The 72,089-nt window shown below is 37.9% G+C and overlaps 1 protein-coding gene and 1 long non-coding RNA gene across 6 annotated transcripts; one reads left to right on the top strand and one right to left on the bottom strand.

Moving 5' to 3' along the window:
* Positions 1-43,338: 43,338 nt before the first annotated feature.
* Positions 43,339-58,601, bottom strand: LOC139360964 (RNA-binding motif protein, Y chromosome, family 1 member F/J-like). Of its 5 annotated transcripts, none has more exons than XM_071089476.1 (15): positions 58,462-58,601; positions 56,508-56,620; positions 55,958-56,061; positions 52,784-53,006; positions 50,450-50,602; positions 48,348-48,462; positions 47,306-47,416; positions 46,830-46,940; positions 46,354-46,464; positions 45,878-45,988; positions 45,415-45,525; positions 44,952-45,062; positions 44,489-44,599; positions 44,288-44,397; positions 43,339-43,904 (listed from the first exon to the last, which is right to left on the bottom strand). In XM_071089476.1, the coding sequence occupies exons 2-15, from the start codon at positions 56,614-56,616 to the stop codon at positions 43,606-43,608; spliced, it is 1,890 nt and encodes a 629-aa protein (XP_070945577.1). In that variant the 5' UTR covers positions 56,617-56,620; positions 58,462-58,601; the 3' UTR covers positions 43,339-43,605. The 5 variants fall into 5 exon arrangements, with proteins under 5 accessions (XP_070945577.1, XP_070945579.1, XP_070945578.1 ...); XM_071089478.1 differs by having other exon boundaries at positions 52,829-53,006; XM_071089477.1 differs by having other exon boundaries at positions 58,431-58,584.
* Positions 58,602-58,709: 108 nt separating this feature from the next.
* Positions 58,710-64,849, top strand: LOC139360981 (uncharacterized). Its single transcript, XR_011618549.1, has 3 exons — positions 58,710-58,927; positions 61,149-61,263; positions 64,807-64,849. It is a non-coding gene; the product is annotated as an uncharacterized lncRNA (long non-coding RNA).
* The last annotated feature ends 7,240 nt before the right edge of the window (positions 64,850-72,089 follow it).

Below are 72,089 nucleotides of genomic sequence, written 5' to 3'. Positions count from 1 at the left end.
CACCATGTAAACTATTGTATTAGTTTTGTGGGAGGAAAAAATAAATAAATTAGATAAAAACCCCTCCGACGAATGTTTGTAAAGTTGATTATGCTAGAAAATAGAGAGTGAATGGTGCTATGAGAGAGATACAGAGGTATAATAGTATTATGACATTTCTGGCTAGAAAAAATATCAGCACCCAGAGATCGGTAACAATAGAAGAGTTTACAAAAATAAAAATTAATAGTGGCATACATTGTCGATGAAATTGTAGGTACTAGAAGAAATGTGATTAGTACCAGATTTTCAGAAAGTAATTTGGTATTTAAATAGTTACAATTTCATTTAACATTATATAAATTATTTAAATAATTTCAATACATGGTACTTACAGCACTTGGGCCAGTTTTCACATTTTGTATCACTTATTAAATACAAATAACATTACTAGGATTAAAAGATGAAATATACCATCATGTTTTGTATTATTGTTATTAATACTAAAGATTTGGAATTATAGAATTTTTCTCAAAATTAGAAAGATTAAATGGTACATCCATGGAAACCTTGGTATAAATATAATATTGTTTATTATGTAACTATTAATGCAAATAAGATTGACATATGTGTTGCTTTGGAAGAAAATCTACAATATGTATTTTAGCAAAAACAATGTGCATGTATTGTGTGTGTACATGGATGTGTGTATAGAAGTTTCACTTTCATAAATGTGAATGTAATCTTTGCAAATGTTTTATATGCAAAATTAACTTCATGAAAATTATTGCCAAACTGCTATTAGTGTTTATATTTGAAATTAGAATAAGAAAAGAAAATTATTAATTTATTTTCCACACATCTACTTACTTATTTTCAAATGTTACAATGATTAATTTTTTGTAAGAGCACTGAAAAACAAACAAGCACTTCTAGTTTTTAATTTTACAGTAAAATATAATTTGGCTAGTGTGCTTATTACAACAATATTGTGAGTATTAATATATGCATTTACTTATTAAAAATAGTTTCATAAATGCTAAATGACATATATAATGACACATATCAGAAAGTGCTAGTGCCAAGACTCAAAAACAATTCTATTTGTGGTTCCAATTAATGTACTTTCCAATTTATACATTACTTTCCAATTTATCTCATTATTTCTTGGCTGTGTGTATGTAAATGTGTGTGTGAATGTTGAATTTTTCAGATGAACACATTTGTGTAACAAATTGGCTATACATTAATTCAGTTTATGTTTTTTGATGTGCAGACCAAGGAATTGAGTAGAAGTCTTATGTAGCTCAGCAAATCACAAAGGTGAGAGAAATCATACTGGTTTCACAACTTTTTTTTTTTTTTTGTAAAGGAGGGCATTTGTAAGCCTGCCCTGCAATCAGCCATGGGACTTCAGTCTAAGATGTTTTAATTGCCCAACTGGAGGCTATGAGCTTGTTTCCCATGACAGAATTCCCAGCTAAAGTGAAATCCATTACTTTCTTGGTTCTGTTGTTTAGCACAGGAAGGACTGTTTGGGAAAGCAGCATGGATTACATTGCCTGGTTTGAAGCTACCTGCAGCTAAAAATGTTAAGGCATTTTCTTTGCCATGATGTAGCCACACTTGCCTTTGGCCAGGTACACAGTGAGGATTAGCACCTTTATTACTTACACGCAGTGGGAGGATGGTGGAGTGATATGTAATGTTATCTGGCATCTTAGTCCAATGTATGCCATTACTGAGGGACCCTGCTAGGGGTAATTCTATTCCTCCTTGCCAAGCAGTCATGTTATTGTAGACTGGGAAGGGAGTGTCTGCCCAGGTGACAGGGTGAAAGAAAAGTGGGCCTAAGATATGAGCCCAATAGAGTGTAGCAGGTACCAGTTGCAGACAAAGTGAGAGTGGATATAGCCTATCCAGTAAAGTAATTAATGTGCTCCCTGGGGTAACTGATAGTGATTACCAAGATGAGATATTGGTTTTAATGGAATGTAAAGGTCTGCATATTCTTCCCCTTAGATCAAAGATAGCTTAGTTAAAGATTATACCATACTGGGTACCTAATGCCCATGGGAAGGGAAAGAGAAAGGAAAGTTTTAGAAGCACAGGAGTTACAGGAGTATATTAGAATCAATTACTCACTGATCAGAGACCCATGATTACCTTAAAAATTGGTAATAAGAATTTTACTGGCTTATTGGACACAGCGGTGGACATTTCAATCATTAATGATCAGAGCTGGCCGGAAACTTGGCCTTTGGTCAGTCAGAAACAGAAAATTTTCATCATTGGTGAAGCACACACAGCCAAACAGAGCACACACCCAAAACATGCTGCGATTAACTAATTTTTGATCCCCAGGCCTATGCTCAAGTGTCTTTGTGTGCTCCCAGAGCTTGGGACTGAAGAGGGAGAAGACCCTAAAAGGGTTTCTACTTAATTCAGTTGTTTATCTTTCCCAGCAAACACTCCCCTACAGGGTTCCTAGGACAAATGACAAAATTGTTGAAATTGTGAACTGGTATAAGCTGGATCATTATCAGTGTTAATTTTTGTGGGTCATCCCATAAAGAGAAAAGTTAAAAGAAGATGTTTAATGACATATTGAGTAGGCTGTCCAGACAAAGCATGTGCACTAATTAAATGAGTGTTGCTATCAATGGATATATGCACATATATTAGTTTCCCAAATTCAGGGATGTCTGTAATGTCTGTTTGCCACAACTGATTAGGTTCTAATCCTCTAGGGTTCACACCTGTAGCAGTAGGGGCCTCTGCCTTCCAGAGGAGACATGGGCCAGGCTGCAGAGTTGCTCTAGCCAGCCTGACCAGTCCCATTGGGCCATACACTAGTGTTCTGCTAAGGCCTCAATCATTCCTTTTGTAAATGGTCTAGCGGCTCCATTTCCTTTAATACTTTTTCTTACTTCTTTGTAAGTGTGAAAGGAAACGGGTTCATGTGCTTAATTACTATGTCGATCTTGCATTACTGGACACACTAAGAGCTCTTCTTCTAATGGAGCATCTCTCAAGATCTGGTCTGGGTAGAACAGTGGCCTCTGAAGAGAGAGAAACTACAGAGGATTCATGAGTTAGTTGAGGAGCAGTTAAAGGCTGGACATCTTGAACATTTTTCCACCAAAATTGGAGAAATTTATCTAAACAATTTCAACTTACCCAGAGGCTAGCTAAACAAATCATTCTACAGTGCCCAGATTTGCAGCTCACAGGCATGCTCCCTCCTAATGCTGCTGAAGGTCCCATAGCTGAAATATGTTTCTTGTCTTTTTTTCTGCTTGTAGTAAGAGGGAGCTCAGGCAAACTGTCCCTTTCCTCTTTGTTGTTTTGGCCCAGTGATAGTGGGACTGAGGGAAAATGAGGTGACAAGGCAGGTGATGTTTCTCCCTCCTTCTCCTTTTTAGGCTCTTCTGTGTATAATGGGACCAAAGCCATCTTAAGTAAAGCCCATCGTGTTAAAGCTGATGCTGGGACCTGATGTCCCTGTGCATAATATTGTTTAAGATTTCTCCCTACTTGATCCCAGAGTTCTACATCTAACCTTCTTTCTTCTGGGAGCCAGGGGTTATATGAGACCACAGTTTATAATTTCCTTCATTGAACCTGCAAAACTGAAGCTCTGCTAGACTTAAACAACTGCTTCAATACTTTTATATATTGTTTCTGCTGTGCTGATAACTGTTGTCCCGTAATGAAAACTCAGCTTGAACGAACTTCCCCCAGAACTTGGTGACCTTGAGGGTAGACCAATGACTTACTGATTACTCACTAACTTGACCATGTTGTTCCTTTCTTCACCTTCTTTTACGGGGGTCCAAGTGTTTGCTATTGTGAATAGTGCTACAATAAACATACATGTGCATGTGTCTTTATCATAGAATGATTTATAATCCTTTGGTGTATGCCTAGTAATGGGGTTGCTGGGTCAAATGGTATTTCCAGTTCTAGGTCTTTGAGGAATTACCACATGGTCTTCCACAATGGTTGAACTAATTTACACTCCTACTGACAGCATAAAAGTATTCTGATTTTTCCACAAGTTCTCCTGCACCTGTTGTTTCCTGACTTTTTAATGATTGCCATGCTAACCAGAGTGAGATGGTATCTCATTGCGATTTTGATTTGCATTTGTCTAACGACCAGTGATGATGAGCATTTTTTCGTATGTCTGTTGGCTGCATAAATGTCTTCTTTTGAGTAGTGTCAGTTCATATCGTTTGCCCTTTTTTGATGGGGTTGCTTGTTTTATTCTTGTAAGTTGGTTTAGGTTATTTGTGGATTCTGTATATTAGCCCTTTGTCAGATGGATAGATTGCAAAAATTTTCTCCCATTCTGTAGGCTGACTATTCATTCTGATGATAGTTTCTTTTGCTCTTTAGTTTAATGAGATCCCATTTGTCAATTTTGTCTTTTGTTGCCATTGTTTTCGGTGTTTTGGACATTAAGTCTTTGCCCATGCCTGTATCCTGAATGGTATTGCCCAGGTTTTCTTCTAGGATTTTAATGGTCCTAGGTCTTACATTTAAGTGTTGATCCATCTTAAACTGGTTTTTGTAAACGGTGTAAGAAAGCAGTCCAGTTTCAGTTTTCTGCATATGGCTAGCCAGTTTTCCCAACACCATTTTTGTACTTCTTAAGAGTACATTTAAAAATTTTTTCTCATGATTAAAATTTATTTATTTTAGAAGGAGAAGCAAGCTAGTAGCATTTTAGGTATAAGAAACAATTAGCTGTTTTCTTTTTTTACAGGAATTGACTTTATTCAAAATTTCCACTAGTTTTAATATTGATCAAAGTAAACAAATTATAATTTTAAAATTTTCCTACAATTACAAAGTGGTATTTGCTAAATAAATTATCCATTAAAATGATTTGCATCAGCTAAAATTAATTTTGTCTAAACTAAAGTCTATGAAAACCTTAGAAGAAAATATTTAGCACCCTGTAATTAAGGGAATTAATATCACATTTTCAGGTACCCAACAATTATTACATTTTTACAAACATGAAAGAAAAAGAAAACAACTATGACTCTTATTATATCACTACAGTATGTGATTTTGCTTCCCTTTTTTCATTTATTTATATTCATCATGGGTCTCTGCATTTCTCTGTATAACTTTGAAAGATTAATGTATGGTTCTATAATTATACATTCATTTTACCTTTGAAAATGTGAGCAGCATATCATGATACATTTTCTATTAGTGTACCTATCTCAGAATACACATAACTTTTGAACCTATAAAACTTGAACTTGTTTTCCATCCTGGGGTGATGGGAGACGGTGACAGATCATCAGGCATTAGATAATCATAAGGAGTGCACAACCTAGATCCCTCACATAGGCAGTTCACCATGGGGTATGAGAATCTAATGCTATTTCTGGTCTGACAAGAGGTGGAGCTAAGGTGGTAATGCAAGCAATGAGGAGTGGCTGTAAATACAGATGAAGCCTTGCTGGCCTGCTGGCCACTCACCTCTTACTGTGCAGCCAGTTCCTAACAGGCCATGCACTGGTACCCTGGTCTGGCGTACCTGAATGAATATTTAGAACCATCAAAGTCTTTGAAGTGGTTAGCATATCTAGAACAAACAGTGTGTCCAGGTAAGAAGGGGCTACCTATGGGAACCGATCAGTCATTGCTGTAGAGTCCGTCTATTAAGGCTGATTGGTGTATCTTACAGTTTTTATCAAGACAGTGCTTGGTGAATAAATATGCAATAAATGGTAACCACATATTCAAAATTAGTGTTTCCCCAGTGTTTCAGCTGGGTTTGTTTTCATGTAATCATATCATTTCTTCTTGGAGTAGTCATAAGAATACTCAGTTCAATGCTCAGTTAAACCTTGGAGAAAACATGCACCACAGTTTATACAGCTGAAGTAAATTGTTTAGTGTCTCCTGGCTCTGCTAAAATAATTGCAGCTTAAAAGTTAATCATAGAGAGTATCATAGAGTATCATAGAGAGTATATATTTGAATCTATGCATATTTATGAACTATGAAACTGCCATATTAATAACAACAGTAATAGAAAACAGTTTATGGGCACTCACTGGAAATCATATGTCAAAGGTAGACTCAGAGACATTTAGAAAGGAAAATACATTCACTTGCAGAAAATTATTAATTGGAATACAGTTTTTAACAGAACTTGCTCCAAAATTAAAAAGAAAATCAAAATAGACTAGATATTTAATTTATCAAAGTTGTAATGTTCATGATGGACAAGTAATAACTTCTTTGAATTATTATCAAATTAGATGATATTCTCCTATTTCTATATTTCTATATTCAACATTTCCAAGATCAGATAAAGATATTTTTGTTAGGGAGTCAGTAACTTACAGAAAAGCTCAAGGTTTGATTTAATTTTTACACTAGAACTAGACAGAATGAGTCTGTTTTTGTTGTTGTTGTTGTTTACCTTAGGGAAAATGAAGCATTTAAATTTTTTTCCTTCTGTAGAATATGATGTAAACCCTCATTCCTTTAATGGAGCAGGATAAGGTGATACAGTATTTCCTTATGGACATTGCATTAGGCACTTTATTCACTTATCTCTAATAACAAGCCCATGATGATCACAGGGCACTATTTACTCACTGAATTTTACAATTACACTAGAAGTAGAATTCATTTGCATTAGGAATACATTAGGCTTAGTAAATAATTTAATGAACCCCTTGAGAATGATCTAACATATGAGCACCTAATTGTACCAAATATATGGTCAATATTATTTCCTGTTAGAGACTCATGATGAGATTACAGATAAATTAGAAACTAAACATATAGAACCACTATGCCCTGCTAATGTTTGTATTTGTAGTAGAGTTGGGGTTTCACCATGTTGCCCAGGCTGGTCTTGAACTCCTGACCTCAAGTGATCCATCCAACTCAGCCTCACAAAGTGCTGGGATTACAGACGTGAGTCATTGCACCTGGCACTTTGCTAATTTTGTTTATATTTTATGCATAGTTGCTTGTAGTGAAAGAGTCAGGAATTAAGCAACACATCATAGATAAACACAACTAAATTCCTGAAAGGAATATATTTCCCAGATCAAGTAAGTTGCCATGGAAAATTATTAACAAAGGCCTCATTCAAGAGAATTGCAGAAAGGGAACTATGCTCAGTGGGATTAGTATTATAATGTGGTACAAAGACACTAAGATTATGTGATTAATGTTTTGCTGCAGTTGCATGTAGGCTTTCATTGCTTATAGTACATACAGCAACCCACTCAAACTTGAATGCCAGTGTGGCAGTCAGGATTTGGAGGAAGGCCCAGCAAGAACAATCAGTGCACAAGGACAGAATCCTACATTTGCCTTTGATGCTTAATGATCTTTCACAAGGTAACTGTGAAATGATCACCTTTGACAGCATATCTTCTGTCATAAATTAGATCTTTCAACCAAAATTATTACCTTAAATATATCTGTTCTTACTCTAAGTAGTTAAATCCACTGTATTCAAGATTTAAAGTTGAATGCAAGACTCTTTCAAGTTACAAAGAAATGTGAAGTTCCCTTAAGTTAAAATTGTTTAGTAGATACTGAAATAACTATGGTCTTGCACAATGGCTCACACCTGTAATCCCAGCACTTTGGGAGGGCGAAGTGGGTGGATCATGAGGTCAGGAGATCGAGACCATCCTCGCTATGGTGAAACCCCATATCTACTAAAAATACAAAAAAAAAAATTAGTTGGGCATGGTGGTGGGCGCTATAGTCCCAGCTACTTGGGAGGCTGAGTCACTGAATGGTGTGAACCTGGGAGGCAGAGCTTGCAGTGAGCTGAGACTGTGCCAATGCACTCCAGCCTGGATGACAGAGTGTAAGACTCCATCTAAAAAAAAAGAAAAGAAAAGAAAAGAAAAGAAATAACTGCAAACATCTCCCAAAATTCTTCTTAATGTTGACATAGATAATTTTATATCAGGAGTATATTTTAATATGTGCTTCAATAATGATCTCTCCATTAGAAGCCTCTAGGAGACAATGAATCACTGAGTTTCAATCACACAAATATTACCAGAGACAGACTTACATTTGCTTTGAAAAGCATGCTCTTTTATAGTTTTCATTGGAGGTCATGAATATCTGACAGTAGAGAACAAATTTTGTAATTCCTCAATACCTGACTAGTAGTATCATTTACATATATATATAAAATATACATTATATATAAAATATATATAATAATATATATAATATATATTTTCATTCATCAGTAATTACCTTATGAATAATTACCTTATGAATTACCTTATGAATAATTCATAAGACCTACCTTAATTATAATTACCAATCCAGCAAAGTTAAAATCACACTGCACCTAAAAATACAAACACTATCCTACTGAAGTTGAACATGCTATCATGCTGAGGTTGGGTTGCTATCTTTTCCTCTGAAACCACAAAGATGTTCTGCATGGTATTGCTTTCAACATATGCACTTGTTAGTTTCTGTTACCATGTTAAAAATAGACTCATTTGACAATCTTTTTTTTTTAAATCTTTCCACACAAGAAAGCTTATTAGTTTTACTTTACACAACAATTCAGCAGTTATTGCTATTAAATGGATGATTTGTCACCAAATAATGGAATCTGTAATTTGTAGGAAGAACAGAAACCTAGGCTCCAGGAATCTCAAAGTAGAAAGCTTCCTAGGAGTTATAGTAATTTGGAGTTCTGCCATAGTTTATTAGTGATGACAAGTTCCATAAAACTTTGTGGGAGGCATTGCATCTGTGATACTATGTCTAGCAAGAATAAGGGATACTCGAGATACATACTAGTTTCACTTATTTCACGTTTATACTCATAAGTCAGTGACACAACTCATCAAAATGTGTGGATCAGCTACACACAAGACAGGAAGAAAAAGATATGACTGTGTACGATGTTCCAGACACTATGGATTTAGTCCTCAAATGCCTCCAAATGAATACAGTTGGAATAATGGCTACCCACTCCTGGGTAAAATAAAATGCATTGTAAACCTTAGCTTTTTAGTTAAAATGTAATTATAGTATTAACCATTATTGTTCATGCTATCTTTTCACCTAATTGCAATGAAGCGAATAGTGGATGACCTGCCTTTTGAGTAAAATTATAAAGGATAATTTATTACACATTGTTGGAGTAGCAAATTAATTTTCACAACTTTTCTATATTTCTCATTGCCAACTGTTCACTTCTTATCAAGAAATAGAAGACAGTTCAGCTGAATTAAAAAATGATGTATCAATTCTTCTCAATTTTTGTCTTCTGTTTTAACTTCTGTTTTGCCTTATTCAAGGATATTCAAGATATGCATTGTCTGTTTTTGTTTTGTTTTGTGTTAAGTAGGCAGTCTGGAGACATAAAAAGGTGCCTTGCTGCCCAACTAAAGTGAATAGAGGTCATGCTGGTCTGACAGAAGATCTAGGGGGCAGATTTGCCAGAAAAGCAGGGTCATGGTCATGAGCCATTAAAGTATTCCCCTCAGAGAGCCTTCATAACAGCTGAGGCATTAGAGGGATTCCATCTAGAGTCATCACCTTTTGATTTTTTAAGATTTTTTTTCCCGGTTGACCTACAGAGAGACACAAAGCTAGGGAAGCAGTAATTCTACTCTAGTTACTGTAGGTACTGTTATAAAATCACCAGTCTCGAAAGCCATTTGTAAATACAGGACCCATCTGACTAAGGAGGGTTCCTCTTGAGATATATGCCGTATTATCAAAAGGAGGAATTGTGTGAACTGATGCTAAGATACTACAGTTTAAACTCAGTGTACCAGTTCTTCCAAAGTTCAATTATAGATTGAAGTGTTGATGGTTTGTTTTATTCCAACTCATTGAAGGTTCCATTATTCCCTTCTACCTCCCCCAAAAATGTATTCTAAAAGCTGAAACAAAGTGATAGTACCGTTTTGGAAAAGCCCATCCTCACATCTCTGTCCATTCCACGCCAAGATTTATTTTGACAAAAATAGTTTTATTGGTACCTCACTGATGGTAATCAATGTATTGAGTTGTAATTTTGTAAAGATTTATGAAGTTCCAATTAGATCCGTCACTGCAGTTGGAAAAGCAGTCTCATCTACGTTGTTGATAAAGAAAGTTCTTCCTAGAAAGGGGAGGTGGGTGGCTAGGTCCAGTTGGAAAAGCATTCAGAAGACAAGAAAGTGAATTAGCGAATGGGGAAAAAGATGTTGAATGAAAATGTATGCAATTTTTTTTATGACAAACTGGGTGTAAATCATAGGTTATGTGGAATTCTAAAGACAGAGGATTGATGGCCCTACATCAACCTTAGTGCCACAGTGAAAGAAGAGGAGACAAGCACCACTAGCGTCTTTCCTAAAATACAAAGTTCCAAAAAAAAAATAGACATAATATACTGAGAGTCTGAGAATGAATAAGGGACTGACAATCAATAAGACTATCTGGAAGTCACTGAAGAAATAAAGCCGTAAACGGAAATAAAATGAACCATGTTTTCTAAGAATGAAGGTTTCCAGCTGCCTCCATGTCCCTACAAAGGACACAAACTCATCCTTTTTTATGGCTGCATAGTATTCCATGGTGAATATGTGCCACATTTTCTTAATCCAGTCTGTCGCTGATGGACATTTGGGTTGATTCCAAGTCTTTGCTATTGTGAATAGTGCCGCAATAAACATACGTCTGCATGTGTCTTTATAGCAGCATGATTTATAATCCTTTGGGTATATCCCCAGTAATGGGATGGCTGGGTCATATGGTACATCTAGTTCTAGATCCTTGAGGAATCGCCATACTGTTTTCCACAATGGTTGAACTAGTTTACAATCCCACCAACAGTGTAAAAGTGTTCCTATTTCTCCACATCCTCTCCAGCTCCTGTTGTTTCCTGACTTTTTCAAGAACAGAAAACCAAACACCACATGTTCTCACTTATAGGTGGGAACTGAACAATGAGATCACTTGGACTCAGGAAGGGGAACATCACACACCGGGGCCTATCATGGGGAGGGGGGAGGGGGGAGGGGGGAGGGATTGCATTGGGAGTTATACCTGATGTAAATGACGAATTGATGGGTGCAGCACACCAACATGGCACAAGTATACATATGTAACAAACCTGCACGTTATGCACATATACCCTAGAACTTAAAGTATAATAATAATAATTATATATATATATATAAAAAAAAATAAACTATGTTTGAAAAGCTGCAGGCACATGATCATGTCATGCCATACAGTGCAAGTTGGGTTTGACTGGTTGACTTGAAGCCAGACTTACAAATAATATATGGATAACAGACATCCACTTCCATTTACACTTCCTGCACAGCACAAATGTTGACTTTCTTATTTAATGAAATAATGTAGTAACAGAGTGAATGCTGATGACAACCTTTATCTTTAGCTTTTTGTGGCCCCTTCCTTCCTTCCTTCCTTCTTTCCTTCCTTTCCCCTTCCTCTTTCCCTCCTTCCTTCCTTCCTTCTTTCCTTCTTTCCTTCCTTTCCCCTTCCTCCTTCCCTCCTTTTTTATTCATTTTAACTTTGAAGTCCAGTTGAACCATGACTTCTGCTTTTGTTGACCTAACGTACCAGCTTTAAAATGTTGCTGCTTGGACCATAATGTCAGGTGGCCAAGGAAAAGCAGTGAATAATTCAGTCTGATTTACTTTGTCTTTGATTTGAAACTTAAGACCATGAAATGGTATCATCTCCAGCACCCTGAGTAGGAGTGGTTCCACCACAGCAATAGATAATAATTAATTTATCCATTCAGTTCTGAAATCTTCAAGAACTTAGTTGAAATAAAGATGGTGAAGTATATCAATAAAATAACCTAAGACTTTAAGATCAAGCAGAGATAAGACACTGAAAATTTTGTATTGATAAACCTGATGTTGTGTTACTAATTTTTTTCTGAGAAAATGATATGGAACAAGATTTGAGACCATCAAAGAAAGAAACAAAAAATGTACTTAATTGAATTTAAAAGAAGTTAGATGACTATAAATTGATTTAAAGATATTTTAAAATCTATGTCTGATTTCACAAAATTAAATTAAATGATTTACAATAAAATAAACTTGTTTTGAGTTTTAAAGTCACATAACCATACCCACACATTATTTTTGTTAATCAAAGGAAAAGAACACAAGTTCTACCTGTTGACATAGTGGCAAAATAATAAAAAGGAACACACAACTCAAATATTTCTACACACACACACATGCATTCTAAGGTACATAAAGGGTTACTTCTATGTAGATTGCACAAAAATATTTCAATATTGTGTCTTGTTCTTCTCTTTAAAAATAAAGAAAAAACAGGGGGAATACAAACTAACCAAAATGAAATAAACATTTTTTGTAACAGAAGTGGAGAATAAGTCTGGATGATGTCATTGGGAAATCCATGAGGGCTAAACTTAAATGAATATACATAAGATGCTAAGAGATATGTCTTCAAACAGTATTTGCAAAGTAAGCACACTGTTTTCACTTACTTTACATGTGATACATTGGGCCGGGAGTGCGAGGAGAGCCACTGCTTATCCCTGCACTGATCCTCAGTCACAGGCTATGACAGTGGTAGTGAAAATTAGATAATAGATCTGATATAGAACATTCAGATTGAGTGCAAGATAATACACATTTGCAGACATCAGGCAGAGTGCAAAGGTTCCACATTTGCAGCAACTATTGTTTTTTTGAAAAAAAAAAAAGTTTATAAATGCTGGGAGCAGTAACCTGTACCATTAGACATCTGAGCCATTTGGAGAGGGAAACTCATTATATGCCGTAAGTCTTGACAGCTGGAACCTCACCGAGAGCTCATACAAATATTCCCCTAGGGTGTCTACGGTTACCAATACTACACTGTATACTTAAAAAACTTGCTCAGAGAGTAGATCTTTATTGTTCTCCCACAAAACAAACAAACAACTCTCTAAACAGATATCAAACACAATGAAATTATCTTAAAGGGTACTATAATGACAAATTTCCTATACATGAATGACATTTACACTAGCAAGAAGTTTCTAAAAAGCAACAATTAAAAATAAAGAAGCAGGGTTTTTTCAAGCCATGATCTAAAACAATATATAAAGTTTTAAAAAACTATTGTTAAAATGTGAGTGTGAAATAAAGATAGATTATGATACACAAAACTTGAAACGATGTTGTACAAACAGTTTGTTTGCTGAAATAATTTCTTAAGGTTAAGTTTCAGGAAAAAAGATATTTCACACAAAAGGGAAAAGTCAAGGTGAGTAAATAAATTAATAAAGAAGAATATATCCCTAAGCTAGCAAGAACAATGTAACCAATAACACTAACAATGAGTAATTAAGCAGGTAGGTAAGGTGCACCTAAAATTCTAAACAATATGATTAGAATTTCATTACAATTGATAAGAGTTTATGAGAACAAACAAAATTATAAGTCATATAAAAATAAACATTAAAAAACAAGAATTTTCAAGGAAAAGTACTAAATTTTATTGAAGGGCATAATAAATGAAAGCCAAAATATACATAAAAAGGTGTGCCAGGCAATTGTTTAAAAATCTTCACATAAGATGTGTCTTTCTATATCAGTATATAAATTCAGGCAATAATAATAAAAATTACATCAAGATGCTTCATGTACATTGACAAGCTGATTCTTAACATGGAATCGAAAAGGGATAGGACTCATCTAGGCAAATTTGTAGTAAGTGTAGGAGAAGAATGGTATCGAAGAGGAAGATGGAAAAGAAGACTTTTGTGTGTTTGTTTATGTATGTATGTATGTATGTATGTATGTATGTATGTATGTATGTATGTATTTATTTTATTTTTGAGAAGGAATTTTGCTCTTGTTGCCCAGGCTGGAGTGTTGTGATGCAATCTTGGCTCACTACAACCTCTGCCTTCCAGTTTCAAGTGACTATCCTGCCTCAGTCTCCCAAGTAGCTAGGTGATGCCTGCCACCGCGCCGGCTAGTTTTTGTAATTTTAGTAAAGATGTGATTTCACCACGTTGGCCAGGTTTTTCTCGAACTCCTGACCTTATGATCCATCCCCCTTGTCCTCCCAAAGTGTTGGGTTTACAGGCATGAGCTACCGCGTCCAGCTGAGGACTCTGTTTAATAGTGAACACTTTCATACAGCTATTTCTAAATATTATAGTATGGAAAAATCTACTGCAAACAGAAGTGACCCAGAAGTAAATACACTATTATGACAGAAGTTGCAGTCTAAGCAATGCTGAAGTAACACACTATTTAATAATATCCTAAGAAAAAAATTGAAGGCAAATGGAGTAAACACATTTGTTAAAGTCATATAAAAATACGTATTTACGTCACAGTATACACAAGAGTAGATGGACGATGACTGTAAAAATACATGTAAAAACCAAACCTGCCAAATTGCTAGAAGAAAATGTTAGAGAATAATTGATAATATCAGAAAAATACTGTTAATAATGTTTAAAAGGCTTTAATAAAAAATAAAAATTTTAGCCACGTGTGGAGGCTCATGCCTGTGATCCCGGGACTTTGGGAAGCCGAGGTTGGTGGATCACAAAGTCAAGAGATCGAGATCATCCTGGCCAACATGGTGAAACCTGTCAATACTGGTTAGTAGAGATTATTTTAATTATATTATATTTCATCCTCCCAACATGTTTCCTCTACAGTATTCCACCATTTCAGAAATTCACAGCACCATATACCTTGTATTTCAAGCTAGAAATGTAGAGGGTGGATCCTTGAAGCAGCCTCTTCTCAATGAATCTTCATCCTTCACATCCAATACTTCACAGGTTGTGTGTCTCCTCCGAAAATTATATAGTCTTAGTAAATATAGACTGGCACCTAAACAACTTCAATCATTCACTTTTTTTTTTTTTTAATTCACATCAGTTTCTTTACAGAATAGCTGGAGCTCAGCAAAGTCAATGTTGGAGTAAGTACCATTCTCGGCTAGTATTACTATTTTCTTTATCACAATATAAATGTTACTTAAAAATGCCCACATGAAACTATACTAAGTAGCAAAGTTAAATGATGTTTTTGTTTTACAGAAAAGTACAAGGCAAACAGCATCAATTGTTATGATACGATCTTTATAACTACACACACAGGTACTAGATTTTTTAGACCCCACTTCATACATCTGAAATTTGGGTCTCAAATAGTTAACATATCTTAAAGTCTAATGTCAGATTACAGAACTGCCTCTTTCCACAGTATTGTGCTATCTCCCTTTAAGAACCAGCTGGAGAATCATTAAGATATAAAATGTCCTTTTCTTGAACATCTCCCAGGTGAGCCAAAAATCTAAATTTTCTGTGGAGATGTGGTCATGTGCAATTTCGCTAAAACTTTTACAACTTTAGCCACAGCTATACTTCAGTGGCCTACCTGTTCATCCAATACCTGCACACTTGCTTTAACACAGAAAAACTTGGAAGTTGATACATGTATTACTCTTAACATTACAGACGCTGACATCTGAAGACACTTTCCAATCTCCCATGAATATGTGAAATTCAAAATGTCAGTACAGTCTCCAAAATGTCAGTGTAATCTTAGTAGCAGTGGATCATTTACAGAAGGTAATTTTGTCACAGTGGTCAAACATTTTTGTTAAATACTGCTATTTTATAGATATACATAGCATTAACTGACACACAATGTATAGCTAGAACCATGTTCCTAAAGAAAATGTTCAGAAATAGCTTTCTTACTTTTTGCTAAATTGCAAACTAACAGGTTAATTGCTCCTGTGAAGTGCTAGATAGATGGAGTAGCATTTGCCAAGAATGAGAAAGAGAATAGGGGCATATGACTTGAGAAGGCAGGAGTGAGGAAAAGGTAAGGTATTAATTCCTGACTCCTGACTTGATGTTCTTTGTTGATTGTTTTCTTTCCGTTGCTGTTGTTCTTTCCCTTGATCTTATGGGTCAGACCAGAGTTTCACAAATATCCCCAAATAATTAGGTGGATCATAAAATATATATCCAGATATTTCTCATTATTTTTCTTTAAAATTCTGGTTAGATAATTTGAGATGAGACCTGGAGAACCAGCAATTCTAACAAGTATGCTAACTGATTACCAAAATGACAATTGTGAAATATTTTAGTAAACCATCCAGGAGCTAGGTCAACATTTAATAATTGGTTCTCACTATAACGGTAAATGATTTTGTTGAAATGACTATTTAAATGCAAATTTTATTAAAAAGATATAATTGAGCACTTCAGTGCTTTCTAATTAGTATCTTTAAAGTATGTTTTGCTAAAGTGGAAAAATTATTTTTTTCATTAGATGTTAGCATTATGGCCACAAATGATTTCTGAGTTAGCTTTTAGAAAATCTTAGATTGTTAATTCTAAAATTTATCTTGGGGGTTTATAAAACTCCAGAAAATTACTAAGAAAAAATACATTAAATTACCAGTGTCAAAAAAATCAAAATAACTAGACAGAAAATATGTAGACAATCTAACCCAGTAGAAGAAAGCAGGACAGGTAAATAGAACCATTTTAGAAAAGAAGAAAGTCAATCAACCAATGAAAAATGGCTATATGCTTGAGATCATTAGTAATCCAGGGATCTAAATCAAAACCACATTAGGTTCCAACTTTTGTTCTTTTACTTGGCAACTATTAAAATAATAATACTAAGTGTAGTCAAGGATGCAAGGAATGGTAATTTGGTTCCATCAATCACAGGACTATCTAATGATATTTAGTAAAATAAAGGTGACTAAAACATTTATTATTCCAATGGAAATATTTTATATAACAAAAGACTAACTTATATGAAATTATGTAGTATTTGTTATGCTATTTCCTTACAGGAAATTTTTTTTTTTTACTGTATCATGGATCTATGAAATAGTTACTTTCCAATTACTTTTGAAAATGAATCCCCTCAAAAATGTAAATCCACAATTACATAAATTGAGGCAAAATGGAAAGATAACTTCTTTATATTTATTGTTGAAATATGAAAAATAGGCAGAATAATTATTCTAGAACATATTTGTATGAATCTGTTTCTTTACAATAGTGATCTGCAGTTCTTTTCTGGAAAATGCATTTGTTTTAATATTATATTGATTTTTAAATAAAGTTATTTGCAAGCTTTTCCAAAGTGGCTTCTTGTCACCAATAAAAGTTGTCAATAGGCCGGGCGCGGTGGCTCAAGCCTGTAATCCCAGCACTTTGGGAGGCCGAGATGGGCGGATCACGAGGTCAGGAGATCCAGACCATCCTGGCTAACACGGTGAAACCCCATCTCTACTAAAAAATACAAAAACCTAGCCAGGCGAGGTGGCGGCGCCTGTAGTCCCAGCTACTCGGGAGGCTGAGGCAGGAGAATGGCGGGAACCCGGGAGGCGGAGCTTGCAGTGAGCTGAGATCCGGCCACTGCACTCCAGCCTGGGTGACAGAGCGAGACTCCGTCTCAAAAAAAAGAATTTAAAAAAAGAAAAAAAAAAGAAAAAAAAAAAAGTTGTCAACAATGTTTAGCTTTTCAAGTGAACTTTAAAAAAATTATCATACTGTTCTTTTTTTTTTACTGAAACAAGAATATTTCAACAGCTTTATTTTGGTTGCAATGACTGATTAAAAATTCAAATAATATTTTTTTATATATGTAATTATACTTTAATTCCTACGGTACATGTGCACAATGTGCAGGTTTGTTACATATGTATACATGTGCCATGTTGGTGTGCTGCACCCATTAACCCGTCATTTACATTAGGGATATCTCCTAATGCTATCCCTCCTCCCTACCCCGTCCCCACAATAGGACCCAGTGTGTGATGCTCCCTTTCCTGTGTCCAAGTGATCTCATTGTTCAGTTCCCACCTATGAGTGAGAACATGCGGTGTTTGGTTTTCTGTTTGTGTGGTAGTTTGCTGAGAATGATGGTTTCCAGCTGCATCCATGTCCCTACAAAGGACACAAACTCATCCTTTTTCATGGCTGCATAGTATTCCATGGTGTATATGTGCCACATTTTCCTAATCCAGTCTGTCACTGATGGTCATTTGGGTTGATTCTAAGTCTTTGCTATTGTGAATAGTGCCGCAATAAACATACACCTGCATGTGTCTTTATAGCAGCATGACTTATAATCCCTAGGGTATATCCCCAGTAATGGGGTGGCTAGGTCAAATAATATTTCTAGTTCTAGATCCTTGAGGAATAGCCACATTGTTGAATCGCCACAGTGGTTGGAATCGCCACAATGGTTGAACTAGTTTACAGTCCCACCAACAGTGGAAAAGTGTTCCTATTTCTCCACATCATCTCCAGCACCTGTTGTTTCCCGACTTTTTAATGATTGCCATTCTAACTGGTGTGAGATGGTATCTCATTGTGGTTTTGATTTGCATTTCTCTGATGGCCAGTGATGGAGCATTTTTTCATGTGTCTGTTGGCTGTATGAATGTGCTCTTTTGAGAAGCGTCTGTTCTTATCCTTTGCCCACTTTTTGATGGGGTTGTTTGTTTTTTTCTTGTAAATTTGTTTGAGTTCTTTGTAGGTTCTGGATATTAGCCCTTTGTCAGATGAGTAGATTGCAAAAATGTTCTCCCATTCTGTAGGTTGCCTGTTCACTCTGATGGTAGTTTCTTTTGCTGTGCAGAAGCTCTTTAGTTTAATTAGATCCCATTTGTCAATTTTGGCTTTTGTTGCCATTGCTTTTGATGTTTTAGACATGAAGTCCTTGCCCATGCCTATGTCCTAAATGGTATTCCTTAGGTTTTCTTCTAGGATTTTTATGGTTTTAGGTCTAACATTTAAGTTTCTAATCCATCTTGAATTAATTTTCGTATAAGGAGTAAGGAAAGGATCCAGTTTCAGCTTTCTACTTATGGCTAGCCAATTTTCCCAGCACCATTTATTAAATAGGGAATCATTTCCCCATTTCTTGTTTTTGTCAGGTTTGTCAAAGATCAAATGGCTGTAGATGTGTGGTCTTATTTCTGAGGACTATGTTCTGTTCCATTGGTCTATATCGCTGTTCTGGTTACTGTAGCCTTGTAGTATAGTTTGAAGTCAGGTAGTGTGATGCCTCCAGCTTTGTTCTTCTGGCTTAGGATTGTCTTGGCAATGCGGGGTCTTTTTTTGTTCCATATGAACTTTAAAGCAGTTTTTTCCAATTATGTGAAGAAAGTCATTGGTAGCTTAATGGGGATGGCAGTGAATCTATAAATAACCTTGGGCAGTATGGCCATTTTCACGGTATTGATTCTTCCTATCCATGAGCATGGTATGTTCTTCCATTTGTGTGTCCTCTTTTATTTCACTGAGCAATGGTTTGTAGTTCTCCTTGAAGAGGTCCTTTACATCCCTTGTAAGTTGGATTTCTAGGTATTTTATTCTCTTTGAAGCAATTGTGAATGGAAGTTCATTCATGGTTTGGCTCTCCATTTGTCTGTTATTGGTATATAAGAATGTTTGTGATTTTTGCACATTGATTTTGTATCCCGAGGCTTTGCTGAAGTTGCTTATCAGCTTAAGGAGATTTTAGGCTGAGATGATGGGATTTTCTAAATATACAATCGTGTCATCTTCAAACGGGGACAATTTGACTTTTTCTTTTCCTAACTGAATACCCTTTATTTCTTTCTCTTGCCTGATTCGATTCCCCTAGCCAGAACTTCCAACACTATGTTGAATAGAAGTGGTGAGAGAGGGCATCCCTGTCTTGTGCCAGTTTTCAAAGGGAATTTTTCCAGTTTTTGCCCATTCAGTATGATATTGGCTGTGGGTTTGTCATAAATAGCTCTTACTATTTTGAGGTACGTTCCATCAATACCGAATTTATTGAGCATTTTTAGCATGAAGAGATGTTGAATTTTGTCCAAGGCCTTTTCTGCATCTATTGAGATAATCATGTGGTTCTTGTCTTTGGTTCTGTTTATATGCTGGATTATGTTTATTGATTTGCGAATGTTGAACCAGCCTTGCATCCCAGGGATGAAGCCCACTTGATCATGGTGGATAAGCTTTTGATGTGCTGCTGAATCCGGTTTGCCAGTATTTTATTGAGGAGTTTTGCATTGATGTTCATCAGGGATATTGGTCTAAAATTCTCTTTTTTGTTGTATCTCTGTCAGTCTTTAGCATCAGGATGATGTTGGCCTCATAAAATGAGTTAGGGAGGATTCCCTCTTTTTCTATTGATTGGAGTAGTTTCAGAAGGAACGGTACCAACAGCTCCAGTCTCCAGCTCGCAGCATGAGTGACACAGAAGATGGGTGATGTCTGCATTTTCAACTGAGGTACCAGGTTCATCTCACTGGGGAGTGCCAGATAATTGGTGCTGGTCAGCTGGTGCAGCCCAGTCAGCAAGATCTGAAGCAGGGCAAGGCATCTCCTCACCTGGGAAGCACAAAGGGGAAGGGAATCCATTTTCCTAACCAGGGAAAACTGAGACAGACAACACCTGGAAAATCGGGTCACTCCCACCCTAATACTGTGCTTTACCAAGGGTCTTAGCAAAGGGCACACCAGGAGATTATATCCCACACCTGGCCTGGAGGGTCCCACACCCACTGAGGCTCCCTCATTGCTAGCACAGCAGTCTGAGATCTAACTGCAAGGTGGCAGCGAAGCTGGGGGAGGGTCACCTGCCATTGCTGAGGCTTAAGTGGGTAAACAAAGCCACCAGAAAGCTCAAATTGAGTGGAGCCCCCTGCAGCTCATAGAGGCCAGCCTGCCTCTGTAGATGCCTCCTCTGGGGACAGGGCATAGCTAAACAAAAAGCAGCAGAAACCTTGGCAGAGGTAAATGCTGCTGTCTGATAGCTTTGAAGAGAGCACAGGATCTCCCAGCACAGGGGTTGAGATCTGAGAACATACCCACTGGCTACTCAAGTGGGTCCCTGACCCCTAAGTAGCCTAACTAGGAAACATCCCCCACTAGGTGCAGACTGATGTCTCACACCTCACACGGTGGGGTACACCCCTGAGACGAAGCTTCCACAGCAAGAATCAGACAGCAGCACTTACTGTTCAGCAGTATTCTATCTTCTGCAGCCTCCACTGCTGATATCCAGGGAAACACAATCTGGAGTGGACCTCAAGTAAACTCCAACAGACTTACAGCTGAGGGTCCTGATTGTTAGAAGGAAAACTAACAAACAGAAAAGACACCCACACCAAAACCCCATCAGTACATCACCGTCATCAAAGACCCAAGGCAGATAAAACCACAAACATGTGGAAAAAGCAGTGCAGAAAAGATGGAAATTCAAAAAATCACAGTGCATCTCCCCCTCCAAAGGAATGCAGCTCATCACCAGCAACAGAACAATGCTGGACAGAGAATGACTTTGACGAGTTGAGAGAAGAATGCTTCAGTCAATCAAACTTCTCAGAGCTAAAGGAGGAACTACGAAACCAGTGCAAAGAAACTAAAAACCTTGAAAAAAGAATGGATGAATGGATAACTAGAATAATCAATGCAGAGACGACCTTAAAAGAACTGATAAAGATGAAAACCATAACAAAAGAAATATGTGATAAATGCACAAGCTTTAGAAACTGACTTGATCAACTGAAAGAAAGAGTAACAGCGATTCAAGATCAAATGAATGAAATGAAGTGAGAAGAGAAGTGTAGAGAAAACAGAGTAAAAAGAAATGAGCAAAGCCTCCAAGAAATATGGGATTATGTGAAAAGACCAAATCTACATCTGACTGGTGTGTCTGAAAGTGATGGGGAAAATGGAACCAAGTAGCAAAACACTCTTCAGGATATCATCCAGGAGAACTTCCCCAACCTAGTAAGGCAGGCGAACATTCAAATTCAGGAAATACAGAGAACACCACAAAGATACTCCTCGAGAAGAGCAACTCCAAGACACATAATTGTCAGATTCACCAAAATTGAAATGAAGGAAAAAATGTTAACAGCAGCCAGAAAGAAAGGTTGGGTTACACACAGAGGGAAGGCCATCAGAGGAACAGCAGATCTCTCAGCAGAAACTCTGCAAGCCAGAAGACAGTGGGGGCCAATATTCAACATTCTTAAAGAAAAGAATTTTCAACCCAGAATTTCATATCCAGCCAAACTAAGTTTCTTAAGTGAAGGAGAAATAAAATCCTTTATAGACAGCAAATGCTTAGAGATTTTGTCACCACCAGGCCTTCCCTACAAGAGATCCTGAAGGAAGCACTAAACATGGAAAGGAACAACAGATACCAGCCATTGCAAATACATGTCAAAATGTAAAGTCCATCGATGCTAGGAAGAAATTGCATCAACTAGCAAGCAAAATAACAAGCTAATATCATAATGACAGGATCAAGTTCACACATAACAATATTAACCTTAAATGTAAATGGACTAAGTGGTCCAATTAAAAGACACAGAATGGCAAATTGCATAAAGAATCAAGACCCATCAGTTTGCTGTATTCAGGAGCCCCATTTCACATGCAGAGACACACAAAGGCTCAAAATAAAGGGATGGAGGAAGATCTACCAAGCAAATGGAGAACAACAACAACAAAAAAGCAGGGGTTGCAATCCTAGTCTCTGATAAAACAGACTTTAAACCATAAAAGGTCAAAAGACACAAGGCCATTACATAATTGTAAAGGGATCAATTCATTAGGAAGAGCTAACTATCCTAAATATATATGCACCCAATACAGGAGCACCCAGATTCATAAAGCAAGTCCTTAGAGACTTACAAAGAGAGTTAGACTCCCATACAATAATAAAGGGAATCTTTAACACCCCACTGTCAACATTAGACAGATCAACGAGACAGAAAGTTAACAAGGAAATATCCAGGAATTAAACTCAACTCTGCACCAAGCAGACCTAATAGACATCTACAGAACTCTTCACCCCAAATCAACAGAATATACATTCTACTCAGCACCACATCGCAATTTTTCCAAAATGACCACATAGTTGAAGTAAAGCACTCTTCAGCAAATGTAAAAGAACAGAAATTATAACAAACTGTCTCTCAGACCACAGTGCAATCAAACTAGAACTCAGGACTAAGAAACTCACTCAAAACCACTCAACTACATGGAAACTGAACAACCTGCTCCTAAATAACTACTGAGTACATAACAAAATGAAGGCAGAAATAAAGATGTTCTTTGAAACCAATGAGAACAGAGATACAACATACCAGAATCTCTGGGACACATTTAAAGCAGTGTGTAGAGGGAAATTTATAGCACTAAATGCCCACAAGAGAAACCAGGAAAGATCTAAAATTGACACTCTAACATCACAATTAAAAGAACTAGAGAAGCAAGAGCAAACACATTCAAAAGCTTGCAGAAGGCAAGAAATCACTAAGATCACAGCAGAACTGAAGGAGATAGAGACAAAAAAACCTCCAAAAACTCAATGAATCCAGGAGCTGGTTTTTTGAAAAGATCAACAAAATTGATAGATCGCTAACAAAGAAGAAAAGGGAGAATAATCAAATAGATGCAATAAAAAATGATAAAGGGGATATCACCACCAACCCCACAGAAATACAAACTACCATCAGAGAATACTATAAACACCTCTATGCAAATAAACTAGAAAATCGAGAAGAAATGGATAATTTCCTGGACACTTACACTCTCCCAAGACTAAACCAGGAAGAAGTTGAATCCCTGAATAGACCAATAGCAGGATATGAAATTGAGGCAATAATTAATAGCCTACCAACCAAAAAAAGTCCAGGACCAGATGGATTCACAGCCAAATTCTACCAGAGGTTCAAAGAATTTTTTAATCCAATTTTCTGTTTGAAACATCTAAATGGCATTATTCAACTCTTTTGGAATTTCTTCTGTAGCTAATGGAGCTAATATACGAACAATTACTGATGCATATTTCTTAAGTGAAATAAAATTAGAATTAAAAATATATACAATTGTTTTTTAAAAAATAGTAATTCGATGTAAATAAAAAGCCAACTATCTCAGAATTATATGTTTAATTTTTCCAAATTCACATATTAAATCTGTGAAAATGTCATTTTCAGGCATAGTTTTCTTTTTTTTTTTAATCAGATGTGATGTTTATTATACATACAAAGTGTTGATAGCATATATTTTTGCAGAACTATTTCTTTTTTATTATTATTATTTTATTATTATTAGACTTTAAGTTCTAGGGTACATGTGCATAACGTGCAGGTTTGTTACATATGTATACTTGTGCCATGTCAGTGTGTGCTCCACCCATCAACTCATCAGCACCCAACAACTCGTCGTTTACATCAGGTATAACTCCCAATGCAATCCTTCCCCCCTCCCCCCTCCCCGTGATAGGCCCTGGTGTGTGATGTCCCCTTCCCGAGTCCAAGTGATCTCATTGTTCAGTTCCCACCTATGAGTGAGAACATGCGGTGTTTGGTTTTCTGTTCGTCTGGTAGTTTGCTGAGAATGATGGTTTCCAGCTGCATCCATGTCCCTACAAAGATAACCAGAATAATCAATGCAGAGAAGGCATAGTTTTCTTAATGTACCTAAGTATTACCTTTTGAAGTAGCAGCTGGTTTTTCCCCTCAGCCTTCTGTACTCTGGATTTCCAGATACCACCTTTAGCCTGTGGTCCCAATCACAGAATACAAGACTTTATGATTATACTATGTGTTTATAGGCTCTTTCAACTTATAATTTGATTGAAAGGGAAATCTAGTAGTTTTAAATTAAATACCTACTTGCATTTTTTAGGTCATTACTATGGAAACAGATTTTTAAAAATAGTCATTAACAAATAGCCCATAAATAAATGGTTGTAAGTATAGGAGAGATGACAAAATCACCGTGGCCAGACCAATTAACTATGCTCTGTGTGCTAAGCTTCTATTTCTAGCACATAATTTACATATATGTAGCCTATTATTTCCTTCATTTTCCCCAAACCCACCATATGATGATTTGGCAGTGTCAGGTAAGTGAACGATATAGAAAAACAAACAAAGAAACAAAAAAACTATGTCAAATACTTCTTCCATTACCAGCCAAGATTGGAAGAAGCCAGGCATTCCTAGCCAATACTGACTCAGTGCATATTGATTTATTATCAAGTATTTTGCTGCATGCTGTCCTTGAAAAGGAAGCATTATCTATGTTTTCTATAAACTCTGTTAGGAAAATAAAGTTGAATTTCAGACTTATCCCCCTACTCAAGTCATCATTCTCTTAATATTTTATTTTCCTCACATAGTGATAGAGCCCTGACAATAGCTATAATTATTAAACAAAATGAACACTTAACAAACACATGCTGGTTCCAGTCAATGTAACTTATAATAGCACTTCATTTAAAATGAAAAATCTAAGACATATGCTAAGCCAATTAGCATGGATGAACAATAGTAATAAAATGATAGCCCTGGGAACTAATGAGAATAGTTCATCCCCTCAAAGTTAAAACTGTATGCACACTGCAGTCCAGCCATTTTTCTAGTATACTCATAAGAAACTCTCACACGTGTGTACCCAGAGGCATAGCGAAGGTTTTTCATTGTAGCATTTCAATAAATACATCATGGAACTTGATTAAATTCAGCAGACTGAGAACTATGCCATCAATAATGGCAGCTCTCAATAGGAATGTTAACAAAAAAAATGTGAAATAATACACGCTTTATATATTCACATAAACATTAAAAACAAAACACCAGTATTGTTTAGAAACAAATATTTTAATAAATTTATTAAAATATGAAGGTAACACAAGGTTCATGATAATGGCACCTCTGGAACCTGTTGGGGTGTATTCCAACTACAACCAGAGGTAATGTAAATAGATCAAGGAATGTATTAATAGCAGTTATTTTTAAGTGGTTAAATTAGCATTTATTATATTATTTTGTATTTGTATATATATTTTAATTTTACTCAAAAACAAAATAATTTTATAATGAACAATATTCTGTATAAATTGGAATCACCTTGTGAAGTAATTGCTTTAAAGTTTCCCTGTCCCCATTGCCACTTTCAAGGAATTAAAAAATAAAAATAAAAATTGGAGAATGTTGTATCTTTCAAAGAAAAACATTTTACATTTATAAGTATGAAATAAAATGTATTACCAGCACATCACATTTTTTGACTAATTATCCATGTAAAATCATGTAGTAGAATAAGAGAGAAGGACATAGGCACAATTTGACCTATGAATAGAGGAAATAATTGTACATTTATTTAAAATATTTTCTTAAGATATACAAGTGGCCAAGAAACATAAGAAAAGTGCTCAACATCACTGATCATCAGAGAAATGCAGATCAAAACCACAAGATACCATTTCATACCAGTCAGAATGAGTATTATTTTTAAAAAGTCAAAATAAAAAAATAACATATGTGGGCAAGGACACAGAGGAAAAGGAATACTTATACGCTGGTGGAGAGAATGTTCAGCCACTGTGGAAACCAGTTTGTGGATTTCTAAAAGAACTAACAATAGAGCTACCATTTCACCCAGTGATCCTATTACTCAGTATATGCTCAAATGAAAATAAATTATTAAAGCTACCAAAAAGACATAAGAATTCTCATATTCATCACCATAGCGAAGACATAGAATAAACCTAAGAACACATCCATGGATAATGGGATAAAAAAAATGTGGTACATATGAACCCTGGAATAGTACACAGTCATAAAAAGAACAAAATCATATCCTTTGCAACAAGGTGGATGCAGCTGGAGGTCATTAACCTAAGTCAATTAATGGAGAAACAGGAAATCAAATATTGAATATTCTCATAAATAGGAGCTAGAACTTGGGTGCACACAGAAATAAAGATGAGAACAATAAACACTGGAGACTACAAAGGAGGGACAGAGGGAGAGGGGCAGGGGCTGAAAACCTTCCTATTGAGTACTAGGTTCACTATCTGGGTGATGGAATCAATAGAAGACTAAACGTCAGCACCATGCAAGATACCTTTGTAATAAGCCTGCACTTTTACTCTCTGAATCTATAATAAAAATGAAAATAAAAAATAAAATAAAAATATTATTAAAGGAAATAATAAATTACATTTTAGAATTGACATTATTGCAGTCATGCATGATTGAAACATGCTGGTAGAATCTATATAAGCTTTATGGAAAGAGTGAATAGTCACCTGATTGTCTTTATAAGTATAATAAAAGATGGGCTAGCTACCTTTACGCAGATTAACTAGACTTCAGTTACACTAATTAAGAGAGCAACAGTTGAGTCAATCAAATCATAATAGACAAGTTATAATTGATGTCAAAATTCTACCTTATTACATATTACCATTGAAATCATATCCCAAGTGTTCCTCTATTTTGAGAAACATCACTCTACTAATATATAGAACAAAGATTGATTTTGCAGATTTGCCTGATTTCAATAGAGCACATTTCATCTTCAAATTTGATAAGCACTTTCCAATCCATAAAACACTGTTGAGAAAACTGTCTATCAGGCTAGACACACATTTTAAAGAGCCTATGATGTTGTGAATCACTTATGCCTCACTCTCGTGTTACCATGATAATGCATAGCACTTACATAGTGTTTCTCAGCTTGAAAGAGCCTAGGAACTTTAACTAATTAATCCTTAGACTACCCAGTGAGAGAGTGATAAGAAGCCCCATGAAGAGATCATTTAACTATAGAATTCACACTTACTTGAATGTAATCCAGCATATGTGACGTGTATTCCTAGCTTTCTATTTCACTCTTCAGAGAAATAATATTTATGTGCGAATATATCATGCATAGGCATCTACTATGAATAAAATTATGTGGACTGCACTCTGCCATTAAAAACTAACAGCTATAGGTACATCCAACACATAAGAAACATCTGGTACTTTCTACTGTATTTTCTTTTATTATTCATTTCATATCTTATTTTCAGGTATTTCAGAGTGGACTTGTTTGATTTGAATAGGCTAAAACTTCTTGAAGATGAATATACAATTATCTTGCTAATCTTTATACTTGCTTTTTTTGGAAAGTATTAAATTTAACTTTTATAATTATGCTGAATGTAAAAGAATATCATATGTGAATGCTTCACCTAAATGAAAGAATATGTAATATTCAATTTAGAATTCTCTCTGGTGGGATTTCCTTCTCTGCAGGTAGCTGACTATAGGGGTCTAGCAAAAACAATTTATTTTGTGCAGTAAAGGCAGATACTGGCTTACTCAGGAAATAACTCTTTCAATCTGCAAAGCATAGTACATCTTTTCCCTGAGAAGAATAAATTCTTACCCAGTTTTACTGTTGCACTAAAAATTCAATTAAAGTTAATCATTTCCTTTTATATTACAAAGAAAATCTGCTTAATTTCTAATTACTTGTACTAAATCTATTCTATATAACTATCTAAAATTATATAGACCTATACACAGGCATACAAAAGAAGCAGTACAACAGTAAGACCAAACAATGCATACATATGATCTGTTAAAAAAAAAAAAAAAACTTTCTACTCTACTATTTTCATTATAGATTACAGCTGTAATTCAGTCAATGACCTATTTTAAATGAGTGCCTAAGACATCACTGGAGAAATCATATACAATGTAAGAAACAAATCCCTATGCCTAGTTTATTTGTAAATACATTTGTACTGTATCATTAAAATGATTATCTTTGTTGTCAAAAGACTGATACTAACTGAAATTTTCTTTCTTAATATATGTATCCAATTTGTTGTTTTGTATCCTATAATCCCTTTATGCTATATTTAAGACTTAAAATGTTTTGAACATTGGATGTCGGTCTTTAGCGGAAGTAGGGGTCGGGGGCCCACGCAGTGCTGTCTGGGGGATCTTATCTAAAGAAAGAAGTCAGTAACAGGCAGCTGAGTGGGCAGTGGTCCAGTCCAGCCAAGACAAGTATAAGTTTCTCAGGAATTCTCAGAAGTATTTGAAGGAAATGAAACTGCTTTACCAATGCTCTTTTAAAAAAATCAGCTGAAGAACATCCAGTAGTATACTGAGGAGAAAAATGAGCAAGGCACATAATTTCAGACAGAAAAAATACTAGGTACAGAAAAAAATACTAGGTGATTGCAGAAGAATAGAAAATCTCAGGCAGCAGTTTCACATGACGAGCAAAAACACACTGTTAAAGTAGCTGCATAAACCGGAAGCTGAACCCAACATCGTGTTGGATTTGAGCTAGGTTTCACCTTGGAGAAAATAGCAAAAAAAAAGTCACGGCTACTACCATGCAGTTCTGCTAGTACCATGCAGCAGAGCAACTGATAAAAGGCAGCAACTGCCTATCTATGGCTGGTTCACATGTGAAAACTAGAAATCCTTGTTTATTTAATTCATGTTTACTTTTTCTGTTATATAAAATAAAAAAAAACATTCCTTACTGATACAATGTTTCATTTTCCTTGCTCATTCTCCACCATTTATTTTCTTCTCACATTAGTTATAGTTCGTAACTTATTTTGTCAAATATATGCAATGAGGTGACACTGCAGTATTGCAGAAAGGACACTGCATTGGAAACAGACTCACATTGAAGCACGAAAACGTCCCTTATCCCCCGCCACGGAGCTAGCAACGAGGACAGGTTGTGGGGCTCCGACCCCAGGGAGTATGTAGGGGTGAATGTTTACAGCTTCTGAATCCCCAGCGGGCATGTGTTACAGGCTGTTAATTTAGTTTATCAATCTGCAGGCGGCTTGTGTTAGCTCAATTAGACACCCTGCCTTACTGCAAAGACAGAGGGGCTATCTGGATCCCAGGGTTTCCTGCCTTGGTGTACCTGAAGAATTGGCTCACATGTGGGTTTTAAGAATAAGTACAAGGTTTCATTGAGTGGAAGTTCTCAACAGATGGATGGGGAGCCAGAAGGGAAGTGGAGCGGGAAGGTGGTTTCTTCTTAGAATGGGGCAGGTCACGCTCTCCTCCCACAGCCGCGCGGAACTCTTTATTCTGCCTCTGTCCTTGTGCTCTCCCTCTGGTGTCATCTCGAGGTCCACTTGCTGTGTCTTCTTCTGCTGATGGTTCTTCTCGACGTCCAGCTGCTGGGTCTTTGCCTGCTAGGGTCTCGGGGTTTCTAGTAGCATAGTATGGGGTTATGGCAGGCCAGGGCGGTCTTGGAAAATGCAACACTTGGGCAAAAAAACAGAAGCACGCGTCCTCACCAATTTTCGTAAGAAAACAGAAGTGCGTGTCCTCACCTAGGTCAGTGAGCACAGGTCTGAGGGTGGATCCCTAGCCAAGAACCACACCCCCGTCTAGCAGGCATTTCCCTGCCCCCCTTGCATATCAATTTTTTTTTTTAATTTAAAACTCCAAAATAGTACCCAAATCCGTTAGAGAAGACAATACGAAAAAATGGCATTAGAAGAGTCAGTCTAGGATTAGGGTCACTTCATGGAAAACGGAAACACAGAGAAGATGTCCTGCAGGCCATGGAATCACTGTGGAAACCCTCTGCTGAAAAGGAAAGGGACACAAACTGGCAACTCTCAACTTCTTATTCTCTAATCGCTGCAATGTCAGCCCTTAACAGAGCTGAAACAGGAAGTAATTTTTATAAGAGCCTAGGAACCATGCCTGCCAGGGGCCAGGCGTCTCTGTTACAGAATAGTGCCAGGGAAATGTGCATGATGTAGCTGTGGGCATAAAAACCCAGAACCTCACACAAAGGCGTATCAGAGACAAATATTGTATCAAGGGATCAAGAGAGAAGTAGTCTCAGGAACGATTCATGCATGATATTTGAGAAAACACCAAAAAGTAAAACAGAGCTTATGAGGTAGTAAACATAACAAGAACTTAAGAAAAGCAGGCAACATTGTAAAGTCCGGGGTATTTATCTTTCTTCACAGGATTTTGAAAATCCCTTCCAGCATCCTTTATCCAGTATCTTCCATTCATGGATTCATTCAAGAAATATTTATTGAACTATTATGGTCTCATAATTGGGCAGCTGGCATCATAAACACTGTTAGCACGTCTATCATTGGTAGAAACAATGTTTCTTTTTTTTACAATGTTTTTCTCCCAAACATTCTTCTTGCAAATTTGTAACCTTACAGCTGCCTCAATTGTTCCTGACCTAAGAAGGTTCCCCAAACCCCTGTAAAACCAGTTAAGAACTTCATTCCTCGCCAACCGAGTTACTGAATTCTATCTATTTTAACACTTGTCAGAGAACAGTGCAATTATTGCTCTTGTCTTCATTCTCCAATTAAACTATGAATATTTTGAAGGAAAAGTCTATAAACACAATGGCTTGACATTTGTCAATATTTATTGTACAAAAGGTTATGAGATATTTATGTATAATATTTTGTGCTTTGGAGCAATTATACAAACTTCCAAAAAAAAAAAAAACTGAAACCTTTTATTTTGTTTTGTTATATTGAATTATTTTGTAGAGAAAAACTCTTGCCCATGGCCCAGGCTGAAGTGCAGTGTACAATCACAGCTCACTATAACCTTGAACTACTGAGTAAATAGAACAACAGATATGTGCCATCAGGCCCAATTTAATTAATTAATTACATTTGTAGAGATAGGACTTGCTGTGTTGCCTGTGCTTGTCTTGAACTCTGGGCTTGAAGCAATCCTCCCTTCTCAGCCTGCCAAAGAGCTGGAATTCCAGGCATGAACCACCAGACCTCAAAGAAAGAATTTTAGATTTTAGAATATTGCAATATATTAGACTTAATTTATTCTTTCAGTTTTGCATTTGCAGTGGAACTTAAGAATAATTCTATGTTATGGTGAGAGTCTGATTTCTCATATTTGGTCATCAAATTTTGAAATCTTTATTTTGTTTACTTAAACTCTAATAACTGGTAGTCAGCTCAACCAAAAGTCGAGTACATGGGTATTTTTATGTTGCGGTTATGAAGACAATTGTAAAGAGGTATTAAGAACCAAAGACATTTATTTTTTTTTGAAGACAATTGTAGAGAGGTAATAAGAACCAAAGGCATTTTTTTTTAATGTATGCTAAAGCTTTATCCTTGCAGGTGAGACATCATATATGGCATGGATAGTATTATAAAATACCCTGAAATACATAGTTTAGTAATCAGTTCAGCACTTAGAATTTCACAACATTGTTTTCATCAGGAGTTAATGATGTATGGCACTTCTACTAAGTAAATGAATGTTTAAATTGCTGTGTTATTTTAGTCATTGCTGAACTAACCATTTAAGTTATCAAAGATCTTTATTTGTGCAATATCATAAATGCTGGACATTAAAAATTAATCAACAGGATTTATGTAACTAAAAGCTGCCATCTAATGTGATATTTTTCAGTAAGATAGCAGCAGTAATTATGCCAAAACGTAGTCATTCCCATAGTTTGATCCATTATAGCAATTTCCATCCAAGGATTTCACATTTAGAATCCAGATTTGGGCAACAGTGATTAACAAAATGGTTATTAATGAGAAGAGATCTTGATACATCTAGCTGTGTTTAGATGTCAGTGCTTTGAAGGGATGGGTTTGGCCTTTTAATAAGGGTGCATTGGATTGGATACTAAGAAGCATATTGAATTGTTTTTCTTGTCCTCTACAACATGAAAGGTCAATTAGAGATATAGAAACAACGGAACATTTCACAACATGGCCTGACATTTCACTGCACTTTTATTTTTTTAGCCATGTACAAAGTTCATTAAATATGCAAAGGTAGGACTGTTACAGGATGAAAGTGGTGGAGTGAGAGGTCACAATCCACAGCAAGGTGATAGTCTCTTGTGGCCAGCACCCTGAGCGCTGAATTACAGTGGGAATCAACTTTCAGGCTGCCAACAGGGGCAAGGAGAATGAAGCTTTCAGTAGTTAACATTATTGGATTAATTGAAATGAGTGTTGACAGAAATTTTGTTGGCTTTACATCAAATTGAGTGTAGTACTTCAAATTGAGTATTTGATAAGGATAAACTCTTATCAAATTTCCCACATGTAAAATTGAGGATTAATTAAAAGATTACAGAACTCACACATGATGGGTATCTCATCTAAACTTATATACCCATGTGCAAATTTGCAGTGTGCAAATATTTGTTGATATCTAAATATATCCAAATCCATTAATGAACAGTTAGAAATTTAGAAATTATTCTCCCATTTTACCATTCCCTTTTCTAGAATTTTGTCACAAATATAATATTACCATCTGTTTGAAGCCTACTCTCTGGAGGAATGTAATGTATGGATACAGTAGAACTATGAGATCAAAAAGGATTTGTATCAGAGCAAACAATAACATTGGTGTTAAAAAAAAACATCCATTGTAAGGAGAAAGTTATACTTCACATGATAACAAATACAGAAGTATTATTTCATCAAAAGCTGATATTAGTCAATACAATTTGTTTTTAATGTTTTATTTAAAATATTTAATCTCAAAAGGATTACTAGAGTAGAATAATATCATTGGTAATAAATGATTAAAAATTTTCTTTAATTTGTTGATTATTTAAAATATAAGTAAAATACTAAAATTACTGTATAATAGATTTTCATGAAGTATTCTCTACAGTTTTTATAAAATTAATAGGCTCAATGGAATTTTTTGACAAAGAGAAATTTCCTTATATCATTTTATGACTGGACTTTCACTTTATTACTTGCTTGCATGTCATAACTATTAGAAATAAAAATATTTTATTTACACATATATGAAGCATGGGTTTTTGTTTATGTTTTCTACTGAGAGAAAGTCACCAACAATTTTATCTACATAGGAAAAATTTGAGAAGCCCGAAGTTCTTAACTTTCCTTTCTTTTGAAGGTTCATATTTCACTCTAGATAGGTATGAGATGGAATTGACTGTGATCATTTTTTGATTTCACTATGACTACTGAGTTTCTGATATAGTGTTACAAATTTATAGACTTAAAAGCCTGCTTTCTCCTTCTTCATCTTCTCCCTTTAGACCTGTATATGTGATACCTGCAGTAATGTGCATCCTTACCTGAAATGAGGTTGCTGAAAGATACAAGCATAAATGGAATTCTTTATTTCTGTGAACCTTTAGGAAAAGACAAGAAAAACTGAAAGATAATTATGATTTGAACTTAAATCCGCAGTTTCTCACAGAAGTACAATAAGGGTGAAAATGCATTTAAAAATGTGTGCCTTAGCAGAGACTAGGATTGCAATGTCTGCTTTTTTTTGTTTTCCATTTGCTTGGTAGATCTTCCTGCATCCCTTTATTTTGAGCCTATGTGTGTCTCGGCACGTGAGATGGGTCTCCTGAATACAGCAAACTGATGGGTCTTGACTCTTTATCCAATTTGCCAGTCTGTGTCTTTTAATTGGACCATTTAGTCCATTTACATTTAAGGTTAATATTGTAATGTGTGAACTTGATCCTGACATTATGATATTAGCTGGTTATTTTGCTTGTAAATTGATGCAGTTTCTTCTTAGCATCAATGGACTTTGCATTTTGGCATGTTTTTGCAATGGCTGGTACCGGTTGTTCCTTTCCATGTTTAGTGATTCCTTCAGGAGCTCTTGTAGGGCAGGCCTGGTAGGACAAAATCTCTAAGCATTTACTTGTCTGTAAAGGATTTTATTTCTCCTTCGCTTAAGAAACTTAGTTTGGCTGGATATGAAATTCTGGGTTGAAAATTCTTTTCTATAAGAATGTTGAATATTGGCCCCCACTCTCTTCTGGCTTGTAGAGCTTCTGCTGAGAAATCTGCTGTTCCTCTGATGGCCTTCCCTCTGTGTGTAACCCGACCTTTCTTTCTGGCTGCTGTTAACATTTTTCCCTTCATTTCAACTATGGTGAATCTCACAGTTATATGTCTTGGAGTTGCTGTTCTCGGGGAGTATCTTTGTGGCGTTCTCCGTATTTCCTGAATTTGAACGTTGGTCTGCCTTACTAGGTTGGGGAAGTTCTCCTGGATGATATCCTGAGGAGTGTTTTCCAACTTGGTTCCATTTTCCCCATCGCTTTCAGACACCCCAATCAGACGTAGATTTGGTCTTTTCACATAATCCTATATTTCTTGGAGGTTTTGTTTATTTCTTTTTACTGTTTTTTTCTCTACAAGTCTATTCTGGCTTCATTTCATTCATTTGATCTTCGATCACTGATACTCTTTCTTCCAGATGATTGAGTCAGTTACTGAAGCTTGTGGATTTGTCACATATTTCTCATGTTATGGTTTTCATCTTTTATCAGTTCTTTTAAGGTCTTCTCTGCATTGATTATTCTAGTTATCCATTCATCTATTCTTTTTTCAAGGTTTTTAGTTTCTTTGCGCTGGGTACGTAGTTTCCCCTTTAGCTCTGAGAAATTTGATCGCCTGAAGACTTCTTCTCTCAACTCATCAAAGTCATTCTCCATGCAGCTTTTTTCTGTCGCTGGTGATGAGCTGTGTTCCTTTGGAGGGGGAGATAGGCTCTGATTTTTTGAATTTCCAGCTTTTCTGCACTGCTTTTTCCACATATTTATGGATTTATCTGCCTTTGGTCTTTGATGATGGTGACGTACTGATGGGGTTTTGGTGTGGGTGTCCTTTCTGTTTGTTAGTTTTCCTTCTAACAATCAGAACTCTCAGCTGTAGATCTGTTGGAGTTTGCTTGAGGTCCAGTGTAGACCCTGTTTGTCTGGGTGTCAGCAGTGGAGGCTGCAGAATATAGAATATTGCTGAACAGCGAGTGTACCTGTCTTATTCTTGCTCTGGAAGTTTGTCACAGGCATGTACCACACAGGTGTGAGGTGTCCGTCTGCACCCACTGGGGGATGTCTCCCAGTTAGGCTACTCAGGGGTCAGGGACCTACTTGAGCAGGCAGTCTGTCTGTTCTCAGGTCTCAACCTCCATGCTGGGAGAGCCAGTGCTCTCTTCAAAGCTGTCAGACGGGGGCATTTATCTCTACTGAGGTTTCTGCTGCTTTTTGTTTAGCTATGACCTGTCCCCAGAGGAGGAGTCTACAGAGGCAGGCTGCCCTCCTTGAGCTGTGGTGGGCTCCACCCAATTCGAGCTTCCCAGTGGCTTTGTTTACCTACTTAAGCCTCAGCAATGGCGGGCACCCCTCCCCTAGTCTCGCTACCTCCTTGCAGTTAGATTTCAGACTGCTGTGCTAGCAATGAGGCAGGCTTCATGGGCGTGGGACCCTCTGGGCCAGGTGTGGGATATAATCTCCTGGTGTGCTGTTTGCTAAGACCATTGGTAAAGCGCAGTATTAGGTTGGGAGTTACCCGATTTTCCAGGTGTTGTGTGTCTCAATTTCCTTTTGCTAGGAAAAGGAATTCCCTTCTCCCTTGCACTTCCCAGGTAAGGTGATGCCTCACCCTGCTTCAGCTCTCACTGGTTGGGCTGCACCTGCGGACCAGCGCCAACTGTCCAACATGACCCAGTGAGATGAACCCGGTATCTCAGTTGAAAATGCAGAAGTCACCTGTCTTCTGTGTCGCTCATGCTGGGAGCTGGAGACTGGAGCTGTTCCTATTCAGCCATCCAGCCATCTTGGGCTTCATTTCATTCATCTGATCTTCAGTCACTGATAATCTTTATTCCACCTGATTGAGTCAGTTACTGAAGTTTGTGCATTTGTCACGTAGTTTACGTGTCATGGTTTTCATCTCTATCAGTTCCTTTAAGGTCTTCTCTGCATTGATTATTCTAGTAATCCATTCATTAGACCTAAAATCATAAAAACCCTAAAGGAAAACCTAGGTAATACCACTCAGGACATAGGCACGGGCAAGGACTTCGTGTCTAAAACACCAAAAGCAATGGCAACAAAAGCCAAAATTGACAAATGGGATCTAATTAAACTAAAGAGCTTCTGCACAGCAAAAGAAACCACCATCAGAGTGAAAAGGCCACCTACAAAATGGGAGAAAATTTTTGCAATCTACTCATCTGACAAAGGGCTTATATCCAGAACCTATAAAGAACTCAAACAAATTTACAAGAAAAAGACAACCCCATCAAAAGATGGGCAAAGGATATGAACAGACACTTCTCAAAAGAAGACATTCATACAGCCAACAGACACATGAAAAAATGCTCTTCATCACTAGCCATCAGAGAAATGCAAATCAAAACCACAATGAGATACCATCTCACACCAGTTAGAATGGCAATCATTAAAAAGTCAGGAAACAACAGGTGCTGGAGAGGATGTGGAGAAATAGGAACACTTTTACACTGTTGGTGTGACTGTAAACTAGTTCAACCATTGTGGAAAACAGTGTGGCGATTCCTCAAGGATCTAGAACTAGAAATACCATTTGATCCAGCCATCGCATTACTGGGTATATACCCAAAGGATTATAAATCATGCTGCTATAAAGACATGTATGTTTGTTGCAGCACTATTCATAATAGCAAAGACTTGGAATCAACCCAAATGTCCATCAATGATAGACTAGATTAAGAAAATGTGGCACATATACACCATGGAATACTATGCAGCCATAAAAAAGGATGAAGTTGTGTCTTTTGTATGGACATGGATGCAGCTGGAAACCATCGTTCTCAGCAAACTACGACAAGAACAGAAAACCAAACACCACATGTTCTCACTCACAGGTGGGAATTGAACAATGAGATCACTTGGACACAGGAAGGGGAACATCACACACTGGGGCCTGTTGTGGGGTGGGGGGAGGGAGGAGGGATTACATTAGGAGATACACCTAATGTAAATGACAAGTTAATGGGTACAGCACACCAACATACCACATTTATACATATGTAACAAACCTGCACATTGTGCACATGTACCCTGCAACTTAAAGTATAATTTTAAAAATAAAAAAAAAAGAAAAAGAAAAAAGAAAAAAAAATACAGGCTGCATCCAAAACATAAGGTAGAAATGAAAAATTTAATGTGACATAAAGAATAGTTTAAAAGTTACTAGAGATGTGAGAGCAAGTAGCACTGAAAATCATGTTTTCCCTGTTTTAATGCATGAAAGTATTACTGTATCTTCAGGCTTTAAAAATAGTTAATTCTAACTTCAGCAACAACTTTATGGCCATTTCAGTGGGTGCGTCATCTTAGAATTTCTCTGAGAATCTTTTGGGAAAAATATAATCTAATCTAGCTTTATAAACAATTGAATTAATCAATGAAATTATTATGACTGTAATCTCGCAGTTTCATTGTCCTCTTTTCAGTTTCCACATATCTCTCTAAAATTCAAAAGCCCCTAGACAGCATATGATAAATAATAATGACTGAAATGTTGAAAAATAAATACTGAGCAGCAGAAATGTTTCAAAGTTTCTTTTATGAGAATGCTATACTAACAAGATAGCATACACACAATATAAATCACCATGAGAAAATAATATTTGTGTAGCACTTGACAGTTTATACAATAACAGCAAATGTTCTCATTTAACTTTCAAAAGGATTTTTAAACATTTGTTTCCTAAATGAGGAAAATGTGATTTCGTAATACAAATCAGAGATGTTACATCTTTTTAGTAACATATCAGTCAATAAAGCAGAGGCATTAGTTTTCTTCTAGAGGGAAGAAGAAGGCAATGTCTATTAAAATCATGAGTCTTTTTCTTTAACATTTCATCATTAAAAATCGTTGCCCTTATTTCCAGTTATATTTCCTGTATTTGCCTATTACAGCAATTATCACACTTATTCCTCTTTTATCTCTGTGCCTGTTACTACTGCTGCACGCTCAGAAGAGCAAGGAAACCATGTTTTTCTGAGTTCCTTGTAGACTACCAGGCTTACTGCGGCATTTAGAAATGATTTGCTGAATGTTTGTAACATTTTCATTTAAGTTACATTCTAGGCCACTTGATACTAATTTTCTATTTAGTATTTGGATTTGGAGACCTATTTTTCCTTTTACCTTTTTTTTTTTTTAAATTATACTATAAGTTCTAGGGTATATGTGCACAACATACAGGTTTGTAACATAGGAATACATGTTTCATGTTTGTTTGCTGTCCCTATCAACTCGTCATTTAGTTAGTTAGGTATTTCTCCTAATGCTATCTGTCTCCCAATCCCCCACCCCACCTCCTGGCTGGTGTGTGATGTTCCCCACCCTGTGTCTATGTGTTCTTGTTGTTCAACTGCCACTTACCTGTGAGAACATGTGGTGTTCCGTTTTCTGTCCTTGTGATAGTTTGCTCAGTATGATGGTTTCCAGCTTCATCCATGACCCTGCAACCACAATGAGATACCATCTCATGCCAGTTAGAATGGCAACCTTTAAAAACTCAGGAAACAATAGATGTTGGAGAGGATGTGGATAAATGGGAATGCTTTTAAGTTATTTTTTTAAAGCATATTTTAAAGAATAGCCTATCCGGATGTGGAGGGGACAGTGCAGGTTGTGGTCAGTGGAACCTCCAAAAGAGGTACCCCATTCAAATTGGAGACTTGGCAAGAGAGGGCAGCCAGGGCAGGGAGCACTGAGTAGCCCTTGGGGGAGGAGAAGGTGCAGTTGGTGGACGACATCATGGCAGTGGTCCAGGTGGTGGTCGAGGAGAAGGGCGACATAGGGTGGCAGGTGGACCAGCAGACACAGCCTGGCCCTGGTCCCAGCATGCCCCAGTCGGCAACAGACTTGCTGAAGGTCCTTCAATTGGATCTGGGCTCCGTGAATGCCCCAGGCTGCATGGCCTGCCCGTGGCTGAGGTGAAAGCTTTGGCAGAAGCACCTGCCCTGCTTGGAGGGCACATGGGTCATTAGCCAGGGCATCTTTGGCTTCTGGGCCAGAGCCATATCCTTGCAGCTGCCCATTCGGGATTACTGGCAACAGGGGGTGGGCATCAGCTTCCAGGGACAGGGAGCAAGAGATCCAGGCCAGAGGCACACAAAGCCACCCAGGAGGCAGGGGATCTGAGGCCACCCTCCTGCAGATAGGAGGGCAGCTTGCTTGGGGGTGCCCTGAGAATACGTGGTAGGGACTGGGAGCCAAGCTCAGCCCTCACAAGGGAGAATAGCAGCGCCAAGGACCCTTCACACACAGCAGAAAGTTGAAGGGCACATTTCCCTGGGAAAGTACTTGGAGAAAGGGAGTCTGCATGCCCATGCCAGTGATGGAAACCACCCCCTACTCCCTGTGTCTGTGTCCAGAGGCCTTAGACCAGAAACACGAAGTGCTCAAGGAAGTTGAAGGGCATGTTTCCCTGGGAATGTCCTTCGAGGAAGGGGAGTCTGCTGTCCTCTGCAAGGCAGGCACCAGGTCCCCAGATAGGCTGTCTTCTGCTTGTGCCGCACCCAAAGAACGGTAGGCCCTGAGCATGTATAACCTCCGTTGCACACACGCCTCTGTTGCACACGCGCAAGCCCCATGGGGAGCGCCAGGCAAAGCCTTGCAGTCCCTTCTACCCACAGCGGTTTCGTCAAGTGGACAGGACCACCCCTTACAGCACAGCATCCCAGACCCAATCCCCTGCCTACTTGTGCTCCTTGCTTGCTATTGGCAGAGGCTTTCTGGGCGTCCCTCCACCCACCCACAAGACCACCACATCTGCTACCCTGCCCCCCACACCGAACAGAGACAGGACCACTAATGCATGGTGCTAGGCAAAAGGTCTGGGGTATAGCCCTTCCCAACAGTCTTCCAGCTCTTGCAAAGTTGCCGGGTGTTTCCTGGCATGCCCATCCAATCATTTGGAGGGTCCTTGACCAGAGGCAGATTGTGCACACACTGAGATGGTGGCATGGTTCAGAAATCATGAGGAAGTCCTGCTAAGTAAGCTACGTGACGGATTTGCAGACTAGTCTGGGGTCCCTGGGTCTGGGGGAGGGGTTGAGGGTCCTGGTCAGGTTGAGGTCCTCCTGGGGTACGGGGGTGTCTTAGCAGAAGAGCTGGTAAGGGGAAAAGTATGCTGCAACCCAGTCAGTAGGCCCTCAGCCCAGCTAGATGAAATGGTCCCTTTGCATCTGTCCTCTTCTTCATGGCCCAGCAGGTGCAGGAACTCAGCCATCCCAGGTACTGGCAACAGGATGAAGTTTTCCTTTCTTTTTTTTTTTTTTTTTTTTTTTTTTTTTGAGACGGAGTCTCGCTCTGACGCCCAGACTGGAGTGCAGTGGCCGGATCTCAGCTCACTGCAAGCTCCGCCTCCCGGGTTTACGCTATTCTCCTGCCTCAGCCTCCCGAGTAGCTGGGACTACAGGCGCCAGCCACCTCGCCCGGCTAGTTTTTTGTATTTTTTAGTAGAGACGGGGTTTCACCGTGTTAGCCAGGATGGTCTCGATCTCCTGACCTCGTGATCTGCCCGTCTCGGCCTCCCAAAGTGCTGGGATTACAGGCTTGAGCCACCACGCCCGGCCTGAAGTTTTCCTTTCATCACAATCTTTATTTCCACAATGAAGTGATCTCTAAGGCATATTATGTTGGCATCCTTGGTAAGGAGTGCCTCCCGGCATGATAGAGGGGGTGGAGTGTGGGAGGCTAGACCTGGCATAAGCCTTCCTGATGACTCCTGCTCCAGGATTCATGGCACCTGGCTCTCTTGTAGTCCAGTGTTTCTAGAGCCATGCAGGAGAAGGCCCCAGCTTCAGGCAGGACACAACCTAACTGAGCTTCTTCAGCTGGTTGGCTGACCTTCACCATTCAGGGTCAGCTAGAATTGCTGAGGTGGGCGCTGCTGAAAGGTGTCATGCGGAAGGACCTTGCTGGTCTTTCCTTGGCATCTGGGGAATTGGCTTTGAACCATGACCTGAACAGCCACGCAGATCATCAGTCAGGGCCTCTGTCTCAATCCCCTGCAGCACTACCAGAAGGAGTTAGGCCCTCAGAGAGGGAACAGACAGGAGGCCAGGTAAGCAGCCCAGGGCTGAGGGTTCAAAGGCCTGTGGGTCCTGGAACTGGGAAACACATGAGAACTCAAGGCTCAGGGAAGAGCCAGCAATGAGAAATCCCAGGCCATCCCTGGGCTGGGGGAGAAAGGCCCATCAGGGAACTGTAACACTCATATTTCAGAACTGGGAAACCTGAAGTCACCTAAGAGGCAGAAGTGGCCAAGGTCTATGGGTAAGAAGCAAGTCTCAAGGGATAATTGCCTCATCATCCTTCTCTGGCTCTCTTCCATTCCTTGAGGCCTGCTACCATGTTGGGCTCAGTTTGGGCTCCACTAGGGACCTCTTACCCTCCACGGAGAGGTGCACATGAGTCGCACCTAGATCTACATCCTTCAATTTTTAAAATGCCTTAATAATGTAGATTCAGACACAGGATTTTATTGTAAAAGTGCTCTTCCTCCTTACTTGTGTCAAAGTCTTTTTCATAATGGGGGAAAGAATGCAACATACTTTGGTAAGTTAAACAAAGTATAAAAGTAAAAATAAATCCCATTGTAGATGATCAATTAAATGGCAGGGGACCTTCTGTGTGTGTCCAACAAGGGAATCCTGAGCATTAAGGCCCATCTGAGTATTAGTGTAGCCATCCAATTTCCCTTGTACCAGTGTGAGTGTGGGCACATTCCAGCCTGTGTGTTTGAGCTGGTGTATGAGTGTGAACAGCTGTGCCTGTGTACCTTTGTGTACCTTAGTTTGGGGGAGGGGGGCACACTCCTACCCACTGGTGTGCCTCAACATAGCTCTTGAGCTGGCAAGTAGGGTGCTGCCAGTTTGGCAATCCAACTTCAGGACCCATGAAGCCTGCGCTCTTCGGAGATGCGAAGAGTCCTCAGCGTTCTCACAAATGGCAGAGGGAGGAGGAAAAGGAGGGCTGGCACGAGCTACCTAGAGGAGATGTCACGGACCTGAAATGACACCTGGAGGGAAATAAAACCTACCAGCTGTCTGTATCTTCCTGTGTGTTTGGTCAGGGAAGGCGGGCATTCAAGTAAGAAGCAATGGAACCCGCGGGGTTTTGGGATTTGCTATCCAGGAATCCCTGTGCACCAGTGTCCGGCCCATGAGAGAGGAGCACAGCATGTGGGTCCGGCAGGGCCTGAGTCTCCAGGGAGGCTGGCATTCTCCCCAAGAGGGCACGGGTCAGTAGATGGAGGAGAAACCCGGGCTGTGGGGTCAGGTAGATGGGACACTTATCACTTAGCCAGGTGGGAGTTTAGGAGAGGGCCTAGTGAGCAGCGGTCTAACTGGCTGGTGACACCCTCTTCCAGTGCTGCATGTATGCACACAAGCATTGCCCCATGCATCCTCTCCAGGATGCCTCACCTGGGCAGATAGGAAGTAAGGCACACAAGATCCTAAGCTTATGGTCATGAGTGGCCCCAGAGGGAGGTCTCTAGGATCACTGGTCCCAGGAGATGCAGGCATGCAGGGTCTCTTCAGAACAGGGGTAAAATGCATAAGCCCAGCTCTCCACCCAGTGGGTGTCTTGCCCTGATGATGTCAGCCATGGCAGACCCATACCCAGACAAGAGATGTGAACAGAGGCTTTCAAATTTTATTCTGAAAATTTTAAGGTAGATATTACATCTCAACACTTTTCAAAGAGCATTAACAAGTATGAAATTACTTTGAAAAAAATTCCTTTTGCTCTGAATACCTCAAAAAATTCATGGAGGAAGTTAGTATCTACCTCTCTCCACAAAACCAATATGTTTCTTGTAGTAATATGCAGAAATAACACTTCAATTTTCAATTTGCAAACAAGGTTTGGAATGCAATAACTATTACTTTGAATACTTGCTTTAATATCTGCTTAAGTCTCCTTTTTCAGATCTACTTTCTTCACCATCTACTGTAGATGAAACATAACTTGAGCTACCATATGCTTCACGAGGAGCAGGGAGCAACCTAGCCAGAGAAGGCAGATTCCTTTGGTCTTTTCTGCCAGCATGCTCATGACCACAAGAATAAGAATCACCACAGCTCCTTGAGTAACTCTCCCAACTTCTGCCATATCTATCTCGTGTATTATAATCATGGCAGGTGCTTCCACTGTAAGATATCCGAGGCCCTTGTGCAGGTGGTGCACCCTGAGAGGTCCCTGCAGGGTTGATAAAACAATACGTTGGATTGCATTTAAACATTTTTACTGCTATCACTAAAGCATGAACTAAAGTACTATTTTGAAATATCTGCTTTCCTCTGCCTTTGTTGACAAGATACTAATTAAGCCTTCAATAGTCAGGTTTTATTTAAAAGAAGTGTAAGAGTAGTATTTGGAAGTTTAACAAATTTAATTCTAAAATAAATGTTGAGTCACATTTTCTGAACATGAACTGAAGTTCTCACCTTCATATCATTCCCTATGCTTTATACTGTTAAGAATACTCAACATTTAAACATGTTATATTTGTGCTTTATAATTTTCCTTAGAATTTCATTAAAACAATGATCTGTTCTATGAAATACAATTATATAACTTACAAATCCATCCTGGACCATTATCATATCCCTGAAATGCATCTCTATAAGAACTTCCACTTGGACCTTCAGAATGATCTCTACCACAGGCCTCACTGTAGCCATCACGATCACTAAATTGAGAAAAAAAAAAAAAAGCTTTTTTTAATGTCAGAATGAACAATTGAATAAATCTATTTGATAAATCAGATAACGTTATAGTACCTATATCCTCTGGAGGAATGTTCATCCTGACTAGAACGACCATAAACACAGTATGCATAGTCTTTAGCTGGTGGAGCATAATCCCTGGTTTCTCGGGAACTTGGATGATTTCTGTGGGCATAAGTTTTAAATTTTCAGCTTCTAATATCCAAAATATAACTAAATTACAACTTAAAAGCAATTAAATTGTCAAACATCTAAATAAATATTACTCCAAACAAAATAAGCAAAAGCCCAAAAAGCACATGGAACAGACACTCATAATCAGTGATTCAGAGAATGCATTCCAAATCCAAAAGGAGATTCCACACTTCACACACACACTGGAAGCACAATAAATTTTACAAAGCAGGAAATAGCAAGTGTTTGAGAGGATGCAGATAAATTGGAGCCCTGATACAATGTTAGTTGGAATGAAAAACTTAAGAAATCTATTTGACAAATCCAGAAAACATTGCATTACCTATATCCTCTAGAGGAATGTTCATCTGGACTAGAACGACCATAATCACGGTATGTATAGTCTTTAGCTGGTGGAGCATAATCCCTGGTTTCTCGGGAACTTGGATGATTTCTATGGGCATAAGTTTTAAATTTTCAGCTTCTAATATCCAAAATATAACTAAATTACAACTTAAAAGCAATTAAATTGTCAAACATCTAAATAAATATTACTCCAAATAAAATAGGCAAATGCCCAAAAAGCACATGAAACAGATACTCATAATCAGTGATTCAGAGAATGCATTCCAAATCCAAAAGGAGATTCCACACTTCACACACACACTGGAAGCACAATAAATTTTACAAAGCAGGAAAGAGCAAGTGTTTGAGAGGATGCAGATAAATTGGAGCCCTGATACAATGTTAGTTGGAATGAAAAACTTAAGAAATCTATTTGACAAATCCAGAAAACATTGCATTACCTATATCCTCTAGAGGAATGTTCATCTGGACTAGAACGACCATAATCACGGTATGTATAGTCTTTAGGTGGTGGAGCATAATCCCTGGTTTCTCGGGAACTTGGATGATTTCTGTGGGCATAAGTTTTAAATTTTCAGCTTCTAATATCCAAAATATAACTAAATTACAACTTAAACACAATTAAATTGTCAAACATCTAAATAAATATTACTCCAAATAAAATAAGCAAAAGCCCAAAAAGCACAAGGAATAGATACTCATAATCAGTGATTCAGAGAATGCATTCCAAATCCAAAAGGAGATTCCACACTTCACACACACACTGGAAGCACAATAAATTTTACAAAGCAGGAAATACCAAGTGTTTGAGAGGATGCAGATAAATTGGAGCCCTGATACAATGTAAGTTGGAATGAACAATTTAAGAAATCTATTTGACAAATCCAGAAAACATTGCATTACCTATATCCTCTAGAGGAATGTTCATCTGGACAAGAACGACCATAATCACGGTAGGTATATCCCCTAGATGGTGGAGCATAATCCCTAGTGTCTCGGGAACTTGGATGATTTCTGTGGGCATAAGTTTAAGCAACAAATTTTAAATTTTCAGCTTCTAATATCCAAAATATAACTAAATTACAACTTAAACACAATTAAATTGTCAAACATCTAAATAAATATTACTCCAAATGAAATAAGCAAAAGCCCAAAAAGCACATGGAACAGATACTCATAATCAGTGATTCAGAGAATGCATTCCAAATCCAAAAGGAGATTCCACACTTCACACACACACTGGAAGCACAATAAATTTTGCAAAGCAGGAAAGAGCAAGTGTTTGAGAGGATGTAGATAAATTGGAGCCCTGATACAATGTTAGTTGGAGTGAACAACTTAAGAAATCTATTTGACAAATCCAGAAAACATTGCATTACCTATATCCTCTAGAGGAATGTTCAACTGGACTAGAACGACCATAATCACGGTAGGTATAGCCTCTAGATGGTGGAGCATAAACCCTAGTGTCTCGGGATCTTGGATGATTTCTGTGGGCATAAGTTTAAGCAACAAATTTTAAATTTTCAACTTCCAGTATCCAAATCATAACTAACTTAAGGCTTAAACAAAATTAAAAGGTCAAACATCTAAATAGATATTTCTCCAAATAAAATAGGCAAATGCCCAAAAAGCACATGGGACAGATACTCATAATCAGTGATTCAGAGAATGCATTCCAAATCCAAAAGGAGATTCCACACTTCACACACACACTGGAAGCACAACAAATTTTACAAAGCAGGAAATAGCAAGTGTTTGAGAGGATGCAGATAAATTGGAGCCCTGATACAATGTTAGTTGGAATGAACAACTTAAGAAATCTATTTGGCAAATCCAGAAAACATTACATTACCTATATCCTCTAGAGGAATGTTCATCTGGACTAGAACGACCATAGTCACGGTAGGTATAGCCTCTAGATGGTGGAGCATAATCCCTAGTGTCTCGGGAACTTGGATGATTTCTGTGGGCATAAGTTTAAGCAACAAATTTTAAATTTTCAACTTCCAGTATCCAAAACATAACTAACTTACAGCTTAAACACAATTAAATTGTCAAACATCTAAATAAATATTACTCCAAATGAAATAAGCAAATGCCCAAAAAGCACATGAAACAGATACTCATGATCAGTGATTCAGAGAATGCATTCCAAATCCAAAAGGAGATTCCACACTTCACACACACACTGGAAGCACAATAAATTTTGCAAAGCAGGAAAGAGCAAGTGTTTGAGAGGATGCAGATAAATTGGAGCCCTGATACAATGTTAGTTGGAATGAACAACTTAAGAAATCTATTTGACAAATCCAGAAAACATTGCATTACCTATATCCTCTAGAGGAATGTTCATCTGGACTAGAACGACCATAATCACGGTATGTATAGCCTCTAGATGGTGGAGCATAATCCCTAGTGTCTCGGGAACTTGGATGATTTCTGTGGGCATAAGTTTAAGCAACAAATTTTAAATTTTCAACTTCCAGTATCCAAAACATAACTTATGGCTTAAACAAAATTAAAAAGTCAAACATCTAAATAGATATTTCTCCAAATAAAATAGGCAAATGCCCAAAAAGCACATGGGACAGATACTCATAATCAGTGATTCAGAAAATGCATTTCTTTTTGGCTTTTTTATACTTTAAGTTCTGGGGTACATGTGCATGACGAGTTAATGGGTGCAGAAAATGCATTTCAAATCCAAAATGAGTATCATATTTCCCACACACAACCTGGAATGGCAGTAAACTTTAAAAAGGAGGAAATAACAAGTGTTTGAGAGGATATAGATAAATTGGAACCCTGATACAATGCTAGTTGGAATGGAAAACGATGCAGCTACTATGGGGAAATGTGGTGGTTCCTCAGGAAAGTAAACATAGCTATCATAGGACCATGCAATTCCACTCATATACACCCAGAATTGGATACGTGTACTCAAACAAATATTGGTGCATAGAAATACTGGGGTGGAAACCACCCAGATAAAATAATGGTTTAACAACCTGTGGAAGGAGTAAAGTGCTATGATGTAAATGAACCTTCAGGACATCACAGATAAACGTCCTGTTGTGTTTGAGCCCCATTAACATTAAATGCCTACAACAGGTGGTTCAGAGGCAGAACACAGATTGGTGTTTGCTAGCAGCTGAGGAAAGGAAGAAAATGGAAGGGAATGCTTAACTGGTAGTTGGAGTTTTAATTTAGAGTGATGAAAATGTTTTGGAACTTGATGGAGGTAGTTGTTGCATGACACAGAATATATTAAACACCACTTAACTATTTACATTGTAATATTTAATTTTGTTATGTGAATTTCATCATCACAAGAAAAAAAATCAATTGTGTTTCTTCATTTTTCCTTTACCTCTCCTTAGATGCATAACCATCATCTCTTCGTGACATATGGTCATTTCTCCAGGAAGAGGTTGGCTCTCTGCATGGAGGACCTCCATAATTCTCTCTTCCACGTGACATGGGACCTTTCATATTAAAATGATGAAACATTTTGTAAAGAACACCAAATCTAAAACACTATTTTCTCTTCTCTCAAACAACTTCTATAATTATTTCTTCTATGACTCCATTCTTCATTTCCTAAATTACTACAGTCATGACACTGAATATTTCGTATGGCTTTGGATAATCCCATGGCTCCCACAAGTCCAGTTCTTCTAATGAAGCTGAAGCCAAACATTAATTCTTAGGTAAAAGTTCATTGGTAATGGTTAATAACTTAGTTATTATTTTACTTTTCATGTGAATTACTGATGACTACTAATAATACAGGAATAACATGTAAAATCATCAAACTAATCATGGATTTTAAAGTTTACATACATTGTCGCTTCTCAGCTGAAGAATGTAAATTTTCCCATGTTGTTCAGTCCAACTCACACACACAAATAAGGCTACCTTTGAATGACTGCACACTAAATGTTTACATAAAAGTTCTCCTTTATCACTAACTGGTTGGCTCTATTTTAAATGTTGACAAATTAAAATGTGCTAGTGAAGATTTTCTAATGATGGCCAAGATTTATTTTTACTGCAATAAGCAATATTATGAAAGGGGTCATTACAACAGTGTTGCTATTTCAAAATAGAAAAGTTTCTCCTTTAATATACTCTTCACCTGCTATTCCTCAGAGGTCAGTCTTTCACCTGTGATACCTTCACTGGCTAATTTTCCAATGGAAATATGTTGGCTTGTATATCCTAAAGTCCATAAATACCTAACTTCACTGATACTCTACATATGAAATGTAAAATTGAAAATGGCAGTTTTCAATTTCCTCCATATTAGGGTGGAGGACTAAGTAAGAATTTTAATTTGTTCCGCTTAACTTCTTTGCTAAGAACTTTTATTTATTGTCTTGTTTTCTTCTGTCCAGTCTGCAGTCTTACAATTCTCCTTCTGAAAAATATTACTTCTATTCAATCCAATTGCTCACCTCATGTTACTTAGTTCTAAATTCTCTCCTCAAATATTTCAAATCTTACACCAAAGATCTTGTGTTAATGTTTAAACATCCTGGTACAATCTCAACTATTGATTTACATCACCCTGTATTTCACAACTCTGCACTTCTGTGATATCCACTAAATTTAAGAATATTGGACTCCTTCACGTCTACCTTTCAAGCCTTAAATTTATTTTAAAATAATATTTAAGCCCAGTGACTCCTTATCTGCTAAATGCTCTTGTAGTTCTTTTGAATCTCCATATAAGCAGTGGGAATGCCTTGCACATATGCATTACTGAGGTGTCAGAAGTTGGATGGCCAGGCTCAGCGGCTCACACTGACTGAGTGTGGAAGGCAGAGGCAGCTGGACTGCTTGAGCCCCGGGATTTAACATCAGTTTTGACAGTGTAGTGAGATCCTCTCTCTAAAAAAATATAGGAAAACAATTTAGCTAGGTATGATGATGCATGCCTGTAGTTGCAGAAACGTGGAAGGCTGAAACAGGAGAATTGCCTGAGCCCAGGAATTTGAGGCTGTCATAAGCCATCATCTCACCAATGCACTCTGACCTGGTAAGAGCAAGACTCCAACCCAACAAAGAAACTGAACAAGCAACTTTTAGACTGGGACACCAGGGGACCACTACCAGGGGACCTAGTAAATGGAAGAATTAATTAGATGAAGAAGCCTCCCATCAAAGAATACTGCTGGGAACTTAGAGGAAAATTAAGGGGAATTTTCTAGCAAACACAGGATTAAAAGGAATGTTGGCCTCACTCTAATCACTTCTTCGATCTGCAGTGAGAAGTTCAAGTATTTCTTCAACATAAATCTGAAATGTACCTAGTGAGACAGAAACTATAATAAAAGCTATCAATCAGTAATTACGTCCATGTATGTGTCACTTCTCTTTTCTTCAACGAACTTAAAGCTAAGCATTCAGGTAAAATAGCTCATTTTAAGTGATACAAAAACTACAGTCTTTCTGTCAGGTAGCATTTACCTTGGCTTCTGATCCAACTATTGCTTCTTGCCATAGCAGAAAGAGCAGATTTTTTAGGAAGAGGACCTCCACCTCTTGAAGATGGACCTCTTTTAACTGGAATGGCTCCCCTAGAAGAACTCATGTTGAGATCAAGAGTGTATTCACCATCATCTGTATTTCAAACAAAATCTTTTTAGTTAACTAACATCACTGTTTCTTAAATGGCTAAGAAGTTTTAGTTGTTTATAAAGATTTTCTACATATTATAATCTTACAAATTCACATCTGTCTAAACCAATAAAATTAATATTTCTATATGAAATCAGTACAGTTCAAGCAATAAAAGTCCATTTAGAAAATCTAGAAAGAAACTCAAGTATCATAATATATTGGTGTGAGAGAGAGAGGTGGGAAAATGGGGAGTGAACAGGGAGTAGAAATCTATCAATAAAGTATCTAAGTATAATATACATAAAAATATTAAAAGAAAAATGATAAATGACTGATTATATCATTCTGTTATGAGGAAACATTTTCAAAGCATATCATAAAGATAAACTAATGGCCGGGCGCGGTGGCTCAAGCCTGTAATCCCAGCACTTTGGGAGGCCGAGGCGGGTGGATCACGAGGTCAGGAGATCGAGACTATCCTGGCTAACATGGTGAAACCCCGTCTCTACTAAAAATACAAAAAACTAGCCGGGCGTGGTGGCGGGCGCCTGTAGTCTCAGCTACTTGGGAGGCTGAGGCAGGAGAATGGCGTGAACCCGGGAGGCGGAGCTTGCAGTGAGCCGAGATCACGCCACTGCACTCCAGCCTGGGAGACACAGCGAGACTCCGTCTCAAAAAAAAAAAAAAATAAAAGATAAACTAAATTCCATTCAAAGAAATTCAAATATTTACAATACCAAGAAGTGACATATCAGGAAAATACATTACCTCTAAAATTTGTTAACACAATACAGAATTCTTAAAATTCCCTTATGAGACATTAATTTTCAGATTAGACTATGCTGAATTTTAATACTTTAAGAATTGCATATTAATTAATATAAAAATATTTTTGTAGATCTACAAAAATATAGCTATATGCCAATTGCCAGATGGTGTTACAGGTTAGAATATATACATTCTCATACATTCTCATGGCAGGGTATAATTGAACCTCACCCTCAAGATCAATGGCGACAAAATAGCCAGGAAGCCACGCATCTTAAAAATGAAGCAAACACTGCAATTTCAACTTTAAAAAACATCTCCAATGAACTACACATCTGGTTATTAAAACTCCAAATTAATTGTTACAGTTTCGAAGTTGGTTAATAGATAATACAAGTTATTTATTTATTTATTTATTTATTTATTGAGATGGACTCTTGCCCTATCACGCAGGCTGGAGCACAATGGCATAACCTTGGTTCACTGCAACTTCCGCCCCCCAGGTTCCAGCGATTCTCCTGCCTCAGCCTCCCAAGTAGCTGGGATTACAGATGCACGCTACCACACCAGGCTAATTTTTTGCATCTTTAGGGGAAACAGGGTTTCACCATGTTGGCCAGGCTGGTCTGGAACTCCTGACCTCGTGGTCCACCTGCCCTGTACTCCCCAAGTGCTGAGGTGACAGGCATGGGCCACCTCACACAGCCAATCCAATAGTTTTATCTTTTTTTTTTTAATACATGGTTTGTTTCTCTTTTATATGTAAAAATAGACCCCTCATTTCTATTGAGTAAATCACTCATAAATATCATTTTCAGTGACTCATCCTCCAGCAAAGATAGATACACACATACCTGTGAAGCAGTGGTTTTTAGACCTTTCCAGAGTCACAGACAATTTTCAGAAATTAAAGCCCTACATTACTTAAATTGAAAATGCTTTATGGCAGGCCAATGTTCAAATTTTCCGTATCAAAATTACAAATCAATAGATTTGCATAGATATTTGCACATGTACACACAAGAAAACAAATATTGCAAAATCAATCTTAAGTATTGAGTTACTTTTTTTCCTACAGGAAACTTTTAAATATTCCACCATACTTTGATAATATAACTGATATGAAATTCTGTGCCCCAAAGTAGAAAACTCTAAAGTATAATGAATTTAAATGAGCTCTGCAGAAAACCTGCTGAGTACGCGCAATCAGCATTCATAAACTCAATTCAGTTTGAAATTTGTGTTACTTCAATGCAACGCTATTACAATTTTAAAGCAAATTTTAGTTATTAGTTCAATCATTCTTATAATACATCTTTAGTACTTAGAAATAATTTTGCTTATCAATAAATTAATCTTCTGTTCATAAAGGAAATAAATAAAATTGAGAAATTTCAATATCTTCAAACTTACTTTCTTTCAGTCCTATGGTTTCATCTTTATATTTTAAAACATTACCCAAGTGTCCTTCATGTGAGGGATGCCACCCTCTTGTTCCTCCACTACTTCCTTTTGCAGATCTCAGACTTCCTGAAGGGCTTCTGTTTCTTGAAGAAGGTGGAGGTCTCCGCCTACCACCACTTTGAAATGATGGTTTCTTGGCTTGTTCTACTTTTATTGCTTTTCCATCCAAAGACTAAAAATATTAAGGAGACTATCAATAACACTGGCACATTTAATGTAAGCATATTTTACAGGCATTTTTAGATCAACTATAGTTCAATTTGAGGTATTTTCTCCCAAAGGAAACGTTTTTCCTCCTAAAATGAACACATCTTTCACAATGCCAAATTTGAGACATTTACTGAGCACATGCCTTCCATTAAAAGATCAAACACAAATTCTATTATTCAAACACCTTGAAAATTTCTCCTTTATTAAAAAAACAAACAAACAAACAAAAAAACAACAACAAAGAAAGATTAACCATCACACATTCTATGGAAGAATGTGGCACATCTGTTTTTTACAATATATAATACACTTCATCTGTGTATTCACATCACTGATTTAAAAGTTTCAGTGTCCCAATGAAACTTGTGTCATTTAAAAAAATGAGGTTACTTTTTCAGTAATTACTCACATTAGTCAATATGAATTGTTTCTTCTTTGATTTGCTAATACTTACATAAAATGTCCCCATATGATTTACAATGCTATATTTACTCTAAAAATGTTTCTGTGAATGTGATCCTTGTTTGATCTCGTTAAGGTTTCCTGCCTTACTCATTTCTTATATTGCCTTAGATGTGCCCCTAAAAAATGACTCTTAATATAGTACTTCATGTAATTTCTCAAAAATGCTTAAATATCCTAATTAATTTCACAATAACATTTTTCACTGTAATCTTGTCTATAGGTCACAGCAATTTTTGGAAACAGTTCAGCTAACAATTTGATTTAAAAATTCCATGGCTTTTATTATTTGGGGGAAGTAAGTCTTAAATTCCTTACAAAACCTCTTGCAGCCACATCGCCAGTTGTTCCTACCTTGAAACTACTATTGTTATTTCTGGGCCCAAAATATTTTCCCTAGATTTGCTCATGGTTGCTTCCTTCCCAGTCAGACAAATTCTGAAGTCAGCCAAAATTCCTTAACCGTTAATTCTCCCTGAAAACTCTAAGAACTTCCTTTATTGGCTGTCTTAACATTTATGTGCATATAACATTCATATTTATTTTAACACAATAAAACATGTGAGATGAAGTAATTTAGAAATAACATTGGCTGGGCACAGTGGCTCACACCTGTAATCCCAACACTTTGGGAGGCTGAGGCAGGCGGATCACAAGGAAAAGAGTTAGAGACCATCCTGGCCAACATGGTGAAACCCTGTCTCTATTCAAAGTACAAAAATTAGCTGGGTGTGGTGGCAGGTGTCTGTAGTCCCGGCTAGTCAGAGGCTGAGGAAGGAGAATCGCTTGAACCCAGCAGGCGGAGGTTGCAGTGAGCCAAGATAACCCCACTGCAATCCAGTCTAGCAACACAGCGAGTCTCCATCTTAAAAAACAAACAAACAAAAACTCTACACAAATTATCTGCTCTTTTGCTTGAAAAACAGGGGGAAGAAAGAAATTATCATAGATTACTATACGTAAGTCAAAATTATCTCCATCACTACCACAAAGCCATGAACCAAAAGCTACTCTCGGTTTCTACCACATCTTAATCTACTAATTTGTAAGAGTGAATAAAACTGTACTCTCTGCTATGTGCCAGGAAGTGTGCTAGATCTAACAGAAATAAAAGCAACTTAGGAAGACTTAAATATGCATTATATACAATTTCACAATCAACAGATTAATATATAGTACAGTGAGTACAAAATACAATATGCAATGAGGAAGAAAATATGAAATCTAAGTTGTTTTTGAAGCATAAATTGTTATTTGTGAGACATACATCAGGAAGGATAATTCTGAAGAAGTCCAAAAAAGCATTTGGGGATAGCGTAAAGACTAGCAGGAGCTATAACCAGATTGGGATAATGTTATTTATTTATTTATTTTGAGATGGATTCTCGCTCTGTCACCAGCCTGCAGAGCATTGGCGTAATCTCGGCTCACTGCAACTTCTGCCTCCCAGGTTCAACTGATTCCCCTGCCTCAGCCTACTGAGTAGCTGGAACCACAGGCACACACAATCATACATGGCTAATGTTTTTGTATTTTAGTAGAGACAAGTTTTTACCATGTTGGCCATTATGGTTTCGTTTTCCTGACCTCGTGATCTGCCCACCTCAGCCACATCCATGGTGGCGTTAGCCACCATGCCGGGCCTCATTAGGATACTGTTATAAAGCAAAAAACTGCTAAAGGGCCCAAAATGGAATGATCTTGACTACAATGTAAAGGAATTCAATAGTTAATAGAATTACATAAAATTTTAAAGCTTTAGTAAGCACACAATAATCCCTAGATTTAAAACTCAACAGGACAAGAGACCACTGGTTGGATTAAAACAAGTCCCCAAACACACTGGGGAAATGAGTAATTGGGTATTCATGTTACATAAATCACTCTAGTGACAGGAAGGAAACGTCCTTAGGAGAAAAGAGCCAGGATGGGGCAAAAATGCCAATTACTTCTTCTGTTATCTGACTTCAATGTTCTCATATTATTTTCTATTTTCAAGGACTTAACATTTAAATATACTTTCTCAAGAATATATTTTCAGAAAATGGGAAAGAATCTTTCCTTCTTGTGAGTTTGTCTAGATGTCTATCCACAGTTTGTCTATGCTCTAAAAGTATTTCCATGAATTGGAAGTCCATTAATAACATTTAATAAATGTTGACTTATTACTTTCATTTACATGAAGGTTCCTTACAACTTTTAAAGCCCTTCAAAACCTTTCAAAATCTATTTACACTCATATTGAAATACAAACATAGAAAAATTATATATTAATTTATACAATGTTAATTCCAATACCCTTCCAAACTACACTTGCATGTATATGACAAAAGAAGAGGACGGCTTCATATGACATTCTACTATCTTCAAAAGTTTAGTAATATTAAAAAGACCTATAAATACTGTTAATTGAAGAACAGAGTTAGAATATTATTAATAAGGGACTCTTACCTTTCCATTCATATCTTTGGCAGCATTCTTAGCATCTGCAGGGTTCTCAAAAGTAATAAATGCAAAACCTCTGGATTTGCTGGTTCGATCCTTTATTAAAAGAACTAAAATATATGAAAAGTTTTTACATTCATATAATGGGCTCACCAAGGTACTAACCATCTGAAAGTTACATCAAACCAAAAAATAATTGCATTTTACATCATTACTATGATTCTTAATACTAAGTCACCCCTGTAGTCAGCCTATTTTATTCCAGTTTGTTCCCTAACTCCACAACATATTTAGTTTTCCTCATATTCCTTTCTAAGTAGTAGGCTATCCTTACCACAGACCCTTAATCTGGTACTATGAGAATTTTCCAAATATCAAATAGATAATTCAAAATAAGAGTTTAAAACTAATAAGGCATTTTAATGTAGGTATACAATGAACTTTGAAAAAAATACATTTTTTCAAAACATACATATATATAAACATACATATTTTAAACATACATATTGAAATATACATATGAAAATACACACAGACACACGGCTTTAAGAGTTACCTTCTGATATGGGACCATGTTTCACAAATACAGCTTTAAGCATCTTTTCATTGGTTTCTCTATTGAGGCCACCAATAAAAAGCTTGCCAGGACAATCTGCTTCTACCATTGTGCTGCAAATGGTAAAACATTATCTATATTTAGATAAAAATAAATAAGCTAAAAAGATAAAATTTTATTACACACTATGTTGAAAACCCAAGTAAAACCCTTCCCGAGGCTGACATCTTTCTAGCATTTGTTACTTCAAATATGTAAAATTTATAACACACACAGCAAAAGGGTCACTAACTTCATGGACAAATGATGCATTTTAGTATGTACCTGATAAAATCTCATTTCTAAAAATTAGATAAGAAAAGCTATCATAATTTTCCTAAGTTGCAATATAAAGAATGCCCCCATTTAAATAATTTTATTTGAAAACTATATTTATGAGGTACAGTGTGATGTTTGTGTATTTTCTTTCTTGAGATGTGTATCTCCCACACTTGAGATGTGTATCAGTGCACTGCTAAGTGCAGCCTCCTCCACCCAGCCTCAACTGATCTTCTCACATCTCAGCTTCCCAGGTAGGTGTTACCAGAGGGGCTTTCTACCAGGTTTGGGAAATTTTTTGTGTTGTTTTAAATAGACAAGGGTTTCCCCATATTGCCCAAGCTGGTATCCAAATCCTGGGCTCAAGTGATCTGCCAGCTTGGGACTACCAGAGTGATGAGATTTCAAGGGTGAACCACCACGCCCAGCATGGTATCTGGATAAAAGACTAAATCAAGCAAATCAAAATGTTTTTGGGAGAAAACATTTTAAATATTTTACCATCTTTTAGTGATTTGAAATACACAATAAGTAAAAGATCCCCAAACCCTGGCCTTCAACCCGTACCTATCTGTGGCCTGAACATAATGCCTGAGGGTGCCCTGTAATACCTGTCTGTAGAGAATGTAACACATGAGGATGACCTGAGGTTGTACAGTTTTAACTGGAAACCATCCTCCCTATTCCCCCGCTGCCCCACCCTGTCCCCGTGGCAGCCCTGCTGCCCCACCTGTCCTCTGTCACACTACCCCTACCGGAAGCCCACCCCCACCGCTTGGGGCCCTGCCGCCAGCCCCCACTCCCAAACGTGTCCACTTGGCCTCCATCTTCCCCTGCGCAACTCTTGTCTGAGGAAAAATTTGTCTTCCACTAAAATGGTCCCTGATGCGAAAACGGCAATATTAAAGGAGCCCATTATGTTACACAGGCTGGTCTCCAACTCCTGACCTCAAGTCATCCTTCTACCTCCGCTTCCCAAATGCTAGGATTACAAGAGTAAGTCAGTGTGCCAGGTTAACAGAAAAACTTAAGCTCCTCCATTTTGTCCCAGTTACCTATCTAATTCCATTTATCTCGATTACACCCACTTATTCGTTTTAAATTATTTACAGTGCCGGAGATACATGAAACATGTTTCAAATACTGTCATACAAGAAAGGAGACAATTACAGGCTTTACAGAGGCAAACTTAAACTGAGGTTATTTATGTCCCCGTATTTCTACGTACACGAAAGTAACACAATTTATGTCAAAATTTGATAATTCCTTCCAAGCAAATCAAACACGTGACATGTGCTAACTAAAAGTGTAAGTTTTTCATCTTAGGGGTTAAGTATATTGCCTGTATTTTGAATGATGACGAAATTCACAGAGAAAAACCGCTTTAATAAAAAATGCCCATGAAAACAATGGCGCCTTAGCACCATCTCCCACAGCTTGTCGGACACATTAGGCAGTTAAGGCAGAATCCTCAAGAAAAATCAATGACTTTAATAAAAATGAGTTTCTTAATAGCACTGAGGTGTTCTCTCCCCACTGTCTCCTCCCGTAATTCAACACCCACACATAGAAAACCCACCCCCTTTTATAGACAAAATCCCGAACCTTCGCTTTCTATTCTTGCCGAGAGACCAACCTGTCCAGAGAAACAGAAAATACAGGAACTTTTCAGTAGGACGAACAGCCTCAGAGTCGCCCGGCCCTCAGGTCGTATGCTTCCGACTTCGAGACACCACAGTCCCAACTGCAGGAAGTACAACCAGAGCTGGCCCGAGTGAGAAGCACGCCGAAGCCTCGCCGGAAATCCCGCCTACCTCCACCGGCCAATCATAGGGAGGGCGGTGGCCGTCGGCCAATTATTGCGAAGGCTGTAGGCGCCTCAGGAGGCGCGCTGCTCCTGGTTGGCCTGTAGCTGCATCCTCTCGCGGTTGCTCCTCTGATAAGCTATGTCTGCCTTAATGCCAGGTAGTAGTGAATTCAGTCACGCGTAGACTGTGAGCCCTTTGGAATTGTGGGCGTGGAAGACCTACACCCTAACTGACATCTTGAGTGTGGCAAGACATTAACCCACAGGGAACAAAACATCTCACTTCATTAGGCAGGTTAGGCTGATGGGACTGAATACTGCAGATCCAAAGGGGAGAGGGAGGGACCAGCGCTACCTGCTGGGGCAAGGGTGGTGACAGTGGATTGGCGGGGAGTGGGACAGGGTGGGTGCGTGGGACTAAAGTCTACTGGTACGTTGCTCAGGTGGAATTCGTCTGCACCAGAAGCTGAAATCCTGCAAGGATTCTCTCAGGTCTAGGCAAATACAGACTCCGAGTTCCATGCTTCCTCCCTGAGCATGCTGTACTCATGGTAGCATTACAAAGGGCCTCTCGTCCTGTGCCGTGGGCACACGGGAGGACAACCACCATGGTCGCCAATCCAGTGATCCATGTGCACTGCCTTGCTGGTGCAGAGGCTCTCGCAAGCACAGCGGTGGCCGTGGTGCCTGCTAGCGGAGCGGTGGAAATCATGGCCTCGACCTCCGACTCCAGGGCTACTGTGCGCAGCTAATCCTGCTGGGTATCTGGGCCCCATAGCGAGTGTGACAGGCTATGGGCCCTGGGGGGCTCCCCAGGAACCCTGTATCCACGTAGGTGTGGGACGTGGTTCTCAGTAGGGCGAGGCCTGCGGGCCTGAGAGCTGTCCCCAGAGGCGAGGGGTGCTGAGGTCGTGGGGTGGCATGCACAGACTTTACTCTGTGGGAGCCTCAAGGAGGGCATCATGTTAAGGCTGGAGGCTGTGCAGAAGAGGGCAGCCTGTGCACAGAGCAGGGAGAAACGGAAGAGGCATGCTAGTGGGGAATGACATCGTGGCAGAGATGGAGGTGGTGGCCAAGGAGGATGCCAATGTGGAGTGGCAGTAGGAGGACCTGCAGGCACAGCCTGGCCCTGCCCCAGTACACCCAGGCCAGCAACTGACTCTTGACGTCTTTCACTTGGAGCTGGGCTATGTGAATGTCCCAGGCCGCAGGGCATCCCTGGCTTCTGGGCCAGAGCCATATCCTTGCAGTTGCCAATTCGGGATGGCAGGCAGCAGAGGGTGGGCGCCAAGCTCCCTGGAGCAGGGTTGGAGGAAACAAAGTGGTAGGCGCTGGGGATCAGCCAGGATTCAGGGCATGGGGGACAATGAGGGGAACCAAGAACAGCCTCATGCAGATAGGAGGGCAGCTTAATTGCAGGTGCCCTGAGGGCATGTGCTAGGGACAGGAAGCCAAGCACAACACTCACAAGGGAGAATAGCAGCGCAAAGGACCCTTCATAACAGCAGAAAGTTGAAGAACACCTTTCGCTGGGAAACTCCCATGAGGAAGGGGAGTCTGCATGTCCATGCCAGCCATGGAACTTCCCTGCTTCCCATGCCTGTGTCCAGCAGGCTTACCCCAGAAACACAAGGTGCTCAAGACTTGGGTTCATGGTGCAGGGGGCTGCTGTCCTCAGCAACAGGCACCATCTCCCCAGACACGATTTCTTCCCTTTGTCAGCGCTACACCCAAAGATGTTTAGGCCCTGAGCATATATAACCTCCATTGAAACCACTCAACCCCCATGGGGAGAGCCAGGCACAGCCCTGCAGCTACTTCTACCGGCAGTGATTCCCTCTGGTGGAGATGCCCACCCCTAAAGGAGACCAGGAGAAGGAGAGACCGCACACCTGGACAGCAGCAGAGCCTGTCCAGCATCCAGCACATGAGGGCCTCCTGTAGCTCAGGAACACTGAGCAAGTAGCCGCCTCACAGCACAACACCCCACCCCCAACCACCTTCCCACTTCTGAGACAGCCCCTAGTCACAGCAGGTTGTCTGGGCCTGCCTCCACCCACCGCCAAGACCACCACAGCCATGAGTGTGCCCCCCATGCAAGATAGAGACAGAGGACCTGGAAGGGAGGGTGCCAGGCTAAAGGCCTGGGGGATACCCTGCCCACACTCTGCATGCTCTTGCAAAGTTGCAGGGTGTTTCCTTGCATGCCCACTCAATCATCTGGCAGCTCTTTGGCCAGAGGCAGATTGTGTGGCACACCCAGATGTTGGCCAGGATCACAAATGATATGAAGTCCTGCTGAGCTACGTGATGGATATGCAGGTCAGGCTAAGAAGCCTGGGTCTGTGGGAGGGGTCCAGTGTCTGGGTCAAGTTGAGGTACCCCTGGGACCTGGGGGTGTCTCAGTGGGAGAGTTGGGAAGGAGAAACGCATGCTTCACCCCAGCTAGCAGGTCACCTCACCCCAGCTACATGAAATGGTCCTTTGAGTATGTCCTGTTTCTCCTTCTTGGCCAGGTAGGTGGAGGAACTCAGCCATCCCAGGTACTGGCAGCAGGATGAAGTTTTCCTTTCATCACAACCTTTACTTCCACAAGACATGACCATTCAGGAGTATTGTGTTGGATCCTTGGTAAGGAGTGCCTCCCAGCATGGTAGGGGAACTGGTGTGTGGGAGGGTCAGCCTGGCTTGAACCTTCCTGACTGACTTCTCTGTCTCCAGGATACAGAATGTCTCATTCCACTGCAGTCCAGTGGTTATGGGATCATGAAGGTCAAGCCTCCAGGTGCAGGCAGTAAAGCTGCTACCTTAGCTTGCTCAGCTGGTTGGCTGACCATGACTAGCCTAGGTTCTGGCAGGATTGCAGAGGTGGGCACTGAGGTGGTACATCATGGGAAAGGCTCCTGCTGGTTGTTCTTTGGCCTCTGGGGAATTGACTTTGAGCCATGACCTGACCTAACCTGTACCCACTTCTGAAGTCCCCCACATCATCAGCCAGAGCCTGTGGCTCAATCACCTGCAGTACTTCCCAAGGGAAGGAGGCCATTAGAGAGTGAATAGAGAGGCCATTAGAGAGTAAATAGGAGGCCAGGTAAGCAGTCTAGGTCTGGTAACTGAGAGGCCTTTGATTCTTGGAGTTGTGCCCCACATGGAGAACCCAAGCCTTAGGAAGGTGACTGCAATGAGCAATCCCAGGTCATCTAAGGGCTGGTGGGGAAATGGCCATCAGGGAACTGTAACACCCACTTTTTAGGATTGGGGCACCTTAAGCCACCTAAGAGGAATAAGTGTCTAAGGTCAGTGGATGAGAAGCAAGGCTCAAGGCATAGATATCTCATCATCCTTCACTAGTTGAGGTCTGAGGCCAGCTGCCACTTGGTGCTCAGTTTGGGCTCAACTAGGGCCCTCTCACCCTCCATGCAGATGTCCTCCCAAGGCCCATCTCTACATTGTCCCTGATGGGCTGTCCCAGGCCCATCATGTTCTGTTACAATGACCCCAGGTTTCCCTGACATGCTTTCTGCCTTGTGCCATCATCACTCACACTACCCTGCTCCCCCAGACAAGAAAGGCCACTACACAGGGAATCTGGAGGACCACTGGGCCCTGTGAGACACTGGGCTAACAGGGGAAGAAATGTGAAGAGATTGCAAAATGGCTGGGACTTTCAGTATGCACTCACTACTTGAGTAGTGGTGTGGACACCCCGTGTTACTTATCATGATGTAGACCTGCTTTGTTACATCCCCTAATATTAATATGGAAGTTATTTTCTTAGAATAGTGAAACAATTAGTACAAAGAAATACTATTTGTTCAGATTTGTATGGAAATACTACAGACATGTCCATTTTCCATTACAGTTCTTATGTGAGACTTGAAGTGTTTATTGAGTTTTAAGATACATTTTGATCTACTCCTGGCCATTTTTGTGATCATGTTTGTAGTGTAGAGACATAGAATCCAGGAAAGTTTTGAGTGACTTTCAGCTTCTTTTAGAGTACTTGTAAATTTAAATTTTTTTTCTCTGTGAGTCTCTTCAGTTTATTATTTGTTATATGCAAGGTGATAAATTTGTTTTCTTATTTTCCTCTTGTGGAATCTTTGTTTTAAAGTACTTCTTTTTCTGTTAGATATGGAGTTTGACTATGAGTACTTTTTTTAGCACAAAATTTTTATTTTCATTTGTTTTTTGGGGGGGGGGTGTGTGTGTGTTTTGAAAAGGAGTCTTGCTCTGTCACCCAGGCTGGACTGAGTGGCAGGGTCTTGGCTCACCTCAACATCTGCCTCCGAGCTTCAAGCAATTCCCCACCTCAGCCTTACGAGGAGCTGGAATTACAGGTGCATGCCACCATGTCGAGCTAATTTTTGTATTTTTCATTGAGACTAGGTTTCACCATATTTGCCAGGCTGGTCTCCAACTCCTGACCTCAAGTGATCCACCCGCTTTTGCCTACCAAAATGCTGGGCTTACAGACATGAGTCACCATGCCTGGCCTCATTTATTTGTTTATGTATTTGAACCTTGTTCTATTTTTTCATGTACACATATTTTAGAGATATGAAAATAATATATTTTATTTACTCAATGTAATTTAAAAAGTAATGTTTTTATTCACTAAATACAGTATTGTGAATAGGTTAAACCTTTGTATAGTATTGTCTTTCTCTCTTTCACAAATTCTTCAATAACTCTGATACCATTCCCCCCTACCCCACCCCCAAGGAGAACATGCAGATAGTTCCAAAAAATTGTGGAAGTGAGTGGGTATGAAAATATAATTTGAAGGCCTGGCCAGGTGGCTCATGCCTGTAATCCCCACACTTTGGGAGGCCAAGGCTGGTGGATTAGCAGATCTCAGAAATTAAAGACCAGCCTGGTCAACATGGTGAAACCCCATCTCTACTAAATATTCAAAAATTAGCTGGGCATGTTGGCAGGTGCCTGTAATCCTAGCTACTTGGGAGGCTGAGGCAGGAGAATTGGTTGAACCCAGGAGGCGGAGGTCACAGTGAGCCAAGATCTGACCACTGCATTCCAGCCTGCATCACAAGAGCAAAACTTTGTCTCCACCACCCTACCCAAAAAAAGAAGCTTGAAATTTACATAAACATAATTATCTTAAAAGTCAACATAATTTTAATTTTATTGTAGTCATCAGTTTCAGACGTTATTTTGGTGAAGTGATTACAGAAATCAGGAAAATCAAGGCCTGATGATAATAGTTAAATTAACCACACTCCAGAAGCCCAAATCTGAAAAGCAAAGATGTTTCTGATATAACAGCCCAAATTCTGCATTTCTTCTGTATTGGGCAGTGTAATATTGCACATATGAAAAACAAATGCAATGTTAAATAAAAAGTAATGGGATTAAGAGGACTCATTGATTAGTAAGTTAAAACAACAAACAAATAGAGAAGGAAAGAAAGAAAATGATAGAAAATATACTGTCTATTGATTTAATTCAGAATAACTTTCATTTTTGTTTATTAGCGTTAAATAGTACCATTAATGTAATATAATTTTTTGTATTATCTTCTAACACATAAGTGGTTTTTATTTTGTATATTTGGAAACCTGATCAAATATTCTTTATACATTTTATTTTTTCCCAAATTTGCTTCCTAATAGCTAGCTAAATGCTAGTTGCCTGAATAGCTCTAAGTAGTTTGTCTTTTCCTATTAATTTTAATATGAACTTGGTGTGTATTTTGTTGACATCTTTATTAAATCTACAGGTGTTGAAGTTGTTCACATCTCAGTCATGGATTCTCTTGGGTTTTCTCAAGCTTAAAATACTCTTTCTATGCTGACTATTAAGAAATTCCCAACTTCAGGCCAGATCTTTTTTCTGATCTTCAGATTTGGCATATCCAACTGCATGCCTTATATCTCCACATACCAAACCCAGACCTGCATTTCATCCCCCAAACATGTTTCTTCCTACAATATTCCACTATTTCAGAAATTCACAGCACCAAGTATCCTGTATTTCAAGCTAGAAATGTACAGGATGATCCTTGAGGCAGGCTTTTTTCAATGACTCTTCATCATGTACTTCCAACTCTTCACAGGTTATGTGTCCTCTCCGAGAATTGTATAGTCTTAGTAAATAAAGACTGGCCCCTAAGTACCTTCAATCATCCACTCTTTTTTTTTCAATTCATGTCAGTTTCTCTACAGAACAGCTGGAGCTCTGCAATGTCAATGTTGGAGTAAGTACCATTCTCTACCAGTATTACTATTTTATTTATCACGAGATAAATGTTCCTTAAAAATACCCACACGAAGTTATATTAAATAACACAATTAAATGATGTCTTTGTTTTATAGAAAAGTACAAGGCAAATAGAATCAATTGTTATTATGTGATCTTTATAACTACAGATATAGGTACTAGATATCTTAGACCCCACTTCATACATCTGAAATTTGGCTCTCAAAATCATTAACTTATTTTAAAGTCTATTCCAGATTACAAAACTACCTCTTTCCACAATATTGTGCTATCTAGCTTTAAGAACCGTCTGATGCTCTGGAGGCTGAGGCAGGAGAATGGCATGAACCCGGGAGGCAGAGCTTGCAGTGAACCAAGACCATGCCGTCGCACTCTAGCCTGGGTGACACAGCGAGACTCTGTCTTACAAAAAAAAAAAAAAAAAAAAAAAAAAAAAAAAAAAAAAAGAACTAGCTGATGAATCATTAGCAATAAAGAATGTCGTTTTCTTCAACACCTCCTAGCTGAGCCAAAATCTAAATTATCTGTGGAGATGTCGTTATGTGCAATTTCACTAAAACTTTTACAACTGTAACCACAGTTATGCTTCAGTGGCATACTTGTTCATCCAATACCTGCACACCTGCTTTAACACAGAAAAATTAACTCTTATCATTACAGACAATGACATCTGAAGACACTTTCCAATCTTCCATGAATATATGAAATTCAAAATGTCAGAACAGTCTCCAAATTGTCAATGTAATCTTGGTAGCAGTGGATCATTTACAGAAGGAAATTTTGCCCAGTGGTCAAATATTTTTGTCAAATACTGCTATTTTATAGCCATACATAGCATCAACTGACACATGGTCTATAGCTAGAAATAGTATCCAAAGAAAATGTTCAAAAATAGGTTTCATATATTTTGCTAAATTGCAAACTAGCAGGTTAATTACTACTGTGAAGTGCTAGACAGTTGGAGTAGCATTTACCAAGAATGAAAAAGATGATAGGGCCATATGACTTGAGAAGGCTGGAGTTAGAAAAAGATAAGGTATTTATTCCTGATTCCTGGCTTAATATTATTTACGTGTAGCTTATTTTTTTTCTTGGGGTGGGGGGTTGTTGTTGTTGTTGTTCTGTTTTTGGTTTTATTTGTTGTTGTTGTTGTTTAACTTTCTCTTTTGTGTCAGACCAGAGTTTCACAAACATCCTCAAATAATTACATGGGTCATAAAATAAAATATATACACAGATATTTCTAGCTATTTTCCTTCAAAACCCTGGTTCAATCATTTGAAATGAGACCTGGAGTAATTCTAACAAGTATGCTAAGTGATTATTATCAAAATGACAATTGTGAAATATTTAGAAAACCATGCAGGAGCTAGGTCATCAACATTTGATTATTAGTTCTTACTGTAAGGGTAAAGGATTTTGTTGAAATGACTATTTAAATGTACATTTTATTAAAAAGGTAGAATTGAGCACTTCAGTGCTTTCTAATTAGTATTTTTAAAGTATGTTTTGCTAAAGTGGCACAATTGTTTTTTCATTTGAAGTTAGCATTATGGCCACAAATGAATTCTGAGTTAGCTTTTTGAAAATCTTCAGATCATAAATTTTAAAAATTATCTTGGGTGTTTATAAAACTCCAGAACATCACTAAGAAAAATATAATTAAAAATACCAGTATCCAAAATAATCAAAATAACTCATACAAATATACTAGAAAAAAATATATACAATCTAGCCCAGTAGAAGAAAGCAGTGCAGGTAAATAGATCCTTTTTAGAAAAGAAGAAAGTCAAATGACCAACAAAAAATGGCTAGATGCTTGAGCTTATTAGTAATCTGGGGATATAAATCAAAACCACGTTACGTTCCAACTTTTGTTCATTAGCTTGTCAACTATTAAAATAATAATTACTGAGGGTAGTCAAGAATGTAAGGAATGGACATTTTTTCCCATCAATCCACAGGAATATCTAATGATATTTAGTAAAATTCGAGTGACTAAAACGTTTATTTTTCCAATGGAAACATTTTTTTAGGACAAAAGATCCTAAAATCTTTTGTTATACAAAATCATTTATTATTTAATATATTATTTCCTTACAGGCAAATTGTTTTTACTACATTGATAGATCTACAAAATAGTTATCTTCAAACTATTTTTGAAAATGAAATCCCTTCCTAAATTTAAAACTACAATTACATATCTTGAAGCAAAACAGAAAAATAACTTATTTACATTTATTGTTTAAATATGAGAAATAGTAGGCAGAATAACGATTCTGGAACAATTTATATTAATTAATCTGTTTCTTAACAATAATTATTCATAGTTATTTTCTGGAAAATGCATTTCTTTTAATTTTACATTGATTTTTAAATACAGTTACTTGCAAGCTTTTCCAAAATTGCTTCTTCTTGTCATGAACAAAATTTGTCACCAATGTTGAGCTTTTTACCTGAACATTAAAAATCATTTATCACACATTGTTCAATGTTTTATTTCTGGCACAATAAAATTTCAACAGCTTTATTTTGTTTCCAATGATTGATTAAAAATTAAAACCATTTTATATTTAATTTTCTGTTTGAAACATCTAAATGGCATATTCAATTCTTTTGGAATCTTCTGTAGCTAATGGAGATAACATACTAACAATTACTGATGCATGTTTCTTAAGCACAGAAAAATTAGAATTAAAAATGTACACAATTGATTTTATAAGATAGTAATATAATGTAAATAAAAAGCCAGGCATCTCAGAATCATATGCTAATTTTTTCCATATTCACATATTAAACCAGTGAAAATGTCATCTTCAGGCATAGATTTCCTAATGTAACTAACTCTTACCTTTTGAAATAGCAGCTGCTTTTTCCCCTCAGCCCTCTGTATTCTGGATTTCAGGATATCACTTTTAGCCTGTGGCCCTAACATGGACTCCAAGGCTTTATGATTACACCATGTGTTTATTGGCACTTTTCCACCCATAATTTGATTGAAAGGGAAATTGAGTAGTTTTTAATTAAATATCTACTTTCATTTCTATGTCATTTGTGCTGAAACAGATTTTTAAAAAAATAGTCATTAGCAAATAGCCCATAAATAGGTAGTTGTAGGTATATAAGAGATGACAATACCACTGTGGCCAGATGAATCATCTACTCTCTGTGTGCTAAGCTTCTATTTCCAGCACATACTTTACATATGTCTAGCCTATTATTTCCTTCATTTTTCCCAGCCCTACCATATGAGGACCTGGGAGTGTCATGTAAGTGGACCACATGGAAAGAGAAAAAAATATGTCAAATACTTCTCTCATTAAAAGGCAAGATTGGAAGAAACTACTCATCCCCAGCCACTATTGACTCAGTGCGTATTTATTTATTATCACTCACTCTGCTGCACGCTGCCCTTGAAAAAGTAGCAGTATCTGTATTTTGTGTGAACTGTGTCAGGAAAATAAAGTTGATTTTCAGATTTATCCTCCTTCTAAAGTCATAATTCTGTTACCATTTTATTTTTCACACATACTGATAGAGGCCTGACAATATCTCTAATTATTAAACAGAATGAATATTTAACACATACATGCTGGTTCTAATCAATGTAGCTCATAATAATACTTCATTAAAAATGAAAAATCTAAGAAAAATCTAAGATATATACTAAGCCGATTAGCCTGAATCAACAATAGTAATAAAGTGGTAGTCCAGGGAGCTAATGAGAATGTTAAAGTGTACACACATGGCAGTCCAGCCATTCTTCTTATATATTCATTAGAAACTCTCACACATGTGTACCTGGAGGCATAGGGAAGGTTTTTCATTGTAGCATTTCAATAAACACATCATGGAATATGAGAATTCAGTAGACTGAGAACTATGCCATCAATAATGGCAGCTCTCAACAGGAATGTTAACAGAAAAAAAAATATGCAAAATAATACACAGCTTATTCACATAAACATTAAAAAGTTATAAAACACCAGCATTATTTAGAAATAAATATTGTGATAAATTTAAAAAGCATGAAGATAATATCAAATTCATGATAATGATTCCTCTGAAAATGGAAGAAAGGGAACGAACTTGAGGGCATATATTCCAATTACAACCAGAAGTAATGTAAACAGAACAGGGAATGTATTAATAGCTGGTAGTTTTAAGTGGGGTTAAATTGGTATTTGTTATATTATTTTGTATTTGTTTATTTTTTTTAAATTTTACTCAAAAACAAACTAACTTTATAGTGAACAATATACTGTTTATGTTAGAATCACCTTGTGAAGTAATTGCTTTAAAATTTCCCTGTCCCTATTGCCACTTCCAAGGAATTAAAAAAAAAAAAAAATTAGAACATGTGGTATTTTTCAAAGAAAAACATTTTACAAGTATGAAATAAAATATATTACCAGCACATCACATTTTTTGACTCATTATCCATAATCATGTAGTAGGAGAAGAGGGAAGGACATAGGTAGAATTTCACACATCAGTAGAGGAAATAATTTTATGTTTATTCAAAATATCTTCTTAAGACACACTAGTGGCCAAGAAACATAAGAAAAGTGCTCAACATCACTGATCATCAGAGAAATCAAAATCAAAATCACAACAAAATATTATCTCATACCCAGTCAGAATGACTATTATTATTAAAAAGCCAAAATAATAATAATAAGAAGAATGTGGGCAAGGTGGCAGGGCAAAAGGAACTCTTATACACTGGTGATGAGAAAGTTCAGTCACTGTGGAAAGCATTTTGGGGATTTCTAAAAGAACTAACAATAGAACTTCCATTCCACCCAGCAATCCTATTACTTGGTATATGCTCAAAGGAAAATAAAACATTAAAGCTACCAAAAAGACACACGAATTCTCATATTCATCACCATAGTGAAGACATGCAGTCAACCTAGGAGCCCATCCACAGTGGATGGGATAAAGAAAATGTGGTACATATGAATCCTGGAATAGTACACAGCCATAAAAAGATCAAAATCATGTCCTTTGCAGAAGCATGGATGCAGCTGGAGGTCATTAACCTAAGCAAACTAATGAGGAAACAGAAAATAAAATATTGAATACTCTCACTTATGAATAAGAGCTAAAACTTGGGTCACACGGAAATAAAGATAGGAACATTAGACTATGGGGACTCCAAAGAGGGGACAAAGGGAGAGGGGCAGGGGCTGAAAATCTTCCTGTTGGGGACAAGGTTCCCTGTCTAGGTGAAGGGATGAATAGAAGACTAAATGTCAGCATCATGCAATATATCTTTATAATAAGCCTGCATATGCACTCTCTGAATCTGTAATAAAAATGGAAATAAATATAAAAAACATTATTAAAGGAAAAATATATTACATTATAGAATTGACATTATTGCAGTGATACATAATTTAAATATGCTAATAAAATCTACATAAGCTTCATGGAAACAGTGAAAAGTCTCCTGACTGTCTTTACAAGTATAAAAATGGGATGCCTACCTTATTCAAATTAACTAGACTTCAGGTGCATTAATTAAGAGAGCAACAGTTGCATCAATGAAACAATAATAGACAAGTGATAATTGATGTCAAAATTATACCTTATTATATTACCTTTGAAATCATATCTTGGCCGGGCGCGGTGGCTCAAGCCTGTAATCCCAGCACTTTGGGAGGCCGACACGGGTGGATCACGAGGTCAGGAGATCGAGACCATCCTGGCTAACATGGTGAAACCCTGTCTCTACTAAAAAATACAAAAAACTAGCCGGGCGAGGTGGCGGGTGCCTATAGTCCCAGCTACTCGGGAGGCTGAGGCAGGAGAATGGTGTAAACCCGGGAGGCAGAGCTTGCAGTGAGCTGAGATCTGGCCACTGCACTCCAGCCTGGGCGACAGAGCGAGACTCCGTCTCAAAAAAAAAAAAAAAAGAAAAAAACCGAAATCATATCTCAAGTATTCTTCTATTTTGAGAAACATGACTCTACATATATAGAGAACAAAGATTGCTTTGGCAGATTAGCACAATTTTAGTGAGCAAATTTCATCTTCAAATCTGATAAGCACTTTCCAATCCATAAAACTTTGTTAGAAAAAACTGCGATTCCGGCTAGACACACATTTCAAAGAGCCTATGAGGTTGCAAATCACTTGTGCCTCATTCTCGTTTTACCATGATAATGCATAGCACTTATATAGTGTTTCTCAGATTGAAACAGCCTAGGAACTTTAATTAATCCTTAGGCTAAGCAGTGAGAGAGTCATAAGAAGCCCCTTGAAGAGATCATTTTAACTATGTAATTCACACTTGCTTAAACGTAATTCAGCGTATGTGCCGTGTTGTGTTTTCCTAGCTGTCTATTTTGCAGAAATATTTATCTGTGAATATATGATGCATAGGTATCTACTATGAATAAAATTATGTAGACTTCACTCTGTCTGCCACTAAAACCTAACTGATAGATGTACATCCAACACATAAAAAGCTCTGGTACATTCTGCTGTATTTTATTTTCTTATTTATTTCATATCTCATTTTCATGTATTTCACAGTGGACTTCTTAGATTTGAATAGGCTAAAAGGTTTAAATGAGGAATATACAATTCTCTTGTTAATGTTTATAATTACTTTAGTCTTTTGGAAAGTGTATCAAAACTAAATGTTTATAATTATGCTGAACATAAAAGAATATCATATGTGAATGCTTCACCCAAACGAAATAATATTTAAGTACTCTATTTAGAATTCTCTCTAGTAGGATTTCCTTCTCTGCAGGTAGCTGGCTACAGAGGTCTACCAAAATGAATCTATTTCTGCAGTAAATACCAACACTGGGTTACTCAGGAAAAAACTCTTTCAGTCTGCAAAACACAATACATCTTTTCCCTTAGCAGGTTAAATTCTTTATACTTCAACTAAAATTTCAATTAAAGTTAACCATTTTCCTTTTTATTACAAAGAAAATCTGGTTACTTTCTTACTACTTATCCAAAATCTATTATCTATAATTATCTAAAATTACATAGACATACACACATGTATACAAAAGAAACAGTACAACTGGAAGACCAACCAATGTGTACATGTCTTCTGTTATAAAAAAACTTTCTACTGTACTATTTGCATTAAGGTTATAGTTGTAATTCAATCAATGACCTATTTTAAGTGAGTGCCTATGATATCACTATGATTTTAAACAAGTGTGTACAATGCAAGAAACATTTCT

Source organism: Macaca nemestrina, chromosome Y, assembly GCF_043159975.1.
Source record: "Macaca nemestrina isolate mMacNem1 chromosome Y, mMacNem.hap1, whole genome shotgun sequence".
Classification (NCBI taxonomy): domain Eukaryota; kingdom Metazoa; phylum Chordata; class Mammalia; order Primates; family Cercopithecidae; genus Macaca; species Macaca nemestrina.
Note: the sequence above shows the minus strand (reverse complement) of the source record. Positions and strands in the feature narration are given on the sequence as shown.

Bases quoted from the DNA above. Each gene is read 5' to 3' on its own strand.
- LOC139360964 (XM_071089476.1), bottom strand. From the start codon at position 56,616: ATGGTAGAAGCAGATTGTCCTGGCAAGCTTTTTATTGGTGGCCTCAAT. The intron at 53,007-55,957 runs GTAAGAGTCCCT...TAATATTTTTAG, and splicing joins CCAAAGATATGAATGGAAAG to TCTTTGGATGGAAAAGCAAT. The intron at 47,417-48,347 runs GTAAAGGAAAAA...TTATGCCCACAG, and splicing joins GGTTATGCATCTAAGGAGAG to AAATCATCCAAGTTCCCGAG.